Here is a 71,767-nt window from a genome sequence, read left to right on the forward strand (position 1 = left end):
TTTTGCCCCCACCACACACACACACACACACACACACACACACACACACACACACAGGTGGTGTCCGATCTCCTAGATGGTTTACTGGAGGCCCCCCCAGACAGTCTGGTCTCGAGAGGAGAGGCTGTGCTCCAGGCCACTGAGCAGCTGGTGTCCAGACTGGTGAAGCCCACTCACACTCAGTCCAGCAGAAACTTCAGTACTAACACCACAGGTACTTACTGACGTTAAGCTTTAAACCACACACTCACACACACACACACACACACACACACACACACACACACACACACACACACCGAGTACCACGAGGCAATCCGCCTCCATGTGCCATTCTGGTAAACCACTGTGGTTAGAGTAGATGGGTAGAGAATAGGCTAAGGGAGAAGGGTGCGGAAGTGCCTTAATGTGCCTGGACAACCCAATGACTGTATATAACCATAGACTTAATGTGCCTGGACAACCCAATGACTGTATATAACCACAGGCTTTAATTTAATGTGCCTGGACAACTCAATGACTGCATATAACCACAGGTACTTACTGACGGTAAGCTTTAACAATCTCTGCTCAGCCTCGTAAGAGCTTGTCTCGTTTAACTAAGGAGGGACTTTCATTGAGAACGTTATGGTTTTAGTGGATTGTGTTGCTTTCTCCTGCTGTTCCCTCAGAGGTGGAGATCCTGAATATTGGGCCAAACACCTCCCTGACTAGTGTCCCTCAGCTGGTAATCTCCAACGTCCATCTGGACATCGACCTCCTGGGAATCGCTCGGAACAACAACGGTATGCCAGCTACCCACCACCTACACACAACTCCACACAACTGCTGTCAATAGTTCTGTCTGCAATACTGTAAGCCTAATACACAGATAAAGATCTAAACACCATAAAACTATTTATTCTGATTAGTAAACTCGGAAATCACTGTGTTTGTCAGGATTTGATATATTACGAAAAGAAGGGAGTTAGTACAATTCCTTGCATCAGCAATAACAACCCAATCAACAACTGAACGTCAATAACCTCCGCCTTATGTCCTTATGAATTCTACTTCTCATCTTTTCTTGAACTCATGACATTTTCCACTGAGGTCAAGAAAAAGTAGCTTGGAAAAGACCATCCAACAGCAACCCTGGTGTCGCTACACGATGGTAGTCCTTTGGGGGATAGTAGTCCCTCACATTGCGCATGCGTTATTTTGCGACAGTGTCGACTGCTGTCGACAGCGAAGCCGCGCATGCGTCACAACGACAGATCCGTTTTTAATCATGGAGAAAAGCGACGAAAGGCAGTTTTTTGAAAACATGACCATTTATTTAAAAACAAAGAAGATGTTGTCACAGTGGACAAAACAGATGAGGTGGAGAATCAAAAAGTCTCTCCCCAGTTTCGTTTCATATGTTGACGTAGAGCCTTATGCTGTTAGCCGTTTACAACATAATTAAATATAACATTAAATATACCCACATTATGCGTTAAGACAAGCCAGATATGTTGATGTTGATGTTGAGCCTTATGCTGTAAACCGTTTTGTTGTCTGAGCATGCGCGATTATGTTGAGCCTTATGCCATAAACCGTTTGTGTCTGAGCATGCGCAATGTGAGGGACTACTATCCCCCAAAGGACTACCATTGTGTAGCGACACCTGGTCTCTACGTTCAGTATCTGTGGTCCTTATGATAGTTGTCCCTTAACATGCCTGAACAAAAGTTAACTCTGTTGTCATTCTGGCCTCTAGGTTCAGCAGCTGTGGTCCTCATGGTCTACAAAAGCATGCAGGAGGTCCTTAATGCCAGCTTCTTCAATGCAGGACCCAGCCAGAGAGCAACTACAATGTCTAACGTGATCTCTGTTGTCCTACCTAATACACCTAACAAGACTCTACTGTTACCTGTCAACCTCACCATACATTTTAATGTAAGTTTCACATTTTCAAAACCTGATATAAGACATTAGTTGACTTTAGTTGAGCATTATTATTGCGCTCATTGTAAAAATGTTACCTTGTTTGTTTCAAATGTGTTTCTCTGGTCAGTCCACCAGCCCAGAGGAAAAGCTCAAATGTGTGTATTGGAGAAGCAGGGCCTGGAGCGAGGATGGTTGCCATGTCAGCGAGACCAACTCCACACACACCGTGTGCTCCTGTGAACACCTCTCCACCTTCGCCCTGATCATGACGGTCGATCAAACCCTGGAGGTAAGATATTACATATTACCTTGATTACCAATGATGTGTTTTTGTTAGTTGATGACATAGATACGAAAATAAACATTTGTAAACTTTGACAGTGGTGTCTCAGAAAACATCGACACTATAGATAGTGCATTATATCTTTTACAACTATCAATTAAATTCAATTCAATTGGATTAATATAGCGCCAGTAACATTTAGAATTGTCAAGTTTTAGGAGGGAAATGGTTAGTAATGCATGCAAGACCGATGTCTGTGGGAAGTATAACTAACATTAACCATAGATGACTCTTGTATGGCGTGGCTAAGTCAACTACCTAATAACCTTATCATGAAAATATATCCCAACAGTAATGTCCAAGTGAACAGACCAAATCAATACATGTACATTGACAACAGGTTAAACAGAAAGGTTAAAGGTTAAACAGTCTTATATTTTGCCATTTACTTGTATATGCCCAGTTACTATACTGACTTTACCAATCCTTGGGGAAAAGGAGTGCCCTGACGAGGTTGACATAATTGAGCCAGCCAGGCTGGAGAGTTTGTGGGTTAGCCGTTTTGGAAGGGCTGATGTCGAATTTCGTCATTGTAGATCAGAGGAACCGGTCGCTCTTTTTGTTCAACTTGCAGAGTTTGCGATAACTTGCGATACTTGCGCCCGTTGTGAGGTCAGCTAGCAGACTTTCTGTTGCAGCCGCTCGCGCTAAACTTGTTTACTCTCGGTTAGAGGTGCGTTCTTGGCTAATGAGAAATCGTAGGTAGTTGCTGCCGTAAGAAATAGAGTTTGTGCATCTGCCTCGAGCCTTTGGTCAGAGAGCTTGAGAGCGGGAGAGAGTCGCAGTTTCCCTGCTGGAGAAAGAGAGTGGTCTGAGAGCAGGGAGAATGAGAGTAAATTATGTCATCATGTATAATTTCTTTGGTTTTAGAGTCACCGTAATAAAAACGTAAAAACGAATAGTTTTACATTTTCAAACGTGTTGGTTCTGCATTCTTACAATTTTACTTATTTTAATTTAGTTATTTATTTCTTAGAGGTGAAGTAGTTGCCACACTCCTCAGATCTCTGTGGAGACTGTTTTTTTTTTTTTTTTTACCTTGGAGTATGTCTGAGTAGGTTTCGGTGGAGCTTGTCTGAATAGGTTGGGTGGAGCTTGTCTGAATAGGTTGGGTGGAGCTTGTCTGAATAGGTTGGGTGGAGCTTGTCTGAGTAGGTTGGGTGGAGCATGTCTGAGTAGGTTGGGTGGAGCTTGTCTGAATAGGTTGGGTGGAGCATGTCTGAGTAGGTTGGGTGGAGCATGTCTGAGTAGTTTGGGTGGAGTATGTCTGAGTAGGTTGGGTGACACTGTGATACTCCACAGCAGTGGCAGCTGTCCAGGAGAGCACCTTTCTCGTATGTGTCACTTTAGGAGATTAGGGGTCTTGTTCACCAGGTCAGGGATCGTAGTTCAGGTGACACCAGGCTACAGTTTCAGTGATTGATTGGAAGAGAGGTGCTGAGCATTTACATACCTTCCTGATTAAATCACACATAAGTTCCTGATTGATTCACACAATGAATGAATTAACGCATAAACAATGAATTAAATGAACGCATATTTGCTGCCGATTCTGCCAGCCGGTTTCACGGTAAAAAAGCCAATATCAACATTTCAATGCCAGCAGTACCAGTAAATACCAGCACCATAGGCTATATAAATTATAATGTACATAAACACTAAAGTTCATATCTTTACACAACATAATGATGGAAAAACTAACTTCAAATGTTTAGAAAATCCTTCCTTATATTTGACATATGTGGCTCTTTTCCAGAGTAACAGTGTGATGGACGTGCTGAACATCATCTTCATGTTGATCGGCCTGGTGTTCCTGACCCTGGCTGTGATGACCTTTGCCCTCTGTCGACGGAACCCCAGGGTGTCCAACGTGGCTCGTCTCAACCTCTGCGTGTGTCTGCTGCTGGCTCAACCCCTCTTCCTGTTAACTCAGAGCTTCCTCCACCTCATCAGGCCCCATGAGGTGATGTCACTGTCATCCTTGCATTCTTGGTGCTGGGTTAGCATGTGTATTGAGGATGCTAGCCAATGCTAGTCAGAATAATAATAATAATAACTAGATTTGCATGTCCTGAAGGAAATACCAGCGCATGCAAAGCATAAGTACAAGATATGGACATTTAACACAATTCAAGGCATGCAGAGAGAGACAAAAGAGAATGAGGGCATAAAGGAAGAGGAGAGGAGTGTGAAGACTGATAGATTGAAAGATAGAAACATAGAGAACACGAGAGAGGTGAAGAGAAAGAAAAACAGAGACAGTATAGAGAGTGAGATTGGGAAGGTGATAAGAACATAAAGATAGAGTTAAAGAAAGAAAGAAAGAAAGAAAGATATGTATCTTGGGTTAGTCATTATGGTGGTGGTTGATAAGATGTTGCTAGGGTTGAGTTAGGGTAATAAACCTATCCTCCCTTGATGTTACCTGGTCTTGCAGGGCCTGACATGAGTTTGGCACAACGTAATATGTGTTACACTCAGAGACATCTCAGAGGCATCCCTACATGCTTTACGCTGGCTTAAAATGAGAACAATAAGCCTTAGGCAGTTACCTGAAGAGCCTTTTAGAATACTTTTTTTATGAAAATAACCTTTGTTACTATTATTATTATGATTCCATCTGATCGTCAACCCTATTATAAACCTGTATTATGACTGAGTCTTGTTTAATATGGTTTATATGGAATATGTTATTTTAGAAACTCTACCCCACCCTCCATCTATCCTAGGTGTTGTGTAAGGTGCTGGCAGGCATCCTGCACTTCCTCTTCCTGTGTTGTTTCATGTGGATGTCCATAGAGGCCGTGCTGCTCTTCCTGTCTGTACGGAAGCTCAAGCAGGTCAAACCTAATGACCGGGCGGGGCTACATTGGAAGCTCAGCCTCCTGATTGGCTATGGGATCCCGCTGGTCATAGTGGGCGTGTCTGCCTCAGTGAGGCCTGATGGATATGGCAGTCCTAAGTGAGTAGAATGAGGGCGGGGTTAAAACTGACTGACAGGAATTTCTTTTATAGACATCATTTATAGAGAGAGTGCTGGAGATGTTTCCTATATAGAAATGGTCTGGTATTTGGTTGGCAGTGACGTGCGGTGAGGTTCGTGGCTGGTGAGGCACAGAAACCGGAAGTGATTACGTCATTCCGGCCTATAGTTGGTTAAAACATAGACATGTATACATGTATATATGTCTATGGTTTAAAACTTGTCTTCTGACCGAAACGGAAAATACCATTTAAATTATGATAAGTCATACGACTAAACACACAAGTGACTTGTTAACCTAACTTTTACGAAGCTATACGGCTAAACACACAACCGGCGTGCTAATCAAACTTTTACACCGTGTCAAATACGTTATTAATAGTTACAAGCTAGCGTAAATAAACTAATTGCCGTCTTGGCTTGACCGTTTATTTCACATGTTTGGTTTTTTTTACTTAAATTCAATAGATAACATTGCAGAGCTATGACAGTGTACAGGTTTTTAAATTTGTCTACACTCAGGCATGCATTTTGCTGAATGCAAGAGCACCAGGTTCAATTTGTGTGCGTAACAATGAGTAAACATGGCCTCAGGCACCTTTTCTTAATCCTGGCCCCATTAAGCTCTGAAGACATCACAGCTGCTCCATCATAAGTCTGAGCTCGAGCTTTTCGACGCACTTACATTTCTCCAAAACATACTCGGCTATAGCAGGGGCTCATCTGTCATCACTCACATCATCAAATCCGAAAAACGCTTCCCTCACTTCACAGGCCAACTCACTTTTAGCCACAAAATGACAGAGATCTGGGCTTTGTTTGTGACATCCGTTTACTCGTCTACTTCTACTGCAACAAATGAGACTGCATTAATCTCATTTTTTATATAATTTATAATCACCTCACCGACTGCTTCAATTCAATCGTTCTGTATTCTGTTTGACAATCTAGAAAACACAGTGGATGTCTCCAAATGTCTAGCTAATCTATCATGTTTCTCAGCAAAAGCATGTAATAGTTCAACATAGTTACCATGATTAGAAGAACTTGAACTCTCATCGTTACCACGAAAATGCTGTTCGGCTAGGAAGCAGGTTGCATTACAGTAATGAGGTCTTTTAAAATCTCTCGGTTTTCCTTTAACTTAGCATTGTGGATGCTAAACTTTAATCTCCGCTGTTCGTCCAAAGCCAAATCTATTCTTGAGGTTCCAAAAGTTTTCAAAGCTATTTAGTTTTGAATGTGGGTTCCTGACCTTTCATGTTTGTTGTAGGTTTCTTGTAGCACAGCCAAAGAGCCAGTCTTTTCCTGAGTAGAAGTGTAGAAGAAGAGCAACGGCAGAACCAGCATTAACCTGACCGGTGGGCTCTCACACGCCCCCTTCCCCAGATGTACTGTGTGCCTCACCCCGTGCTTTTTCAATGCGGTTTTATCTCAGATCAACAAGACTAAATAGGTTCTACGCATGCGCACGCATGCACTAAACCCAGTTTGTGAGGGATTGCGCAATCTGAAGTGAGGCACTGTCTCACTGTCTCGCTTTCTCCTGTCTGTTTGAACAGGACATGCGCAAATTCAGCGTTTTCGATTATAAAAATTCTCGAAATGATTGGAATCATGCAGAAATTACATTTATAGCACAGATCAGTAGAGAAATATTAATATTTATTTTATTAACCTGACCGCACGTCCCTGTTGGTTGGGTTTTTCTGTGTGTGTAGGCCTATGTACTAAATGGAATTTTGTGAAAATGCTATAAAATATTACCAATGGAACAAAGCCATTTTTAGTGGTACTGTGGGAAACTGATGATGTTTTATCTGTAGTGTTGTCTGTATGCATGGCTATGTACTAAATTAGCTTTTTCACATAGGTGCTGGCTCAAGGCAGATAATGGATTTAACTGGAGTTTTCTTGGTCCCGTATACTTCCTCCTTGCTGTGGGTATCAAATGTAAAATATGACATAAAGTCATTGGGCCTCATTCTCGAACGCAGTTAAGAAGTAAGAAGGAATCTCTTCCAAACTTCACTTATGCTGTTATAGGGACAAATTTAGCATTCATGAAAATGTTCTCATCTGGGATTCGTTCTGAACTTCAGAAGAATTTAAGAACGCGAAATAGCAGTCGTAAATCGCCCAGAGTTTTCTTAAATGCAATTCCTTAAAAAAACACCAGATGCCCCACAGGGCCGCTCCGTGTTAGAAGGGTTAAGGGCTGAATTTGCGAGAAATCGTTGGTGATTGCGTTTACATCAACTCTACAGACATCCTCGGATTTAAATAATAAAAATAAATACGAGAATATTTGTATCATTAACAATTACGTTTCACATTTATAGTCATAATTGTACGAGGCATCGTGATGTCCTAAAATAAATAAAAGCACTACACGAACACTGCAAATGTAAGTGAATAAATAAATAAGCACTAAACTCAATTGCGGGGATATAGCCATAGTGGAATAGAATGGACAGATCTACATTCTGCAACAGTACCTCCACCTATGCGTTTAAGTTAGGTCTGCGTTTACTCGACCGGTGCTCGCTTTCCGCTTTGACATGACTGTCGCTTTCGAATTGCTTTCGTGTGGATTCGGTCGATTCCGACTGCACATGTCACTACAATTGCGTGCCCTTATAAGGAGTTGGCAGGGCTCGTGTATGCAAATCCAGGTGCACGAGAACACGCGTTCAATTTAAGAATCCTCATTCGAGGGAGCACAGCTGAGAACACTTTGGCTGTGTAAGAACCCATTTTCAGGCGTTCATGAATCAGGCGGAGATCTTTTCTTACCTTGGTCTTCCGAAGTCCGTAAGAAAACATTTCAGAAAATGTTCGAGAATGAGGTCCATTATTATTTCAGAATAATAATAAGAAACAGGATTATCCTAGAAAGAGAAGGTAAAGATTCTGAAACCCAAGGTTTTTTTTCTCTCTCTCCCTCTCTCTCTCGCCCCCCCTCTCTTTTTCTCTCTCTCTCTCCCTCCCTTGATGTGTTTCCAGGGCAACACCATACTCTTCCTCACCATCCTCATCACTCTTCACTCTACATTGAAGGGGGCACCCAGCGACGTGTCAAAGGTCAAGTACACCAGGTGAGATACAGCATACCTGTGCAGGGAAAAAACACACACACACACACACACACACAAACACATGCAAGATAAGCCACCTACATTCATGAAAACACACACACAGACAAACACAAACACATGCAAGATAAGCCACCTACATTTATGAAAACACACACACACACATTTGCAAGATAGGCCACCTACATTCATGAAAAAACAAGGAAACAGACTGACACACACACACATAGGAAAAACAAACACCATCCATAATGCAGATAGTCTCATGCTTTTTTCCTATAGGCATTTTCATCTAAGGGCCTATGTCCATATTGCACACAAATACATCCAAACACGCACAAACACACACACACATGCACAAACACAGACACACATAAACACAGAGAAAAAGACAGAGAGAGTGATAGTCATTGTTTCACCACTCATAATACGTCCGTGTTTCTCTGTACTGCAGAGTCCTGCTGTTTAAAGTAACACAATGGAGCAATTTGACCTTAAAATAACAGCTTAAAAAAATGGTGGCGCTACAATGATGTTTAATATGGAGAATGGCCTCTGTGCCATTGCCATACCAGGGTCCGTAGTCATATTACTGCGCTATGTAAGTTTCTGGAGCCGCCAGGTAGGAGACACAAGGGGATACAAGTCAAATTCAGAGCTGGCTGGACTAGTAAGTAACTTATTTGCTGTCTTGCTTTGTCTTGTGTTGCACTTGCTTGATGTTTTAATGTGTTAGGAAAGTTGTTGACTCGCTAGTTTGTCATAAACAAAGTAAGCAAATTTTAACAGGTTTAGCCGCTAGCAAAATATCTCGTTGGCGATGTAAGCAAGCTTGTTGTAACACGCTTGGACATCGAAGCTAGTAATAAGTGCTCTCGTGTCGGCTTCTTTGTAATGTTATTGTGATAGCTATGTTGGCTAGCTTGCCACCCAAGTCCCACTAGTGTCAGGATATTCCAGGATTTGTAAGGAATTTAGCCATAGTTGATGTTAGCATTCCCTTACAGACAGGGTGTTAGCAGCATATTGTCTCTGGTTCAGGTTTTGTTAGCTTAGCATGCTAATTGTGTGTTACTTGCCTTGTGCGCTGTGATTGTGCAAATCTTTGTACATGTAACCGATGTAACTTCTGCGTTGTGTAATGAAAGTGATCCATGGACCACTGTTGCTGAGACGTGATATGTATTTCCTGTCTGTGAAAGCACACCAACAGAACCAGTTTGGTGAGCTCCCGTTTCCTAGCTCCACTGTTAATGCTCATTCCCAGCATATATCAAACAGGGCAAATAAGAAGAGACATGTAACATATATATTAAGAAAGATAAAAAAAATCGTTATCACACCTGTGAAAGCACACCAACAGAAACACAGTTTGGTGAGCTCCCGTTTCCTAGCTCCACTGTTAGTGCTAGCCCCCACATGTAGCAAAAGGAAAAACATATAAACAATATGTCAGAGGGATATTTCACAAAAATAGTTCAGATATATTATATACATAATAATAATAATACGTTGTAAGAGGATAGATAATATCATAGATGTCTATTTTTAAAGGCAATATTTATTAGATTGTTTATCCCACTGAAACTCAACCACCTACCTCATTCCCAGCATATATCAAACAGGAAAGAGGAAGAGGGGAGAGAGGAACAAAACAAGAGGAGACAGGGGGGCTAACCAGAGACCCCCAATCCCAGTGTGCTTGTGATTTCAAAATAAAAGATCAAAAAGAAACTGAAATACACGTAACAGAATATCTTGTGCAATTATTTAAACTGCTTTTCTAACCTGTTACACTCACCCCCTCAGAATTGCGCAAATATCTGCAACCTCCCCATACAGAGAATACAGGCCATTAGAAACCCCAGCCCTAAAAGCTGCCTATTTCGCTAGGCTAAGAGAAAACAGAGATTGATCAAGTCTCATTTTCTAAATAAGAAAAAGGGATGCCGTATACACCCCATACACTAAGGCCTACCTACCATGCCATGATGGGAAAGAACCAAAAACATTAAATGTAAATGCGTACCTGAGGGAAACATGCTATATCACAATCCATCACTAACTGGGTTAACCAACTGTGTCAAGAGACACACAAAGTCAAACATGGATGATAAATCTCATGAATATCGTCATTCAAAACTGACTGAAGCTGAGCCATAGACTCAATTAACCTGAACACAGGCTTCATAACACGACCAAACCTAGACGTGTGAGGTGCACATGTTGGGAGTGTAGGCTGCGGTGTGGGAATGTCTGACTGTGTGGGTGAACTAGCCTGGGCCAATCCTGGATCCTCAGTCAGGTCTTCCGACACCTGTGTTGTGACATCTGAGTGCTTTGAGACCCATGGCAAGGTACGTCCCTCAACATCTGCATCAGGAACGGAGATGGCGTCATCCAAGGGATAGGCAGATTCCATGTCACTGAGGGCTGCTTGGACAGAGTGAGGACCATCAGGCACAGGATCTCCATCAGGCTTCTCGCTCTCTGTTGAGCTTGCATCAAGCTGGCCACTCAGAGGAAGAAAGTTTACATTCAACAGCAGATTCTTTTCCCTCGGAGTCACGAATTCTGTAAACATGGATATCTGGCTTTGCGGCAACAACTGTGTAGATGTTGTCTCCCCATCGGTCCGCTAATCTGCGCTTCCCGCGGCAGCCCTTATTCGCCAGCAGCACTCGGTCTCCTATTGTCAACGACTGACCTTTCACTATCTTGTTGTATTGATCCGATTGGTGTTTCTGCTTGGTTTCTGTATGCTTCTGAGCAACAGACATGGCAGACTTGAGGTATTTTAGCAGAGAATCCACAAAGGCGTCATAGTCACACACTGTGTCGTCTGACAAAACACTGTGAAACATCAGGTCCACTGGCAGACGCGGTACACGGCCAAACATCAGATAAAAAGGAGCAAAGCCAGTTGTCTCATGGGAGGTGCAGTTATAGACGAATGTCATGGTCTGGATCATCTGAGGCCACTTGAGCTTCTGTCTCGGAGACAAGGAGCGGAGCATGCTACCCAACGTCCTGTTGAACCTCTCGGTCCCACCATTCCCCATAGGATACACACACATACACACACACACACACACACACACACACACACACACACACACACACACACAGTGAGAGAGACAGGGAGACAGACAGACTGACACACACACACGTTTTTTTTTATCCTGAATGCCAACGTCTTTTATTAGTTGTTCCCAATGACGTGAGAGAGTAGGTAGACACCTTTTTCCCCAGCGCTCCGCCTTTTCTGTGAGGCTGTTCAGAACGCTTCTAGCCAAAAATCTCTCTCAGAAAGGCACTGGTGTCGTCAAAGGCATAATGCTATCTAGCATGACTTAGGTCTGCGTTTACTGGCCGGTGCACCACCAGTGCTCGCTTTTCGCTTTGACATGATTTTGAATCAGTCTCAAGTTGCTTTCGCATTGCCTTTGGAGTCTGTGTGCACATGGCCCTGTGGTTGCATTCTCTTATAAGGAGCTGGCAGGGCGTTTATGAATGCAAATTCAGGTGTATGAGAATGCGCATTCATTTTAAGAACACATTTCCACACATTCATGAATCCGGCGGGGATCGCTCTTAGGAACGGAGTTCGTTAGAAAACATTTAAGAAGACACTGAGGAAAATGTTCCAGAATGAGGTCCAAAACAACGCAGTCTTGTCAGGGATTTTCTGTCAGAGAAAAAAATTATATTCACTTAAGCCCTATTTCTCTTTTTACTTCCGCATTTTGACTAATATGAACAGCTTTGGGCATTTACTGACAACACAGATAATGATTCCAATAACATACAGTCAGACAACAGGTAACTTTAATATCTTTCTTTCAAAACATTTGGAGGCTTCAGTCATGGAATATTACGTGACGTGGAACTGAACGATGGCCCGAAGTTTCGAAACATCACCGTTTCAAACACTCGACACAATGTCAAGATGTCTATTTTGAGCTTCTCAGCACTACAAAAGCACACACACACACAAATACACACAAACACACACAAACACACACATACAGAGAGAATGACCATTCGTTCACACACAGCATATGACCGCCAGGGGAAATTCCGCCTCGGGTGCGTGGTCAGAAAAATCATGTTGAGCAAGTTCAGTTGCAGTCCAGCGCCCGGCTGCCGGTGCTGGCGGCTAGGAAGCTAAAGAGCTAAATAGCTCGTTAGTGGGTAATTTGCCCCAAATATGTTCATGTGCAAAGTAAACAACAATCAATTGTTTATGTTGACAACAACTCATGTTCTACAGAAACAACATATAATTCATATCAGTATGCTAATGTTATATGTAACTTGTTAGCAGCTAGCTAGCTACTTTGTGTTCTAATGGATCTTTGGTTAAAGTGTTAGCAGGAAGCTAACAATAATGGTTGAGAGCTTCAGTTAAGACCTACAATATTCTGTTTGCCGTGACAGCATTCGTGTAGCATATAAACAACACACCGAATCGATGTAGACATATAAAAAGACGTGTAGACACCTTTATTCACATAAAATATTTCCAAGTAACAGACTCCCAAGACTCCACCATCTTGTTTCGATTTTTTTGATTACTCCTCTGAACAACGTAGGCTTCCAAATATCACACACGCCGAACTGATTGGCTCTCGGGTGGTTCTCATTTGCATAAAGTTAAAGAATCGCCATCTTGGAATCGGCTGCAGAGGCGGATTCTTCCTCATGCCGCCCAAACAGGCGGAATTCTGCCTCCTATTCAATCCCAATGAGAGCAACGCAAATTCTGCCTGGTCCTATGCTGTGTGTTAACGAACGGTGATAGTCATTGTTTCACCCCAAATACGTCCATGTTTGTCTCTACTGCAGAGTCATGCTGTTTAAAATCATGGTCCAGTTCGTCATCCTCGGCTGCCCCTGGGCACTGGGCCTATTCGTGGACCATGGCAAGGTTCTAGAGGTTCTCTTCTTGTTCCTCACCTCACAACAGGGAACTGCCATCTTCCTGGTCCACTGCGTCCTCAACATCGAGGTGAGCATACGTGACCCTATTGACACATAGAGAGAAATTGTCAGGACAACAGACAGGAAATGGCATCTGCTATGACACGCTAATGATTCTGGTTACATTAGATTTGGTATGTTTACAAAACTGATTTTGCAGGTTCTGATTTGAGTGCAGTTTTTTTATTCAATTTTTGCCCACACAAAGGGAATTCATGGTTCAGGTTCTTGTTTGAGTCTTCATGTAGTCAATTAAATACATGCATTAAAGGAAAGCTGTCTCTTAATTATTCTATCCAGTAAACGCAACTAACCACCTCAATGTGAAAGCACAGTCTGTGAGTCTGTGCTCAATCTACTTAGTGGTTGAGTCCTTGACACCCTCCACACATTTCAACTGTGACTAGAATTATAAAATAAATAGATAAATAGATAGATAACTGATAACTAAAAACGATTAAATTAAAGTGATTGGTGAAAAAGATTTAATGTATGAGTCTGATTTCATTTCCAGCTCGTCCTGAGACCCTACTTCCCTGTGCTTTTCTTGTACCTGACTCTCTATATCTCTCGCCCTCTCTCTCTCTCTCTCTCCAGGTGCGGCGCCAGTACAGGGTGTGGTGGAAGAGGTTCGGGCCGTCCAGCAAGCAGGCGGACTCCAGCACTGGTACCGGAGCTACCCTCTCCACCTCTCAACCTGCAGTTCCACTCACACCAGTAGAGAGCAGGGACTCAGGGAACAAGAGGGATGTTGCAAGGCAGATGGGCAATGAAAACAAGAGGGACTAGCACACACACACACACTTTTATACATATACACACACACACTTTAATATACACACACACACACACACATACAGACATACATGTATGTGGACATGATGAGATAAATACACACACACATATAAACACACACATAAACACACATATAAATGCACACACACATATATATATACAAACACAAACACACACATATATAGAATCACAAACAGGTATAAATGCACGCACAAACACACACACACACACATACACTCACACACCGGTGACATGTAGACATGAGATGATACATACACACATACTCCATATAGAAATGAAATACACAAAAAAACATATTATGTCAGGTCTATAATATATAATATATATATATATATTAAGGCATTTATCATGGAGTCTGTAATATGTAACATGTGTTTAGGCTGTAATCCCATGTGCATCTGTCACGTCTGCGCTGAACCCAGCTCTGGCCACGTCCCCCTGTTTCGAACTCACACACCTCTGCACACATCTTCAATCACCTTCCCAATCCCCTGATCGCCTGCACCTGCCTCAATCACCTTCCCAATCCCCTGATCGCCTGCACCTGCCTCAATCACCTTCCCAATCCCCTGATCACCTGCACCTGCCTCAATCACCTTCCCAATCCCCTGATCGCCTGCACCTGCCTCAGTGACCTTCCCAATGCCCTGATCGCCTGCACCTGCCTCAGTGACCTTCCCAATCCCCTGATCGCCTGCACCTGCCTCAGTGACCTTCCCAATGCCCTGATCGCCTGCACCTGCCTCAGTGACCTTCCCAATCCCCTGATCGCCTGCACCTGCCTCAGTGACCTTCCCAATCCCCTGATCACCTGCACCTGCCTCAATCACCTTCCCAATCCCCTGATCGCCTGCACCTGCCTCAATCACCTTCCCAATCCCCTGATCGCCTGCACCTGCCTCAATCACCTTCCCAATGCCCTGATCGCCTGCACCTGCCTCAGTGACCTTCGCAATCCCCTGATCGCCTGCACCTGCCTCAGTGACCTTCCCAATGCCCTGATCACCTGCACCTGCCTCAGTGACCTTCCCAATCCCCTGATCGCCTGCACCTGCCTCAGTGACCTTTCCAATGCCCTGATTGCCTGCACCTGCCTCAGTGACCTTCCCAATCCCCTGATCGCCTGCACCTGCCTCAGTGACCTTCCCAATCCCCTGATCACCTGCACCTGCCTCAATCACCTTCCCAATCCCCTGATCGCCCTGCCACCTGCCCTCAGTGACCTTCCCAATGCCCTGATCGCCTGCACCTGCCTCAGTGACCTTCCCAATGCCCTGATCGCCTGCACCTGCCTCAGTGACCTTCCCAATCCCCTGATCGCCTGCACCTGCCTCAGTGACCTTCCCAATCCCCTGATCACCTGCACCTGCCTCAGTGACCTTCCCAATCCCCTGATCGCCTGCACCTGCCTCAGTGACCTTCCCAATCCCCTGATTGCCTGCACCTGCCTCAGTGACCTTCCCAATCCCCTGATCACCTGCACCTGCCTCGATCACCTTCCCAATCCCCTGATCGCCTGCACCTGCCTCAGTGACCTTCCCAATGCCCTGATCGCCTGCACCTGCCTCGATCACCTTCCCAATCCCCTGATCACCTGCACCTGCCTCAGTGACCTTCCCAATCCCCTGATCGCCTGCACCTGCCTCAATCACCTTCCCAATCCCCTGATCGCCTGCACCTGCCTCGATCACCTTCCCAATCCCCTGATCACCTGCACCTGCCTCAGTGACCTTCCCAATCCCCTGATCACCTGCACCTGCCTCGATCACCTTCCCAATGCCCTGATCGCCTGCACCCAGTGACCTCCATGCCCTGATCGCCTGCACTGCCTCAGTGACCTTCCCAATGCCCTGATCGCCTGCACCTGCCTCAGTGACCTTCCAATGCCCTGATCGCCTGCACCTGCCTCAGTCACCTTCCCCAATGCCCTGATCGCCTGCACCTGCCTCAATCACCTTCCCAATCCCCTGATCGCCTGCACCTGCCTCAGTGACCTTCCCAATGCCTGATCGCCTGCACCTGCCTCAGTGACCTTCCCAATGCCCTGATCGCCTGCACCTGCCTCAGTGACCTTCCCAATGCCCTGATCGCCTGCACCTGCCTCAGTGACCTTCCCAATCCCCTGATCGCCTGCACCTGCCTCAGTGACCTTCCCAATGCCCTGATCGCCTGCACCTGCCTCAATAGAAAGTATTGTCCCACAGTTTGACACCTTCAGAGCCTGATGCAGGTCAAACCTGTAGAGCCTGATGCAGGTCAAATGTGAGCTGCAATTTAGCTTGTGATATTTTACAGAAAAAGATTATTGTAAAAAATGATTTGCATGAATAAAACTAGTTAGAGCATACATGTGTAAAGACTATTTAAATGAACTCTGAGAGAAGGCACACTGAAAGAAGACTGACTCAGAGAAGCCTGGCATGTCGTTCTGTCACCGGGTTGGATGCTGCCGTATGCAACACTTTAACTGAGCCCTCCCTTGTGAGAGCAGACTTTTTAAAATGGCCTGCATTAATATTTCCATTAGACTCCCCTGAATAGCATAAGATGATCCCATCAAGGAGTAGTCCAGTCAGTCTGTCATGTCGAACCGTGGAAGCCAAATGGATACTATTAGTGTTAGTATTAGTAATAGCATTAGTATTAATGTTAGCATCATTATTAGTATTAGCATTATTAGCATTAGCCATCTTTAGCATTAACATTATATAACCACTGACACTAAACTGTTTTTAAGATCCTAAGCTAATGTAGTGTTTGCTGCTGAAAAATGTGGCTGTGGGTTAAGGCGTGTGTTGTTAGGATTTCTCTGAATTATATGAGATATCATCTTGTTCACAATCACAAACACACACACGCACACACAGACACAAACACACACAGCTGTGTGCTGGAGGGTTAGTGTCTTGTAGACAAACAAGACCCCACACAGACAAAGACAAGAAACAGACAGACAGGCCCTCAGAGAAAAAGAAAGACAAGCCAGACACGCAGACAGATAGAGACACAGGCTATGTTGCAATCCATTTACTTACATGTGAAATAGGGAACTTCCATACTGAGATGCTTCAGCTTGAACCGCGTCGCCCACGTGCTGCCAGTGATGGGGTGATATGAAGAGAGAGAGACTGGAAATGAGGGGAGGAGAGGGAGGAGGGAGAGAGGCGTGAGATAAGAGCTCGATGTTTGCAAAGTCCACTCAGTTCCCCATGTGCAGGCCAAATTGATATTATCAGCGTTAGTGTTAGTAATGTTATTAGTATCAGTACATATATCTTATATATGTATTATATACAATACCAATATTAATGTTAGCATTGGTAGTATTCGAATGTATATCTCCCCTGAAACAAGACTGGTTTTAAGACCTTTCACCCATGTAGTGCTTCAGGTATCCAGCTGGAAAATTAGGCTGTGGGGTAACACTTGGTTTGTTGTCAATTCTAAGAATTATAATTGATGACATCACACGCAGACGTCAGGATAGAGGTAGGGCCTGCTCTGGAACGTTTGGTTAGAGTTTGCTGATTGTTAACACAAAACGAATACTAATGGTGACAGGTCAGTGTTGAGCAATGAGCAGCAAACAGGAAGCCAAACGCCACACACCAGCAGCTAGAAGGAGATTCATCAGTTTGACGGCACAAGAGAACCAGGGAGGACCCTCACGTCGAGATGAAGACCCTTCACATGATCACTCTCTTTCTGATAGCAGGTAAGTCACATGATCACTCTCTTCCTGATAGCAGGTAAGCTTGATGCCCTGTGATGACCTCATGGGCGAAAGACCAGCGCTGGCTACACTGCTGCCCGCCTGTTTCTCTCTCTCTCGCTTTCTTCTCTCTTTCTATTGCTTTCTTTTCTCTCTCTCTAGCTTTCTTCTCTCTTTCTCTCGCTTTCTACTTTACATTATTTTGTAATGAATATATAGTCATGTTTGTCAGAGGCATAGTGATGTTTGTCAATCTGTCCAGTGGGCGTAGTGAAATAAATAATCTAGTATACAGTTCCAAGCTTTGGCATAATTTGTGTACAGACAACAATCTTTCCATATGAAAAACAAAAGTTGTGAAGTACATGAAAACATAACATGTTGATGTTGTTGACAGCTGGGGCAGAGGGCATCAATGTAACAGGCTACCTCGGGGGAGCCGTCCGGATCAAATGTGCGTACCCAAACGCCAGCCTTAGCAGTGAAAAGTACCTCTGCAAACGCCAGGGTTCCGGCTGTGTGGATCTGATAAGAATTCGCGATCAGAGTGCAGAGAAGGGCAGGTTCTTCTTCTCCAACAACGACACAGGATATTTGGCCGTTAGCCTGGCCAAGCTTACCACACAGGACACTGGGCAGTACCTGTGTGCTGTGGGTGACATACAAACCCAGATCACCCTAGAGGTGAAGGAAGGTAAGAGCTCTCCCATCTGTTCAAAATCATTAATATGTTTTCATTTTGAGAAACGATAACAGACAGGGACAGAGAGAGAGGGGGGGAGAGAGAGAGAGAGACTGCCTGTGTATATGAGTGATAAGAGAGAGAGATAGAGAGAGAGAGACTGCCTGTGTATATGAGTGATAAGAGAGAGGGAGAGAGAGAGAGAGAGAGAGAGAGAGAGACTGCCTGTGTATATGAGTGATAAGAGAGAGAGAGAGATACTGCCCGTGTATATGAGTGATAAGAGAGAGAGAGAGAGAGAGAGAGAGAGATACTGCCCGTGTATATGAGTGATAAGAGAGAAAGAGAGAGATAGAGAGACTGCCTGTGTATATGAGTGATAAGAGAGAAAGAGAGAGAGAGAGAGAGACTGCCTGTGTATATGAGTGATAAGAGAGAGAGAGAGAGAGAGAGACTGCCTGTGTATATGAGTGATAAGAGAGAAGAGAGAGAGAGAGAGACTGCCTGTGTATATGAGTGATAAGAGAGAAAGAGAGAGAGAGAGAGAGACTGCCTGTGTATATGAGTGATAAGAGAGAAAGAGAGAGAGAGAGAGACTGCCTGTGTATATGAGTGATAAGAGAGAAAGAGAGAGAGAGAGAGAGAGACTGCCCGTGTATATGAGTGATAAGAGAGAGAGAGAGAGAGAGAGAGAGAGAGAGAGATACTGCCCGTGTATATGAGTGATAAGAGAGAGAGAGAGAGAGAGAGAGAGATACTGCCCGTGTATATGAGTGATAAGAGAGAGAGAGAGAGAGAGAGAGAAATACTGCCCGTGTATATGAGTGACAAAAGAGAGAGAGAAAGAGATACTGTCTGTGTATGAGTGATAAAAAAGAGAGAGAGAGAGAGAGAGAGAGAGACTGCCTGTGTATATGAGTGATAAGAGAGAGAGAGAGAGAGAGAGAGATACTGCCCGTGTATATGAGTGACAAAAGAGAGAGAGAAAGAGATACTGTCTGTGTATGAGTGATAAAAGAGAGACAGAGGGAGAGAAAGAGAGAGAGAGAGGGAGGGGGAGAAAGAGAAAGAGATACTGCCTGTGTATATGAGTGAGAAGAGAGAGAAAGAGAGAGAAAGAGATACTGCCTGTGTCTATGAGTGATAACATAAAGAGAGAGGGAGAGAGAGAGACTGCCTGTATATATGATTGTGTGTCTGAGTGTGGTTTTGGGCTTGTTTGTATAAACAGGGAATTGGTTTTATGTTAAATGTTTTGTTATTTTTATGTATAATGGTTATATGTTTTTGATATTATGTATATTTTATGTTTGTAATCCTGTTTTAATTGGTCGTAGGCCCGCTTGTTTGTCTTCATGTCTGTTTATGTCTATTTACTTGATTCTTTTGACTGTACTGCAATGCTTAGTGTGTCACTGGGTAGGCCGACTTTTGAGAAAATTGAATTTGCACAATACGTGTGGTTGAAAGTTGAAAACAGGAAGTGATGCTGTGAAATGCAGACACCAAGAAAGGAGCATTATGTAGACTGGCAGCCAGGTGTTTAAAATCGGTACTGCATTCCAAATTATTGGAGATTGTTGTCTCCCCCCTCCCCTTCCTCCCCAGACTCGAAGCCTATGCAGGTTGCCAGGTTCTGAGATCTCAGTTAGGAAGTGGCCTCACCAGTGTCAAGTGAAGCCAGTGAGGGCTGGTCAGGTGCCGCTGATACAAGAGTTAGAGGCCAGAGAGGATGAGCTAGAGAGAGAAGCAGAGAGAGGAAGAGGAGGAGGAGGAGGAGGAGAAGAGAGTGCATGTCCAAGTGGTACAAGACGCAGATGATCTACAGGAAGAGCCACAGAGAGAAGAGAAAGTGCAGGTCCTGCATATCTGTCAAGTTAACATGACTGAAATCTGTGAGATCAGTAATTCAAATCAATGAAAATCTGCAAGCCATCCCCACCGCTCACACAAAAGACACGTACAAGCATATTGTTACCTTTGAGAGAAAAGAAAGACGCAGAGTACAGCGAGGAAGAGCCAGAGGATGAACGAGAAGAGAGTGCCTAACACTGCCGATGAGTAACATTACTCTATTTGGACGTCAGTATTAGTGCAACAAATAGAGTAATCACATTGAAAACATTTAGTCAATTTAGATTCAAAATTGCAGTTGCTGTCGTAAAATCATGTCACGCTGGGCGTAGCAGAGGTACTAAACATCCCTGGCCCGTTGCTCCTCTGGTGTGACTGATAGCAGTACATTAGCGCGTGTTAGCATGATACATTAGCGTGTGTTAGCATGATACATTAGCGTGTGTTAGCATGATACATTAGACAGCTCTGCTTGGGATCACTTCACCGGCTGTGTGTCTCAAATACTCACTGCCTTGATAACCCAGCTGCACCCGTACCACAGGGTATGAATGCAAGTCCTGGAATGTTGAAATTAATTAAAATAGCTATCCCTGTAAGTAGCCATGATAAATTAGTTAAGGTTAACTAACTTTCGCTATAGCTCAATGCTTAGCTGTTCAGGAGAAAATAAGCCAACTCTATATCTGTCGTGAAAACCTTCTGAGCTCTTAGCTGTCTCCATCTTTACTATATATCCGGTTATGTAGCTTTTTAGAAGGACGCAAATGATTGTCAGGTGGAATCAAAACATTATCTCTATTGGTTATTCACTATTTTGTTTGCTTATTTCCATGATGCTCACACACTATGTTAGCGTGTGTTAGCATGACAGCATTAGTCAGCTCTACTTGTGATCACTTCACCAGCTGTGTGACTCAAATACTTGCAAAATTTGACCACAAACATTCTAAATTCTTTCTAATACGGGCATACAGTTTCAATTCGATAAGATAGATGAATAGCTAGTAGCTAGGGATGGGCATGAGTAACATTACTCCATTTGGACGTCAGTATTAGTGCCACGTATAGAGTAATCATGTTAAATTGAATCCATTTATAGTCAAACTTGCAGTATCATCATCATCATCATCATCATCCTCATCATCATAATATCATCTAACACAACTATGATTATCTGATTACATTACAAAATGAATGGCCGAAACAAATGAGAAAAAAAATAGACATAGAAAAGACATTTTAATCTCTGTTTACTCATAGGACATAGCTATCAATGCGTCACTTCATTTTATTTGATAGACTTACTGTCAGTGGTGGAGGTTAGTACTTAAGTAAAAGTACAAGTACCCAGGAAAATAAAAGTAAAAGTAAAAGTACTACATCAACAATCCTACTTAAGTAAAAGTAAAAAGTACTTACTTTTAAATTTACTTTAAGTATTAAAAGTAAAAGTACTCACGCAATGGGTTGTCTCTCAATGTCTAGGCTGTGCCATTTTGATAAAGAAATAGCTACTGGTATTTGTGCCTCTACAGATGTCACTACTAGTAATAATTATAAGCAACAACATTTGTTAATTGGAAAGGTTGGTGTACTTATTGTGCATACCATCTGTAATACTGTTCACACTATATCTTACAATTCTGCGGATGACAAGTTATCTACCAGGGATTATTTGCAAAGTTAATACCATTAAGCCAAACCAATAAAGACACCATGTGATATCTTTAACCCTCCTATTATGTTTGGGGTCAATTTGACCCCATTCAATGTTTAACGTCTCTAAATAAATGTTTGACATCATTTTTTTTGCTTCATATTTAATGACGTTTCCTAATTTAGTGGGGACAACTGGGTAAAGACAAAATTAACATGAGGATATGTTTTCAATGTCCTGTACACATACTTTACGCATAGGTGTTGTTTGGGGTCAATTTGACCCCAGGCTGTTTTAATTGTATAAAATATACAAGAAATATCAACTTTTTTCATCACATTGTTACTTTTCTTGATAAAAGAAATAGTTTTTTACTCCAAATGTTATAGATAGCAACAATATGTACTTAGAAATAATATGAAGCCATAAAAACACCAGAAAGATATCTCTTTCCAATTTTAGGTCAATCAGTGAGATTTTATGGGGATCTGCATATTTCTCCATAGTCGCGTAACATGTATTCTGGATGTATAAAGAGGGTGGGTGGGGGTATTGTTTTATTTTTAAGGGCTATTTAGGTAGTCAACAAACAAACCTAAAGTACCTGACACAAAAACGTGGGTAAAAAAAAAGAATTATAATAATTTTTTGGAGGTTTAAATTGCTGGGGTCAAATTGACCCCAAGCATAATAGATGTGGCTAAAATTTGAACATAATAGGAGGGTTAAATCTTTTATTTAATTGTAAACGTGTAAAAAAGGGAAACATGGAACATAAAAAACTAATGTAATTGTAAAACTGGACAGAACAAGGCACGCTAGCGATTTAAATACATGTATCAATATTCAAAAGTCAGGGACATTAACTTAGCGTAGCAATGCTTACCTCGATATGCTACTTTAAATTTGAGGGCGAATTATTGAAGGCTAGCAACTCCTTTTTTTGAGGGAGACAGGAAACGCATTGAAACCTCCAGGAGTCATTCTTGGGGCCTTTGAACTCGAACATATCTTTTAAATAGGGCCAAGGGTGGCTCATATCAGAGGGTTCAGTTCAGGCCGACTCTGGATCCATAGGTTGAATAGGCAGTAGTCAGGCTGTCTGTTGAATGTTCAGGTATAACTCGCAAAGCTACCGCTAGTGCTGCTGCCAAACGCGCACTCTGATATCATTAGAGTTGATAGAGCCACCTGATTGGTTTAAACTTCCAAAACAGCAACGCAATCCATAGTTTTGTGTAGGCAACATTTTGGCGAAACTGTGTTCATAAAATGTAACGAGTAACAACACATATTGTAGAAATGTAGCGGAGTAAAAGTATAGATAATAGCTAAAAAATGTAATGGAGTAAAAGTAAAAAGTATGCACTATTATTTTTACTTAAGTAAAGTACAGATACGTAAAAATTTACTTAAGTACAGTAACGAAGTAAAAATACTTCGTTACATTCCACCACTGCTTACTGTAGACTATAACATGAAGTTGGACAAGTCGATGTACAGTTGATGTGTCCTTCAATTTTTTCACACACAGACTCTTGCTGTGGGAAAGGTCTTAAGATGATGGTGCCTGCAGGTCAAGACATCAACATCACCAGCCCGTACCTCGATGCCCACATACCAAGTGTCAAGTTCTTCTGCAAGAGTTTTGGTATGCATGACTGTCGCTACAAGAGGGATGTTCAAAAAGATCACGTGTGGGAGAACGGAACACCGCTTCTCTCTCTAGTCGATGACCGAAAGGCGAGGGTCCTCATCACGACCATGAGGAACTTCAACAAGTTTCACGCTGCCTCCTATTGGTGTGGTGTAGAAATGAACTGGGACACAAATGGATACTTGGCTCTCTTTAATCACGTTCAGCTCACACTGAAAGGTAGGGGACAATGTTATTATCTACTGCTGTTTAGGCCAAATATCAACAGTGTTGTTTTATGTTATAAAGTATCCAAATGAGAGTTGAAACCGTCTTTATTCACAACCATAGTTTACACCAAGAGCATCCATGTGTGTCGAGCTCCCGCTAACAACATAACCAATAACGTGAAGTTAATCCCGCGAGACCCGCTCATAGTACGGTAACACTTTAGGATCAAACAGTTAAACAGTACAGCTATCTACAAACAGTACTTTCTATAATCTGTGACATGTGTTGCAGTGTATGTGTACAGGTTATGTATGTGAAATACAAGAAGTTGAAATGTTTGGCAGACGTTTTTGTCCAAAGTGACTTTAAAAAAAACATTTGTTAAAAATAGAGCAGTAAAACCAGAGAGGAATACTACAATACTTTGTGTATACTTCACACTACTTTTACCTCACCTATGCACAGAAACAGATTATCATACATGCACAGAAAAAAACATTACACATACATTACTTTCACTGCACTCAGTTACAGGCGCATAAAAAGCATACACATAGCCCTCTTCGATTCTGCACTCCATACTAACACTAACACAGAGAGACATCAACACATACATGTAGGCAGAGGGGATTCTAACTCTTTCATTCTCCATCTAATGTGCACATGTCTTATTTTTTTAGATTGGACCACTACAACACTGCCGACACCATCACCAACCCCGTCAACGTCTTCTTCATCTGGTAGGAGATCTATAGATGAGGTCTACACTTTTGACATACTTTCTGTCACAGATGTAACGGACACTTATTAAGCTTACATCTCCACTACCTTCACATCACACACGCACGTAAAAACTCCTGAGAAACAACATTCAAAGATTCATACAAGATCCTCAGCTCCGGGGAGCTGTGGCGCAAGCAGCAGCCTGACCATGAATGGGTCTGAGCGACCACGGGGACCCGGGTTCAGATCTGACTCGCGGCCATTTCCCGATCCCACTCCCAATTTCATTTCCTGTCTCCCTTCACTGTCCTATCCGATTTAAGGCAAAAAGCCCAAAAATATATATATTTTTTTAGGGCTGTCAATCGATAAAAAAAAAATGAACAATTAATTAATCGCGATTAAAAGTAGTTTTTTCTTCTTAAGACTAAATCTTATAAATTAACAAGTAATCACTTCATACAGCGTGTATTTTAGACAATTGTATTTGTAATTGTATTTAATTGTATTTTTTTTCAAACACAATGGTGCCCCTCGACGGTAAATCGATCATCTAACCTGGGACGGCTTTCTGTCGGGTGCTTTGCATTAAGGTGATAACTTAAAGACGAGCTGCTTCTGTGATAGCTAAATTCAGCTTGACAAATGCTACATACAACTTCAGTTTTGTCGATTGTTCCGTCATTTTGGCTCTTAAACAGAGACTTTCCGCCCAACAATCCCTCAGCTCTCTCCATCTTCAACTACCGCAGTGGTTCTCAAACTTTTTCTGTCATTCCCTACTTTGAACAAGGGGGGCTTTTTCCCTCATCGCGCCCATAACATGGTAGGCCAAGCTTAAAATTGTCAATTATTGAAATAACCTCAAGTAATAACAAATAGCATCTGATTTAGGTCAGCAAATGTATATTGCTTGGAGTGATTTAATGTTTCATGTTGTAGTGTATTGTTGCTATGGACACGCACACATGGACGGATTATGAAACCATTGGTCAGGACGTGTAACAAAATACACCGCTTCCAACCGCAAATAAGAGATACATTTAAGCCACTTCTGATATTAACAAATACAAAGTCTAAAAACAATTGACAGCAAGCAAAGTTAATAACATCGACTTCACGCAGAGGCTCTGGTTTAGGGCCCCCTGAGCTCAGGGGCCCTTGGGCCTGGGCCCGTTCAGCCCGTTCGGTAATCCATCCTTGCACGCACACAGTATTGTATTTCTTTCTGTTGACGGACTTTTACTTTGACAACTGTGACAGTTAGAAACGCACATGTCTAGTAAGCCTCTATTAAATTATGCTTTCCCTCGCACGCTCAAAAACAATGACTAAGTTATTTAGCTGTCTCACACTGTGATAAATATGTTTAAGTGACCTATGTTTAAATTCTATGAACTGTGTTAGTTCGTAAAATGTAATTATTATTCATTTAGATACGTTACGTTCTAATATGTGACCGTTAGCACACCATTCATTCATAACTAGGGTTGGGGACCGAGAACCGGTACCAATATGGAACCGGTTCCAATACAACCGGTACCTACCCGGACCGAAATGCAACGCAGATTTCGGTGCTTCATTTCGGTGCTTGAGCCAATTGAAAACGGTTGCTAGGCAGATTCCGCGGGGCACATGTAAAACTGCCCCAGCTCCCAATGTAAACTTTGTCCTGTGTCACTCACGCTCATTGATGTTTTCATAGCAACAGTCTTATGACGGTGAAGAGCAGGCAGCATTTCACAGAGCAAGCACAAATAGAACTAGCCATCAACCTTTTAACAGAGAAAATACCGAAAGGTAAACGGTCAAAAGTGTGGCTGTATTTCGCACAAAAATATTCAAACATCGCGACGTGCAGCAAATGCAACAAAACAATTGTGTAAAAAAGAGGGGAAAGAAGGCAAGAGTCAACGGCAGATCAGCAACCGAAGACTGAAAAATATGATGACAGCTACACTTAGCCTACGGTAGTCTCTTAAAGGGACAGTACACATTTTCTCGTACTCAGTGTGTTCAAGTAACAAGATTAACTATAAACAAGATAGAAAAGATAGGTATAAACAAATCATAAAATGGTGAAATTTCATGAAATAAATGCAAACAAAATAATACATTTTTGACTCCAAAGGCAAATATGCTCATATTTTTGAATGAAGAAAGACGCTAGTTTGAAACCAGTGAGTTAAAGAACTTGAAAAGACTGGATTTGTATTGTTGTAAACTGTTTTGAGTTGTGTTCTGTCTACGCCGGTAGACTGTGGTTATTTTGACATTAGTTAAGTTATTGAGAGATGCTGAGAAATCGCGTGGAACTAAGCATCCATGCGGCTGCATCCATGCTAGCATCCTAGCTCCACAAAGCCACCGTAAACACAAAGCCACCGGTTACAGGTATCATAATCCATAAATTAGCCGCGTCATTGTTTAAGCCGCGAGGTTCAAAGCGTGGGAAAAAAGTAGCGGCTTATAGTCCGGAAATTACGGTATATAAAAACTGCTCATATCATGACTTACTATCTCTGTCTCTGTCTCTCCAAAACCATAAAGTACACAACATCAAGAGACATACAATGAAGATAATGAGTCATAATCTCTCTCTCCCTCTCTCTCTTCTTCTCTCTGTCTCTTTCAGACATAAACGAGTGTGACACAGACCCAGGCATCTGCGGCTCAGAGTCGGAGGGCAACTGCATAAACACACAGGGAAGTTACACCTGTGCATGTCATCCTGGTCACAGCAACTATGGCAACAGACAGGGCAGGTGCACAAGTGAGTAGTGTCTCTGTCTCTCCAACTGTATATACAGTACTTAGCCGTGATGTGCCATTCTGTTGAGAAAGTCAGGCAGTCCTGGAACCGTTTAAACATATATTTAATGCAATATTTCAGTTATGTACATCTCTCAGTCACAGCACCAGTAGAACAGAGTAAACACCCACCACTTCATTAGCTAAAGACTCCATCATTACCTATGGCTTGAGGGAGGAGATAACCTAGACCACGTCCGGAAAGGTAGACAAACTCCACTGAGGTCCAAGTGTATTTCCTTTATTTTTTTTATTTTGTGGCGAGCCCTGTCACTTGGAAGTGGATGGTATATGGAATAGTTGCTGTTGTTGTTGTTGTTGTTGCTGTTGTTGTATAGATAGATGGTATTTTGATAGGCTGCAGGTCTCCTCACAAAAGCTTATGTAGGAGCTGACTGGATTTGCAAAGTCATCCAAGTTGTCATTTTGGATAACTGTTTTGAACTGTTTCCTCACGGACCCTATTCTCAGAAGCTCCCGGACGTCATTTCCTGTTTGATAGAGTTGCTGCTACCTACCGTGCACTTTAGCCTTTTTAGAATGCTGATGCTCACTACAACTACTATTACATCAACTCTGGAAATTATCTCCCTCTCTGTCACTCTCGGGTCACTGCTCCTGGTTGGCTCCCAGTGCCATGGCTTCTCGTGCTATCTCTGTCTGCTGCCTGGCGTGTAACATGCGACTCCCCAACCTCCTTCAGCGGTCACAATACTTGCAATAAGTGTAGGCAACTGGCAAGCCTGGAAGCGAGGATATCTTTACTTGAATCACATCTCCACAATGTAGACTATATGAACGTGTTAGGCCTAACTAGCGAAAACCAGCCAGCAGATGTAATTACATTAGCCAACGCTACTCCGCCTTCTAGCAAACATGTCGTAATACTGCAGCCTAAATTGCAAGTCAGAATTCAAGACAAATGGGTCACAGTAAAGCAAGGACGTCAAAAAAAAATCAATGTTCGAGACACACTTACAACCCATCTCAATTTCAAACCGTTTCTCCCCCATTAATAGCATTGGTGCTGATGATAAAGTTCTGTTAATTGGCGATTCTACTCTGAGAAATGAGAAATATTAAGTCAGCAACCCCGTCACAAACAGTGAACTGCATACCTGGAGCTAGAGCAAACAACATAAATTCTCACCTAAAACTAATCACTAACTCTAAACGCAGATACTCTAAAATTATCATTCACACTGGCATAAATGATGTCCACTTACGGAAAACAGAAATCACCAAACTAAACTTTGTGTCAGTACTTACAACTGCTAAACAAATTTGATTATATTAGATTAGAATCAACTTTACTGTCATTGCACAGAGTACAAGGACTGAGACAACGGAATGCAGTTAGCATCTAACCAGAAGTGCAAAAAAGCAGAAAGGTGCAGAGTATGTACATATGTATAGTGATTATATATAAATAAATAAGATATGTAATGGGTGAGCGGCAGTGTAGACCGACTACGCCACTCAGTTTACAGAGATGGGACTCTAGTTTACTTTTAACTACTTAGGTTCCACAGATTGATCCAGACAACAGTTTCTGATACAAAAATATAGTATTTATTACAAGCTTGTTCTAAAATATAAATACACCACGGCAGTTATCCAAGTCCATGTGAATCCGGCCGTGGGCCAATGCCGAAGGAAGCACAGTCCACATCCAACTGACATGGGAATACCTGTCACGGGACTGACGGACGCAGAGATGTAGTTTGATGGAATAGAGTTTATTGTGGACGAACAGCCAGTTAACACACATTGGACAGAGCAACAGGTTGTAGGAGACACACACGTTTAGGAACAGATCCTCTCACACGTTGATACACGTGGAGCAACCCACGGAGGGGCGCAGGCTTTAAGCTCTGGCAGCAAACTAAGGAAACTGGCACTTAAGGCGCAGAAAGCAAAAAGCAGAGTCGAACTCTCAAAACGAACAAAACTAAACGCCGTAGCGTGAAACAAAAACCACGAGTCGCACTCGGCTAAGACAATATAGAAACTGTAACTAAGGCCATGACCAAAACGAGAAAAAACACTTTCCTGAGAGGAGATGACAAGCATACGGACGTCGGGAATGAAGGATCGCAGAATAGTCAAATAACATCTGTTTTTTTTCCTTGGTTCTACTGTTTTTTAATTATTTGATGTTTCGTCCTGTTTCTTTTTTTTAGATCTTGTCAGAGGCATTACAGAGCAATGCAAGGTAAAGTGTTACGTGGAACTGCTCACCTCTCATCTTTTTTAACAGAATATACTGTTTACAACTAGTCGTTGTGAGAATGAAAACCATCCCAAAGCTACTATGTCGACTTGCTATGACCTGGTACTAGGATGTCTGTGCAGTGTAGGACAGTATCAGTTCCACAATGTTATGAACTATTAATGGAATTCTACAACAGGATCACTTAAACTTTGCCATGTGTTATAAGGCATTCATTACCATGTTATAAGGATTTTTGCCTGAACTGGTGAGTTAAGACAAAACAGACAGGCAACAGACAGAAGCCTTCTTGCAAGTCTTGCAAACACCCACAACAGTTGAGCTATCACTGCTGAAGGCTAGTTGCTATGCTAACACCACCCACAACAGTTGAACAAGCACTGCTGAAGGCTAGTTGCTATGCTAACACCACCCACAACAGTTGAGGAAGCACTGCTGAAGGCTAGTTGCTATGCTAACACCACCCACAACAGTTGAGCTAGCACTGCTGAAGGCTAGTTGCTATGCTAACACCACCCACAACAGTTGAGTAAGCACTGCTGAAGGCTAGTTGCTATGCTAACACCACACACAACAGTTGAGCTAGCACTGCTGAAGGCTAGTTGCTATGCTAACACCACCCACAACAGTTGAGTAAGCACTGCTGAAGGCTAGTTGCTATGCTAACACCACCCACAACAGTTGAGGAAGCACTGCTGAAGGCTAGTTGCTATGCTAACCTGTGTATTTGGTGACATTGTGCTATGGAAGCTGCTGTGCAAAACTCAGGTTAACAGGTTCATGTAGACTATTCGGCCTACTTTCCCACACCCATCCAGCCCATTCACGACCTTGACTGGCATCTGTTATCTTGTGCTGTAGGAGTCAGACGTGGGGTGCAAACTGGAATTTCTGAAAAAACTGGAGCAGAATTCATCTGTGTCGACCAGTCTGCCGCTGACGGTAAGGCCTGCTTTCAAATGATACACCAGGTCGCTCGCATGAGATATGAGACGCATGAGATATGAGACACATAAGATGCATAAGTGTTTTTCAGTGGATGACTGGACAATACAGGAAACGTATGACGAACACCATTAACTCAGCCCATCTCATAAGGGTCAATCAATCCCAATCGCTTTTTTTACAAAAAAAAAAGAAACTAAAGTAGGAATCTGGATTTTCTAACATAGACATTTGAACACATTGTAAGCATTGCCCCTCCCCGGTATGAAGGCTGTTGTTCTGTAAATTAAGCCAGTGAATTTGGGGTGACTTTTTTTTTTTCTTTGCATTCAAAAGGTGGTGTCAGTTACATATAATGTTGTATAATAATGTATACCATTAGCAATGGTTTATTTAGTGTTTCTCTGTAACTGATTGTCAACTTTTTTTGCCCCCACCCCACACACACACACACACACACACACACACACACACACACCCACACGCACACACACACACACACAGGTGGTGTCCGGTCTCCTAGATGCTTTACTGAAGACCCCACCAGACAGTCTGGTCTCGAGGGGAGAGGGTGTGCTCCAGGCCACTGAACAGCTGGTGTCCAGACTGGTGAAGCCCACTCACACTCAGTCCAGCAGAAACTTCAGTACCAACACCACAGGTACTGCTGATGTTAAGCTTTAAACCACACACACACACACACACACACTCACACTCACACACACAGACAGCTGGTTTCCAGACTGGTGAAGCCCACTCACACTCAGTCCAGCAGAAACTTCACCACCAACACCACGGGTACTGCTGACGTTAAGCTTTAAACCACACACACACACACACACACACACACACACACACGCACACGCGCACACACACACAAACAGACACACGCACGCGCACGCACGCAGTTTGTGGATTCAGATAGATAGATAGATGTGAGGTAGTTGTAGTCTTAGGGTTCAGAAAGATAGATAGATAGATAGATAGATAGATGTGAGGTAGTTATAGTTTGTCTGTACAGATAGATAGATAGATAGATAGATAGATAGATAGACAGATAGATAGATAGCTAGATAGCTAGATAGATGTGAGGTAGTTGTCCCCATTCAAACTGCAGTTCCAACAGCAGTCAGCTCTGGACCAGATTATGACACTGCAGCCCTCCTGGTTGGTTAAGATCGTTTCTCCATCCTGGTTGGTTAAGATTGTCTCTCCCCGATATGTTCCCTCAGAGGTGGAGATCCTGAGCATTGGGCCAAACACCACCCTGACTAGTGTCCCTCAGCTGGTAATCTCCAACGTCCGTCTGGACATCGACCTCCTGGGAATCGCTCGGAAAAACCACGGTACGCCAGCGACTCACCACCTACACACTATTCCACTGCTGTCTTTCTAATATAGCATTCAGGATCCTCTAAATTCTGACACTGAGATGAATGATATCAAAATGAGTGTCCGCTGGGTTGCCTGATTAAAAGTAAAGCTATTTTTTCCGTTTACCCTCTAGATTTAGTATTTATGGTCCTCGTGATGGACCATGATGGTTAATTGTCGTCCAATAACATGCCTGATCAAAAGTTAACTCTGTTGTCATTCTGGCCATTAGGTTCAGCATCTGTGGTCTTTGTGATTGACCATGATGGTTAATCAATCAATCAATCAATCAATTTGTTTATTTGATCAGGAGGGACAGTGTACATTCATGAACATTAAAATGTAAATGCACCCAATTATAGCCAAAAGGCTAGTTTCCATTGGCAGTCCCCCTGCCAGAGTGAAAAAGGCTATACAACCTAAAAAAGGCATTAACGTATATCAAACATAACATTGACAATAAATCAAAAAAATAAAATAAAATAAGATACAATACAATAAAATACAATCCTAATATACAAGTTCTACTGCTATACAAGTTCTACTGCTTACCCACTAGTGATCACATTTTTGGTTATTTATCCACCATGTTTTGAGATTACTTTTAAAACAGTTAAATGAGGTTGATTCTCTAATGTTCTGAGGGAGATGGTTCCATTCCCGGGCTGACCTAACTGAGAAAACCGACTGTCCAAATACACTTTTTTTTAAAGGAATATCACAGTCTCCTCTTGCTGCCCCTCGAGTAGCACTGGTTGCTGCTGTTCTAAACGTGACTAGGCTGCATAGTGGTGGGGGGGCCAGGTTAAACCGGATTTTGAACATGTAAATGATTGTCCCTTAACATGCCTAATCAAAAGTTAACTTTGTTGCCATTCTGGCCTCTAGGTTCAGCAGCAGTGGTCCTCATGGTCTACAAAAACATGCAGGAGGTCCTTAATGCCAGCTTCTTCGAAGCAGGACCCAGTAAAAATGCAAAAATGATGTCTAATGTGATCTCTGTCATCTTGCCCGATACACTTAACAAGGCTCTACTGATTCCAGTCAACCTCACGATGCAAAATTTCTTAGTAGGTCTCCATTTTATTTAATATTCCAGTTTGAAAAAGTGACTGTGAAATGTGACGTGAAAAGTGAAATATATATATTGCTATATTACATTAAGTGAACTGCACAGACATTAGTAGACTGAAAGGAAAGACAATTATTTTACATGTTTTGGAAGAACGTGAGCATTATTATTACGCTAATTGTAAACATTTTACCTTCTTTGTTTCAAATGTGTTTCTTTGGTCAGTTCACAAGCCCTGAGAAAAAGCTCACCTGTGTGTACTGGAGAATCAGTGCCTGGATCGAGGATGGTTGCCATGTCAGCGAGACCAACTCTACACACACCGTGTGCTCCTGTGAACACCTCTCCACCTTCGCCCTGATCATGACGGTTGATCAAACCCTGGATGTAAGATATTACATGTTACAATTACGTATTTTCTTATATTTGAGTTATATGCCAAAAGAACATTCACTCAGCCTAGATCAACACTAAAGCCAAGCACTTTAGGATCTCATGCGGACCTTTTAAGTTATTTTTAAAAGGTAACCTATAGTAACACATAATTCATTAATTTTTGAAATATGCCTAAGCTATTTTAAAAAAGAAAACATATTAAGATGTTGGTCAAGCTGATCATTTCTCATTTTTCACCAGTCCATGGTCACAGCTCACAGATCACTAGTCCACAAGAAAAGGATAAGCTAACATTTCTGATACCGACATAGAATGGCATAGGCTAACATTTCTGATACCCACATAGAATGGCATAGGCTAACATTTCTGATACCCACATAGAATGGCATAGGCTAACGTTTCTGATACCCACATAGAATGGGATAAGCTAACATTTCTGATACCCACATAGAATGGGATAGGCTAACATTTCTGATACCCACATAGGATGGGATAAGCTAACATTTCTGATACCCACATAGGATGGGATAGGCTAACATTTCTGATACCCACATAGAATGGGATAGGCTAACATTTCTGATACCCACATAGAATGGGATAGGCTAATATTTCTGATATCCACATAGACTGCCTTACTTTCCTAACTGTTGTAGCGAAACAACCTCTTCAAATCTTAGAGTTTTGACAGGCTAGCTTGCTTGCTTGTTGTTAAACTTAATGGTGGGCTATTGTCTAAGTTAGGCTTCTTGGCCCATTGCAGGCTCCTTCGAGATGTTTTAATAGGGGTCTAATTTCACAGAATCGTTCCCTGGCTGTCATCAATGACCACAGGGCGTTTGAATTGCGTGCGTCAACTGGTTATTGTGGGAAGTCGAAGGGGGAAGCACAGGGGCTCGCTCGGTCTCACTAAATTAGAGCTTGAATGCAGTTGTCTGGCATATTTACAGCATGCTAAGGGCCACGGGCAGGTCTCCACCCCAAAACAAACAAACAAACAAAGTGATAGGATCTAATGAGTACGCCAAACTTGAAGAACAGACCGGTAGACGTAGTCAATTTTTCTGCAGTTGTTTCAGCATGGAAACACCCTCAAAGCATGTTGCTCAGAGAATGGCCTACCTGACTGTAGGGAGGTGTTGGCATTCATACCATAGATAGATAGATAGATACTTTATTAATCCCGAGGGAAATTTAGGTAAAATTTTGCATAGAATGACCCACATAGAATGGGATAAGCTAACATGTAGTCAAGTAGAATAAAGGGGGTTGGTTGTAAGACCAGACCCCATAGATAAGGGCAGGAAAGGGAGACAGTGGAGTGGGGGTTCACCTGTGGGGGAGCGGGTCCTCTGAGTGGGGGGGTGAGAACAGAGGGCAAAGGGTGAAGGGGGGAGGGCGTTGTTGATAGCAGGAAGGAGGCTATCTGGGGGGAAGGGGTTCAAATGCTAATGGCTCAGGTCTCAGTGAGAGAAACATGAAATACGCCTTGACAAAAGGGTGTTTTGGCAGGTGCTTGAGTATTTTTTTTCTGTATACGCATCTTAAGAAGATTTACATTTAGTCATTTAGCAGACGCTTTTATCCAAAGCGACGTACAAGGGAGATGTGTGATCTTACACCAAATTGTTCAATGAAATTCAATACCAAAAGATTTACCAAAAGTCCTTTCTTACCAATGACATGCATGGTTATTCTCCAGAGTAACCCTGTGGTGGACGTGCTGAACACCATCTTCGTGTTTATCGGCCTTGTGTTCCTGACCCTGGCTGTGATGACCTTTGCCCTCTGTCGACGGAACCCCAGGGTGTCCAACGTGTCTCGTCTCAACCTCTGTGTGTGTCTGCTGCTGGCTCAACCCCTCTTCCTGTTCACTCAGAGCTTCCTCCACCTCATCAGGCCCAATGAGGTGATGTCACTTTCATCTTAGGATAATAATAATAATAATAATAATAATAATTATTATAATAATGTTGTCGCAGAAATAATTGTTGTTTAGGGAACCACTTTTTTCAGAAATGCATATTTTTTCAGACATGCATAATTGCAAGACTTTCTCAATAGTATTCTCCTTTCAACTTTCGACTGTCTTCCTTTGATTTCATTAAAATGTTATCATCAACCTCATCACAAACTTGTTATATTTACCTTCTTAACTCTGGACTCTTTCAACTTGTGATGGGAAGCTCGAAACAGACGTCATGACACTCAAGAGTTTGAAAGACAGATGTTTTGAAAAAACTGCTTTGGGTGTCATTCAATTCCACATGTCACATGATTTTCCCTGACTGAAGCCTCAAAATGTTTCGAAAGTAAACAATAGCTGGCCTATACATTTTAAAACCCTTGGTACATTATCCTGTGCAATTGCTTCAAAGGTTTCAGTGTTTCACAAAGCCTCAATTTGCCCATCACTAATTTCAACTAACGACTACCTCTCTCTCTACCCATCTATCTATCCATCTATCCATCTATCCATCTATCTATCTATCTATCCATCTTTCCAGGTGTCGTGTAAGGTGCTGGCAGGCATCCTGCACTTCCTCTTCCTGTGTTGTTTCATGTGGATGTCCATAGAGGCCGTGCTGCTCTTCCTGTCTGTACGGAAGCTCAAGCAGGTCAAACCTAATGACCGGGCGGGGCTACATTGGAAGCTCAGCCTCCTGATTGGCTATGGGATCCCACTGATCATAGTGGGCGTGTCTGCCTCAGTGTGGCCTGATGGATATGGCAGTCACAAGTGAGTAGAATGAGGGCGGGGTCAAAACTGACTGACAGGAATTTATTTTAAAAATGCAATATATATCACAAATGACATAATTTGCAAATAGAGTATGAGAGATGTATTGTATATTGTAGCAATTGTAGGTTTACTTTTAGCAATTGACTTTTCTGTGTTTGGAAGTCCATGTACTGAATGGAATTTCTTAAAATATGCAATATACAAGACATCAATACAACACAAGAAATATCATCAAGTGTAAAGCCATGCCCTATAGGCACCGTACGAGAATTGATACTGTTTCTCAGTGGTATTCAGTGTATGTATAGTAATTATATGTATATACTGTATATATATATATATATATGTATGTGTAGTTATGTAATCAATGTGTTTCATGACAGGTGCTGGCTCAAGACAGAGAATGGATTCGTCTGGAGTTTTCTTGGCCCCGCATACTTCATCCTGGCTGTGGGTATCAAATGTATAATATGACAACAAATGAATGATGAACAGAATTAGTAAAAGACATAAAGCAAATTCATGATAGAACACGATAGATTATCGTGGAAGGAAAGTGTAAAGATTCTGAAACCTCAGTCTCTCTTCACCCCCCCCCCCCCCACCCCCTCATCTCTCTCCAGGGCAACACCATACTCTTCCTCACCATCCTCATCACTATTCACTCTACCCTGAAGGGGGCACAAAGCGACGTGTCAAAGTGCAAGTACACCAGGTAAGATACAGCAGAGAGACAGGGAGACACACACACACACAGCGAGAGAGACAGGGAGACAGACTGACTCACCACACACACACACACACACACTAGAGGATGGATACCCGACCCGAGCCCGTCGGAACCCATCGGGACCCGACGGGTCGGGCCGGGTTTTGGACAAATATTTAGAAATTATAATCGTGCTCGGGTCGGGCTCGGACACATCAGCGCGATAATGCATTGAACATTCCATATTTAAAATATCCTAATAAATAGTGAAGTCAACGTGTCTGCTTCACATGATGCAGAAGTTCGTTTTTGAGAATAAAATAAATCACATTTAGGATATAATAAATCACATTTAGCACATCCTAGCTGTGACAACGCGATTACAGGTGGCAAAATGGCATCACGGAGGAAGTTAAAGAGAAACTGTCATCTGGAGAGTTTAAAGCGATACTAAACAGAGGGAAATCTACTGTATGGAGATATTTCTGCGCAGTAGTCGATGCAGATTCTAATTAGGCTGTTGGATATGTCCAATGTAAGAAGTGTGAAGTTTTAATGAAATATGATTGATGCAATCCTCTTTCTCCACAACAACATGGATTAAACCTCGATGGTTGGACTATGTAGATAGTTTTATAACGAACGTTGGCGTGCACTTAAATTTTCCAAGAAAAAAAAAAGATCTTCAATGGTAATTCAACTTGTCTGTTGTGCCTCCTTTGGTGTAGCATAAAGCGTGAGTTTTATTAAGGCATAGCGTGTGTAATGTGTAGGCTATTTCATTCCGTTTGTTAACCTTTCCTGCTGTCTGTCTCTGACCGTAGTTGGAGATTGCAGGGGAGACTTAGTAAAAATGCTCCAGGGCCGAAGTATTACATGTTTTTAACTTCGCGGTTAATTCCCTTCCCTTTCCGTCTGCTGCTGGTAAGTAAATAAATGCCCACTGTATTCTTTCTGAGGATTTATTCTTCACACACTGGTTCACACTGTTACAGCACATACGTTTTTGGCTCCTGTCGCTACATCCAAACTATTCATAAGCATCACCGTTCTTTCTCTCTAGCACTACCACACCCACCCTGTACGTGCAGCTCTTAAAGGAGCCGCACCATTTTACAACAGTTTTCTTGCAATGTGAATCATTTAATTTAAATATGCTTATTGGCCTTCTTGTGCACGCTTGTGCGTTTAACAGCGCTTGTTTGTGTGAGCGAGCATTTATCTTTTGATGCCCGAGTTTAATAAAGCCAGGCTATTCATAAAAAACGTACATAAATGTGGCATTAGTATGAACAGTTGAGAAATTGATTCCGTCTGGCTCGGTTTGGGTTCGGAAACAAATATTTGAATGGCTGTCGGACTCGGGCCGGGCTCGGTTAGTACTCTGTCGGACGCGTGTCGGGATCGGACAGAAAAATTCGGCCCGATCCATGCTCTTACACACACACACACACGCACACACACACAGAGAAAGACAGAGATAAAGATAGATAGATGGAGAGAGTTAGAAGGAGCGAGAGAGTGGCTTGTGATTGTTTTACGCCTCATACGTCCATATTTCTCTGTAGAGTCCTGCTGTTTAAAATCATGGTCCAGTTCGTCATCCTCGGCTGTCCCTGGGCACTGGGCATATTGGTGGAAGGCAACATGGTTCTAGAGGTTATCTTCCTGTTCATCAACTCACAACAAGGAACCGCCATCTTCTTGATCCACTGCCTCCTCAACATCGAGGTAAATCCATAGAAACATACGGAAACATAAAATATAGAAATAATATAAAATATTAAAATATTTTTAAAATCATATCAAATGACAGGAAATGGCATCAACTATGACATGCCTATGATTATGGTTATATTAGATGTGCTATTAGGTGGAGGGTCTGCTGAGTTGTATGTGAAAACAAAAACTTACTGTACTGATATTCTAGGATCTGACCTGAGAGTGATTTTTGCATTACATTTTTGCCCAAACAAACCAAAAGTAGCAGTTTAATGTTTCAGCCTTTTGTAGATAAATAAGTAAACAAACAAACTAGGTGTGATAGGGGTATCTGCTCTGTCTACATAGTGGTTGTGACCTCCGCAGCCTCCACACATTTCACTTGTGATAGATAGATAGATAGACAGACAAATAGATAGATAGATGGATAGATTGATAGATTGATAGATAGATGGATAGATAGATAGACAGACAGATAGATAGACAGATAGATGGATATATGGATAGACAGATAGACGGATATATAGATAAATAGATAGATAGATAGATAGATAGATTGATAGATACATAGATACATAGATAGATAGATAGTGTGACGATGTGATTGCCACTACACATCGAGCCTGGCTCTTTGGCGTTGCGGTCAGAGTGCATGTTTGGCACCCTGTAGACCTGGGTTCAAGTCCGGGTGGGATTGACCACGCTCTCCCTTCGCTACAGATAGACAGGTAGATAGATGGATGGATAGATATTCCATTTCCAGCTCATCCTGAGACCCTACTTCCCGGTTTCTCTCTCTCTCTCTCTCTCCAGGTGCGGCGCCAGTACAGTGTGTGGTGGAAGAGGTTCGGTCCGTCCAGCAAGCAGGCGGACTCCAGCACTGGTATCGTCTCCATAAGTCTGAGCCAGCAGCCCACCAGTATCACCCTCTCCACCTCTCAACCTGCAGTTCCACTCATACCAGTAGAGAGCAGGGACTCAGGGAACAAGAGGGATGTTGCATGGCAGATGGGCAATGAAAACAAGAGGGACTAGCACACACACACACACTTTAATATACACACACACACACACATACAGACATACATGTATGTAGACATGAGGAGATGAATAGCATACACACACACACACACACACACACACACACTCACACATATTCTAGCACACACATAAACATACATACACTCACACACACACACACAGTAACACATGCACACACATGTATGTAGACATGAGGAGATAAATAGCATACACACACACACACATACACACACACACACACACACACACACATATTCTAGCACATACATAAACATACATACACTCACGCACACACACACAGTAACACATTCACACACATGTATGTAGACATGAGGAGATAAATACACACACACAAATATATATTGTTGAATGTGCCATAGAGAAATGGACCCGCCAGCCAAAGAATCAATCCTAATTCATTTCAGGCTTAGGCCATGTTTGATAAACCTATAATAAAAATGTATGCTTGCTAAAACTGCTTAAGAATAAAATAACAGAATCAAGAAACAACCATTGATAAATAGAACATGCTGTGCTAAAATGTGCCTTGATGTTGCTGTAGAAAATATGCTTGAGTGTCATGAGAAAACATGCTGTTGGAGAAAATGTGCTTTGAGTGGTGAGAAAACATCGCTGGTGAGGATAAATAGCTGCTGAGTGTGTTGAGATGTACCAGACGTGAGCAAGACCATGGAGAACTAGGCCAGGAAGTGTAAATTGGCCGACCTCCTTGAGCCGTGATGACGCCAAATGTGCCGAAGTAATGATAGCCGTACCTTAATACGGAAGAAACTGTGGCCTACACGGGCCAAAAAAAAAGTATAAAAGAGAAAACGCAGGTGGCCTCTTCTCTCGGCTTTTGGTGGACTCTCTTTGGTGGAGACTGTTAGCATCATACGATAGAGCCTTAGTGAAGCCATCTGTAGATCTACCAACTTGGGGCGAGGTGGCTTTTCTTTAGTTAGAAACCTGGTTTGAACAGGAGGCACATTTATCTTAATAGTTAAAGTAGTTACGTTTTGCTTGTATCTTTGTACTCATTGTAATAAAACTTTGAGAAGCTTTTAAATACAAAACCTTGATTTTGAGTTTTTAATGGAGTGAGTTCTCTCCCCGTGTCTTACTGTACCCACCTCCCCTTATACACAAAGTCGAATCCATCAGTCTTCTCCAATCGTCTCTGCCTAATGGCCAGAAGATCGCTTCGGTACAGGGAGACTGACGACTGCGCGGAAAGGGTGAGTTGCCTCTTTCTCTCTCTAGGAAGGGAGTACGTTTAGGTGATCTCTTGGTTTCCCCAGGGGTCCCTTCTCGTACCTTGACTATAAGACAATACGAGAGGGCTTGGTATACTTGGTATAAATAAATGGTAAATGGTATACACCAAGTCTAAAGTGTGTTGTTACAATTCATCTGAATTATATAAGATATCGGGCCTCATTTATAAAATGTTGCGTAGAAACCATCCTACATTTGATCTTAAACAAAAAAACACGTGTACGCCATTCCTGCGTATATAAATCACAAATGATCGTGGAATGGTGCGCAACTGAATATCCGCCCTCAAAACGCCCCTACTCAATCTAATTAGCATATTCTCAATGCACAAACGGAGCGCATCCTCAATGCACAAACTCTCTGTGACAATGGCAAGCAAGAAAGAAACATGTAAAAAGAAGAATTATAGTGAGGCTGAAATCGACGTTCTTCTGATGGAAGAGCAGATGTGGGCCAAAGCATTGTTCGAAAGCCGGTCTGGTGGCGTAATGGCAAAAGCAAAGTATGTGGCATGATAGAAGACACGTCTCCAAAGCACCAGCGGCCGCACCTGCGGCACGAGCAGCACCAGAAGCCGCATCTGCGGCAGCAGCACCTGCTGCACCAGCATCGGGGCCTCGTTGGCCATCACCAGCTTCCTCTTCTCATTCACAAAGGGACTTGAATGAGTCTGTTAGTGAGGTTGTGGCCGAACTCTGTCCGCTATTGAGGGTTCTTTGAACAAACGTGCCTAAATAAAACATTCTGAAGAAAATGTGAACGTGTGCATTTATTATTATACTGTTGGTATAGTTGGTGAATCAGCTCCCGTCTTCTCAGCGCAGTGATGTGCGTGTTCCAGCCAGCTGGGATGGGAGGGTGGTCATCTTGGTCCATGCGCATTTCGTCTTCTCCTAGCTCTATGCCATGGCTTAGACAGATGTTGTGTAGCACACAACAGGCTAGGATGATCTGGCAAACCTTTTCGGGTCATATAGCAGTCTCCCTCCCGATGCATCCAAACATCGCCACCTTCCCTTCAGCATGCCTATGCTGCGCTCCACTACCGACCGCGCACGGGCATGTGCTGTATTGAAGTGGGCTTCCTAGGCTGTCTGAGTGTGCGCAATCGGGGTGAGAAGCCATTGGGAACCCTGTTTTACGCAGAAAATCCTCTTTCACATACATTCCTGCGCGATCACGAAAAACTTTTCTCCAGCGCGGATAATATCCTCTAACAACGCCAATGCAGCCATATCTCCTACTGAAAACTGTCACTATCAGGCTTTTTATAGGCTATAAATTGAGCGAAATGTTTTACACGTGTGGAATTAAAATGAATACCTATTAGACGTGAATTTCATTCATGTATGAATTATTCAAATTGTTTAATTGATTTTATTGAGCGAAACATTCATTTGGCCTTTTAACATTAGCCCTAATGGGACGGTGGTGGTGACTGTGTGTCGGCGCTCGGAGAGTTCCGAATTCCTGCAGTACTCCAGTATTGCCACAAGGAAATGTACTTACGCGAACTAGAACCAGACGTAGAGATACGTCCTTTTCTACGTCTAAGACGGTTTTTATAAATCTGTACTTAGACGTGGATTTGATCGCACGAACACTCTAAGATCAAATCTGTGTGTAAGTACGTTTTATAAATGAGGCCCATCATCTTGCTCAGAAATCACACACACACACGCACACACACACACACACACAAACACACTCACAGGTGTGTGCTAGAGGGTTTTTACTGGGTAAGTTATTGTTAATGTACTACGTGCCAAGTGTGTCTGTTCAAGTTCTTTCTAACTCTAGATGATAGACAACTAGCTTAGCTTGAGGTCAATGATGGAGGCTGTGGTTGCAGTCTCAGATAGCTTAGCTTGAGGACAATGATGAAGGCTGTGGTTGCAGTCTCAGATAGCTTAGCTTGAGGACAATGATGAAGGCTGTGGTTGCAGTCTCGGATAGCTTAGTTTTAGGACAATGATGGAGGCTGTGGTTGCAGTCTCAGAGAGCTAAGCTTGCTTTGTGTGTGTGTGTGACTGCAATTACAGATTTTATTCAGCAGAGGTCAGTCTACCTCTCTGTATAAATGACCAGAGACTCTATTCTGCTGCAGCATAACATTACTCTTATCACCGCTTGTGCATTTACACATAAGGCATACTGAAGTGGTACTGTACAACTGCAAAAGTAAAAAAAAAAAACTATTTATATAAAATATATTCTGTCTTGTTACTTTGAATGTGTTACTCAGTAGAATGTAGAAATAGAGGAAGGTGTGGACGTCACATATTTGAGCTCACAGGACGAAACACCAAACCACATGTTTTTGAACAGTTTAGATTAGACACCAGCAACTGCACACCTCTCGACTAAAGGACAAGGGAACCAACCAAGAATGAATGTTCTCTCTCTTGTACTCTTGTTCATTCTCTCAGGTAAGTCATATTATAATGTATAATTTAATCTGCAATAGAACGTTCTGGTAAATGTTTAACAAAGTAACAACTTCTGTGGCTTTGCTCACTACTAAAACTTGATCATACAAATGTAGTGTGGCTGTATGGCTTAGGTGACTATATTTTACTTTCTCAGTCCTAATTTAATTTATTTGTGTATGTGAGTTTGTACATAGTTGTATACACGCTACACAAATTAATGTCTAATCTAAGTCACACTTATCAGCTAAATATGTATATCGATGTTTGTGTGTGTGTATGTGTCTGTGGGGGGGGGTTGTATCATGCATGTGTAAACTGCGTTGTGTTGGCTTGCTCTTAACAAACCCATTCATTTAACGGAAAACACAATTGTGATTTAAAGTCACATCTACTCACCCCTTAATTATAAGGCAGTGATATTGATAAGCCTGTTAACCTACGCATTCAAACGGTTGGCACTCACATTCTGTGTCGCTTTTAGCCTGTGTTATAGATTTAAATGACTCATATTTGTTAAGGATTATGGTTTGTTCTTCTTGAGTGAACTATGCGGCTTTAGACCTTCCCATGTTTGCTATTGGTTGTCTGGTGCCAACAATGCCCCTTTTATGTGAACATGCTCATAACTAGATTGGGAAAGCCTGGGCTGACTTAACAAATTGATAAAAAGATAACTTGGCTGTGTGGAACCTGCTTTGTACTATAGGCCCCTAATCTGGGACAGATCTATACCATATCTGTTTCCTGACACACACATAATACTCCTACTACTGTGTGTGCGTGTGTGTGTCTCTGTGTGCGTGTGTGTGTTTGTTCAGACAAAGGCCTGTGACAGATGACTGGGGTCACTTGTACGGTGTTCATATTAGGACATCCTCAGATCTCAGACTCAAGTGTCAGACTCAAACGAAAAGGCGTCAGGTCTCAGACCAAAAGTAGTCAGACTCAGGCGAAACGGCTTCAGTCTCAGAAAAACCAATGTCATCCTCACACAAAACTCACACAAAACTTTCACAAAATGATCGGAATCATACAAACATTAAATTTTAAGCAAAGATCAGTAGATATATATTAATATTTATTTTATCATTATTTGTTTTTTACTTTTCATGATGACTTTTACTTTTCATGAGGCTCTGCCTCCCCTGACCGTACGCCCCTATGTAATCTGAAGCACTGACCCGTTTTCTACTGCCGGGCGCTTCACTGCAACTGAACAAACTTACCACTCTCCTACTTCAGTTTGGTTTCAGAATGAGAGAATTTTAGGAGGAGGATGCCATTACTGTGGCTCAACTAGGAATCAGGTGCAAATGGGCCTTGTCCTGACAAGCTATACTCAAAGAGTAATGTAAAGAGAAAAGAATATGTGTTCCCACTGTCAAATTTTTTCAAGAACACGGAGAAGCTAGGCCATGCCTGATGCAGCCTCTGTTGATTTTCTGTTCCTATAGTTGGCCCTTTTTTTGGCCTAATACCTGATGGAGATCTGTGACGTAATGTGCTTTGGTGAAGTGGACTGGAGTGGGTGGTCGGGAGGGTATTGGGGTGGGTGGTTGGGTTGGCCTGTGCCCGTGCAACATTCAACACAGGAATGTTTATGATGAAACTGTTACCAGAACACAAAATTGTTTACAACAGCACAACATTTTTCATAGATCTAGCTTCATAATTTTGTTGTCAAAGTGCACCAGATTGATGCATTGAACTTTAAAATGTGCAAAATGTTCTTATATATAAAATACAGTATATTCCCCCGGGGAGCATGCCCCGGACCCTCCTAGCGGGTTCGCATCATTGTCACCTTTTTCATCCCTGATGAGTTTGCACCCCTGATTTAGATACATTAAAAAGATAAGACCTATGGCTGTGTCCTTCAGAGAGTGGAGTCAGACAAAGAAAATGGAGTCAGATCATATATGTTTGTATTAAGAAAGGTGTTTTAATCACTGTTTCGTTTTCAGCAAAGCGAGGAGAAAGACGCACCGACGCAAACCTTACAGACACCTTCCCTCATTGGTCTAGGAAATTACGTCTTACATAATTCAGATAAATTGTAACAACACATTTTAGACTTGGAGTATACCATTTACCATTTATTTATGCCAAGTATACCAAGCCCTCTAGTATTGTCTTATAGTCAAGGTACGAGAAGGGACCCCTGGGGAAACCAGGAGATCACCTAAACGTACTCCCTTCCTAGAGAGAGAGAGAGGCAACTCACCCTTTCCGCGCAGTCGTCAGTCTCCCTGTACCGAAGCGATCTTCTGGCGATTAGGCAGAGACGATTGGAGAAGACTGATGGATTCGACTTTGTGTATAAGGGGAGGTGGGTACAGTAAGACACGGGGAGAGAACTCACTCCATTAAAAACTCGAAACCAAGGTTTTGTATTTAAAAGCTTCTCAAAGTTTTATTACAATGAGTACAAAGATACAAGCAAAACTTAACTACTTTACTATTAAGATAAATGTGCCTCCTGTTCAACCAGGTTTCTAACTAAAGAAAAGCCACTCTTCCACGTGGTAGTCTAACAGTCTTCACTAAGCTCTATCGTATGATGCTAAAGTCTCCACCAAAGAAGAGTCCACCAAAGCCGAGAGAGAGCCACCTGCGTTTTCTCTTTTTATACTTTTTTTTTTAGCCGTGTAGGCCACAGTTTCTTCCGTATTAAGTACGCTATCTTTACTTCGCACATTTGCGTCTCACGCTCAGGGTCCCAATTTACACTTCCTGCCTGTTCTCATGTCTTGCTCACGTCTGGTACATCTCAACACACTCAAGCACATTTTCTCACAGCATGTTTTCTCATGACACTCAAGCATATGTTCTCACAGCACTCAAGCACATTTTAGCACAGCATGTTCTATTCTATCAATGGTTGTTTCTTGATTCTGTTATTTTATTCTTAAGCTGTTTCAGCAAGCATGCATTTTTATTATAGGTTTATCAAACATGGCCTAAGCCTGAAATGAATTAGGATTGATTCTTTGGCTGGCGGGTCCATTTCTCTGTGGCACATTCAACAATATATATTTGTGTGTGTGTATTTATCTCCTCGTGTCTACATACATGTGTGTGCATGTGTTACTGTGTGTGTGTGCGTGAGTGTATGTATGTTTATGTGTGTGCTAGAATATGTGTGTGTGTGTGTGTGTGTGTGTATAAAAGTGTGTGTGTATGCTATTTATCTCCTCATGTCTACATACATGTATGTCTGTGTGTGTGTGTGTGTGTGTGTGTGTGTGTGTGTGTGTGTGTGTGTGTGTGTGTGTGTGTGTGTGTGTGTGTGTGTGTGTGTGTGTGTGTGTGTATAAAAGTGTGTGTGTGTGTGTGTGTATAAAAGTGTGTATAAAAGTTTGTGTGTGTATATTAAAGTGTGTGTGTGTGTGTGTATAAAAGTTTGTGTGTGTGTATATTAAAGTGTGTGTGTGTATATTAAAGTGTGTGTGTGTGTGTGTATAAAAGTGGGTGCGTGTGTTTATAAAAGTGTGTGTGTGTATGCTACTCCCTCTTGTTTTCATTGCCCATCTGCCTTGCAACATCCCTCTTGTTCCCTGAGTCCCTGCTCTCTACTGGTACGAGTGGAACTGCAGGTTGAGAGGTGGAGAGGGTAGCTCCGGTACCAGTGCTGGAGTCCGCCTGCTTGCTGGATGGACCGTACGTCTGCCACCACACCCTGTATTGGCGCCGCACCTGCAAAGAGAGAGAGAGAAACCGGGAAGTAGGGTCTCAGGACGAGCTGGAAATCGAATATCTTTCCATCCATATATCCATCTGTCTATCTGTAGCGAAGGGAGAGCGTGGTCAACCCCATCCGGACACGAACCTGGGTCTACAGGGTGCCAAACATGCACTCTGACCGCAAGGCCAAAGAGCCAGGCTCGTTGTGTAGTGACAATCACATCGTCACACTATCTATCTATCTATCTATCTATCTATCAATCAATCTACCCATCTCTCCATCTACCTGTCTATCAATCTACCTACCTATCTATCTACCTATCTATTTATCTATCCGTCTATCTATCCATCTATCTGTTTATCTATCTATCTATCCATCTATCCGTCTATCTGTCTATCTATCTATCTATCTATCAATCTATCTATCTATCTATCTATCAATCTACCCATCTCTCCATCTACCTGTCTATCAATCTACCTACCTATTTATCTATCCGTCTATCTATCTATCTTTCTGTTTATCTATCCATCTATCCATCTATCTATCTATTTGTCTGTCTATCTATCTATCTATCACAAGTGAAATGTGTGGAGGCTGCGGAGGTCACAACCACTATGTAGACAGAGCAGATACCCCTATCACACCTAGTTTGTTTGTTTACTTATTTATCTACAAAAGGCTGAAACATTAAACTGCTACTTTTGGTTTGTTTGGGCAAAAATGTAATGCAAAAATCACTCTCAGGTCAGAGCCTAGAATATCAGTACAGTAAGTTTTTGTTTTCACATACAACTCAGCAGACCCTCCACCTAATAGCACATCTAATATAACCATAATCATAGGCATGTCATAGTTGATGCCATTTCCTGTCATTTGATATGATTTAAAAAATATTTTAATATTTGATATTATTTCTATATTTTATGTTTCCGTATGTTTCTATGGATTTACCTCGATGTTGAGGAGGCAGTGGATCAAGAAGATGGCGGTTCCTTGTTGTGAGGTGATGAACAGGAAGATAACCTCTAGAACCATGTTGCCTTCCACCAATATGCCCAGTGCCCAGGGACAGCCGAGGATGATGAACTGGACCATGATTTTAAACAGCAGGACTCTACAGAGAAATATGGACATATGAGGCGTAAAACAATCACAAGCCACTCTCTCACTCTCTCTATCTATCTATCTATCTATCTATCTATCTTTCTCTCTCTCTCTCTCTCTCTCTCTGTGTGTCTGTGTGTGTCAGTCTGTCTCCCTGTCTCTCTCGCTGTGTGTGTGTGTGTGTGTGTGTCAGTCTGTCACTCTGTGTGTGTGTGTGTGTGTGTGTGTGTGTGTGTGTGTGTGTGTGTGTGTCTCCCTGTCTCTCTCTCTCTCCGTGTGTCCTATCTTGCACAGGTATGCTGTATCTTACCTGGTGTACTTGACCTTTGACACGTCGCTGCGTGTCCCCCTCAGGCTAGAGTGAATAGTGATGAGGATGGTGAGGAAGATTGGTGTTGCCCTGGAGAAAGAGGAGGAGGGGGGGGGGGGGATGAAGAGAGACTGAGGTTTCAGAATCTTTACCCTTTCCTTCCACGATAAATGTAAACTTTTTAACTTGTTTTACTTTCTTTAGTTTTTCTTCTCAGTATAATCATGATTTTGCTTTGTGTCTTTTACCAATTGTGTTCATCATTCATATTTAACATTTGATACCCACAGCCAGGATGAAGGATGCGGGACCAAGAAAACTCCAGACGAATCCATTCTCTGTCTTGAGCCAGCACCTGTCATGAAACACATTGATTACATAACTATACATACATATATATATATATAATATATACATACACATATAATCACTATACATACACTGAATACCACTGAGAAACAATATCAATTATCGTACAGTGCCTATAGGACATGGCTTTACACCTGTGATATTTCTCGTGTTGTATTGATGTCTTGTATTCATCATATTTTAAGAAATTCCATTCAGTACATGGACTTACACAGACAGAAAAGTCCATTGCTATAAGTAAACCTACAATTGCTACAATATTCTCTCGTACTTTATTTGCAAATTATGTCATTTGTGATATATATTGCATTTTTTAAATAAATTCCTGTCGATCAGTTTTGACCCCGCCCTCATTCTACTCACTTAGGACTGCCATATCCATCAGGCCACACTGAGGCAGACACGCCCACTATGATCAGTGGGATCCCATAGCCAATCAGGAGGCTGAGCTTCCAATGTAGCCCCGACCAGTCATTGGGTTTGATCTGCTTGAGCTTCCGTACAGACAGGAAGAGCAGCACGGCCTCTATGGACATCCACATGAAACAACACAGGAAGAGGAAGTGCAGGATGCCTGCCAGCACCTTACACAACACCTGGATAGATAGATTGATCGATAGATATATGGATAGATGGATAGAGAGATAGATATATGGATAGATGGATAGATGGGTAGATAGATGGATAGATGGATAAGAGAGGGAGTCGTTGGTTGAAATTAGTGATGGGCAAATTGAGGCTTTGTGAAACACTGAAACCTTTGAAGCAATTGCACAGGAAAATGTACCAAGGGGTTTAAAATGTATAGGCCAGCAATTTTTTTACTTTCGAAACATTTTGAGGCTTCAGTCAGGGAAAATCATGTGACATGTGGAATTGAATGACACCCAAAGCAGTTTTTTCAAGTGTCATGACGTCTGTTTCGAGCTTCCCATCACAAGTTGAAAGAGTCCAGAGTTAAGAAGGTAAATATAACAAGTTTGTGATAAGGTTGATGATAACATTTTAATAAAATCAAAGGAAGACAATTAGTCCAAAGTTGAAAGGAGAATACTATTGAGAAAGTCTTGCAATTATGCATGTCTGAAAAATTATGCATTTCTGAAAAACAATTAGTCTTGGACAACATTATTATAATTATTATTATTACTATTGTTATTATTATCCTAAGATGACAGTGACATCACCTCATGGGGACTGATGAGGTGGAGGAAGCTCTGAGTTAACAGGAAGAGGGGTTGAGCCAGCAGCAGACACACGCAGAGGTTGAGACGAGACATGTTGGACACCCTGGGGTTCCGTCGACAGAGGGCAAAGGTCATCACACCCAGGGTCAGGAACACAAGGCCGATAAACACGAAGATGGTGTTCAGAACGTCCACCACAGGGTTACTCTGGAGAATAACCATGCATGTCATTGGTAAGAAAGGAATTTAAAATCTTTTGAACTTGGTATTCAATTTCAGTTTACAATTTGGTGTAAGATCACACATCTCCCTTGTACGTCGCTTTGGATAAAAGGGTCTGCTAAATGACTAAATGTAAATCTTCTCAGGATGCGTATACAGAAAAAAAATACTCGAGCACCTGCCAAAAGGCCCTTTTGTCAAGGCGTGTTTTATGTTTCTCTCACTGAGACCTGAGCTATTAGCATTTGAACCCCTTCCCCCCAGATAGCCTCCTTCCTGCTATCACATTACATTTACATTTGGTCATTTAGCAGACGCTTTTGTCCAAAGCGACGTACAAGGAAGATAATAGTCAAGCTACAAGCAATAGAACCTGGTGTAACAATAAATACTACTTTAAATAAGAAATATAAAAAAATTAAATAGTAAAGGAAAAAAAAAGAAAAAGAAAAAAACTTAAAAATGTTAGTTACTGATTAATAAATGATGATATGTTTCACACTTTACAATAAGGCTCCGTTTTGCCAGTTACAAATGTTAGTTACTGATTACTAAAGGGTGATATGTTTCAGACTTTACAATAAGGCTCCCTTTTGCCAGTTATAAATGTTAGTAACTCATAAGATTAATGGGTAGTAAGCAGTAACTTGATCTTGGATGGATGGATGGATACTTTATTAATCCCGAGGGAAATTTTAGGACATCCAGTAGCATCCAGACACAACATACACAAATCACATACACATAGGGAGAACACGTTCAAAAGGAGTGGGGTAGTAACCAGTACCGTAACGGAAACACGAGACCTCCCCCCCCCATATAGGCGAGATATAAAAACTCAAGCTCCCTATTTACTGTTGGCGCGCCGGTGTGTGACCTTTTGACCTATGTCGTCACGTCACTAGGCTACCTAACAAAGAAAGCACAATTAAATATGTTTTTCTTTATTTCTATATCAACTCTGGAAACACAGACAAGACAATAAGACCATAGTGTGCATCCCATGTAATTAAAATTGAACCCCCCCCCCCCCCAGTATAGCCCCTAGTATAGCCAGTTAAGGGATAGACACTGGGTTGCCAAGATGGGGATCTTCCCAAATAGTGAGCCCGCATCGATGTATAAAAACTGTGTTATAATGTTATATTGGCTTATTAATGACTTACAAAGTGTTTACAACCTAATTAATAACCTAATTATGAACCATTTATAAACCTTTATAAATGGAACCTTATTGTAAAGTGGTACCCAGAAATGTTAGCCTATCCCATTATATGTGGATATCAGAAATGTTAGCCTTTTCCATTCTATGTGGGTATAAGAAATGTTGGCCTTTCCCATTCTATGTGCGTATCAGAAATTTTAGCTTATCCCTTTCTTGTGGAGTAGTGATCTGTGAGCTGTGACCCTGAACTGGTGAAAAATGAGAAATGATCAGCTTGACCAACATCTCAATACGTTTTTTTTTTTTTTTTAAATAGCTCCTAGGCATATTTCAAACATTAATGAATGATGTGTTACTATAGGTTACCTTTTACAAATAATTCAAAGGGTCTCTGCATAACCCTGAGCTAAAGTGTTGATATTTCCTGAGATAGAGTGCTTAGCTTTAGTGTTGATCTTGGCTGAGTGAATGTTCTTTTGGCATATAACTCAAATATAAGAAAATACGTAATTGTAACATGAAATATCTTACCTCCAGGGTTTGATCGACCGTCATGATCAGGGCGAAGGTGGAGAGGTGTTCACAGGAGCACACGGTGTGTGTGGAGTTGGTCTCGCTGACATGGCAACCATCCTCGCTCCAGGCACTGATTCTCCAATACACACATTTGAGCTTTTCCTGTGGGCTGGTGGACTGACCAGAGAAACACATTTGAAACAAACATTTTTACAATGAGCGCAATAATAATGCTCACGTTCTTCCAAAACATGTAAAATAATTGTCTTTCCTTTAAGTCTACTAATGTCTGTTCAGTTCACTTAATGTAATATAACAATATATATATATTTCACATCACATTTCACAGTCACTTTTTCAAACTGGAAAATGAAATAAAATGGAAACCTACTAAGACATTTTGCATCGTGAGGTTGACTGGAATCAGTAGAGCCTTGTTAAGTGTATCGGGCAAGATGACAGAGATCACATTAGACATCATTTTTGCAGTTTTACTGGGTCCTGCTTTGAAGAAGCTGGCATTAAGGACCTCCTGCATGCTTTTGTAGACCATGAGGACCACAGCTGCTGAACCTAGAGGCCAGAATGACAACAGAGTTAACTTTTGATCAGGCATGTTATTGGACGACAATTAACCATCATGGTCCATCACGAGGACCATAAATACTAAATCTAGAGGGTAAACGGAAAAAATAGCTTTACTTTTAATCAGGCAACCCAGCGGACACTCATTTTGATATCATTCATCTCAGTGTCAGAATTTAGAGGATCCTGAATGCTATATTAGAAAGACAGCAGTGGAATAGTGTGTAGGTGGTGAGTCTCTGGAATACCGTGGTTGTTCCGAGCGATTCCCAGGAGGTCGATGTCCAGACGGACGTTGGAGATTACCAGCTGAGGGAAACTAGTCAGGGTGGTGTTTGGCCCAATGCTCAGGATCTCCACCTCTGAGGGAACATATCGGGGAGAGACAATCTTAACCAACCAGGATGGAGAAACGATCTTAACCGACCAGGAGGGCTGCAGTGTCATAATCTGGTCCAGAGCTGACTGCTGTTGGAACTGCAGTTTGAATGGGGACAACTACCTCACATCTATCTATCTATCGATCTGTACAGACAAACTATAACTACCTCACATCTCTCTATCTATCGATCTGTACAGACAAACTATAACTACCTCACATCTATCTATCTATCTTTCTGAACCCACAAACTACAACTACCTCACATCTATCTATCTATCTGAATCCACAAACTGCGTGCGTGCGCGTGCGTGTGTCTGTTTGTGTGTGCGCGTGTGCATGTGTGTGTGTGTGTGTGTGTGTGTGTGTGTGTGTGTGTGTGTGTGTGTGTGTGTGGTTTAAAGCTTAAAAGTAAACCTCCAGTAAACCATCTAGGAGATCGGACACCACCTGTGTGTGTGTGTGTGTGTGTGTGTGTGTGTGTGTGTGTGTGGTTTAAAGCTTAACATCAGTAGGTACCTGTGGTGTTAGTACTGAAGTTTCTGCTGGACTGAGTGTGAGTGGGCTTCACCAGTCTGGACACCAGCTGCTCAGTGGCCTGGAGCACAGCCTCTCCCATCGAGACCAGACTGTCTGGGGGGGTCTTCAGTAAAGCATCTAGGAGACCGGACACCACCTGTGTGTGTGTGTGTGGGTGTGTGTGTGTGTGTGTGTGTGTGGGGGGGGGGGGGTGGGGGCAAAAAAAGTTGACAATCAGTTACAGAAAAACACTAAATAAACCATTAATAATGGTATACATTATTATACAACATTATATGTAACTGATTTTGCAGAGGACACCACCTTTTGAATGCAAAGAAAAAAAAAGTCACCCCAAATTCACTGGCTTAACTTACAGAACAACAGCCTTCATACCGGGGAGGGGCAATGCTTACAATGTGTTCAAATGTCTATGTTAGAACATCCAGATTCCTACTTTAGTTTCTTTTTTTTTTTTGTAAAAAAAGCGATTGGGATTGATTGACCCTGATGAGATGGGCTGAGTTAATGGTGTTCGTCATATGTTTCCTGTATTGTCAACAGTCATCCACTGAAAACACTTATGCATCATATGTATCATTTGAAGGCAGGCCTTACCGTCAGCGGCAGACTGGTCGACACAGATGAATTCTGCTCCAGTTTTTTCAGAAAGTCCAGTTTGCACCCCACGTCTGACTCCTACAGCACAAGATAACAGATGCCAGTCAAGGTCGTGAATGGGCTGGATGGGTGTGGGAAAGTAGGTCGAATAGTCTACATGAACCTGTTAACCTGAGCTTCCATAGCACAATGTCACCAAATACACAGGTTAGCATAGCAACTAGCCTTCAGCAGTGCTTACTCAACTGTTGTGGGTGGTGTTAGCATAGCAACTAGCCTTCAGCAGTGCTAGCTCAACTGTTGTGGGTGGTGTTAGCATAGCAACTAGCCTTCAGCAGTGCTAGCTCAACTGTTGTGGGTGTTTGCAAGAAGGCGTCTGTTGCCCGTCTGTTTTGTCTTAACTCACCAGTTCAGGCAAAAAACCTTATAACATGGTAATGAATGCCTTATAACACATGGCTAAAGTTAAGTGATCCTGTTGCAGAATTCCATAAATAGTTTATAACATTATGGAACTGATACTGTCCTACACTGCATAGACATCCTAGTACCATGTCATAGCAAGTCGACATAGTAACTTTGGGATGATTTCCATTCTCACAACAACTAGTAGTAAGCAGTATATTCTGTTCAAAAATATAAGAGGTGAGCAGTTCCAAGTAACACTTTACCTTGCATTGTTCTGTAATGTCACTGACAAGATCTAAAAAAAATGAAACAAGACGAAACATCAAATCATAAAAAAATGAAACAGTATAACCAAGGAATAAAAACAGATGTTATGAGCCAACACAAAGATGAACTCTGGAAAGAATGGGGTAGGAATGCCCTCAAACCCTGTATCAACCCGCCACAAGGTGCTCCCGCAACACACCCTGAACCCTCAGTGTCACCTCGGAGTGAGCCACTGCCTGTCTTTTATGTGCGCCGGGTAGATCCCCTTGTCCCAGAGGGATTTGAAGGAAATCAAGGTCAGCCCGTGCCAATATGGGATGGCCACCAGTGAGGTATAGGGATTCCTTATAGTATTATTTTGTTGACCAGGACTGTCAACGATAAAGTGTGGGGGGGTGTCATATGTGGGTGTTGAGTGACTGTGTATGTGTGTTATGTTGTTGCTTTGTTTAAGCGGTTGACGTTGCTGGTTTCGCTGACGTCTGTGTGTACGAGATCCAAAGTTTGTCATTTGCTTCACTACTGCGCTGGAGTGGAGGCTGTGTGAGATCCCCCGCTTCCGCTTTCGTAGGTTGCTCAGGAAAGATCTGATCCGAGTCGTCCGACTACTGAGGGAAGCGTCATTGAGCACTGACTGGGAGCTAGATTCATCTGCTCCCGGTTCAATGTGTGCGTGCTTGGCAGACCAACGTAAGCAGCTGCAGTGCGGTGGCGGATGCTGACGGACTTATAGTTTACAACCTACTGTGGACTGTGCTTCCTTCGGCAGTGGCCCACGGCCCGATTCACATGGACTTGGATAACTGCCGTGGTGTATTTATATTTTAGAACAAGCTTGTAATAAATACTATATTTTTGTATCAGAAACTGTTGGCTGGATGAATCTGTGGCGTTGCTCCCTCCAAACAAAGAACCTAAGTAGTTAAAAGTAAACTAGAGTCCCATCTCTGTGAACTGGGTGGCGTAGTGGGTGTACACTGCCGCTCACCCGTTACATATATATCTCATTTATTTTATATATAACCACTATACATATGTACATACTCTGCACTTTTCTGCTTTTTTGCACTTCTGGTTAGATGCTAACTGCATTCCGTTGTCTCAGTACTTGTACTCTGTGCAATGACAGTAAACATAACATAAGCTTTTGTGAGGAGACCTGCAGCCTATCAAAAGACCATCTATACAACAACAACAACAACAACAACAACAACAACAACAGCAACTATTCCATATACCATCCACTTCCAAATGACAGGGCTCGCCACAAAATAAAGGAAATACACTTGGACCTCAGTGGAGTTTGTTTACCTTTCCGCACGTGGTCTAGGATCTCCTCCCTCAAGCCATAGGTAATGATGGAGTCTTTAGCTAATGAAGTGGTGGGTGTTTACTCTGTTCTACTGGTGCTGTGACTGAGAGATGTACATAACTGAAATATTGCATTAAATATATGTTTAAACGGTTCCAGGACTGCCTGACTTTCTCAACAGAATGGCACATCACGGCTAAGTACTGTATATACAGTTGGAGAGACATAGACACTACTCACTTGTGCACCTGCCCTGTCTGTTGCCATAGTTGCTGTGACCAGGACGACATGCACAGGTGTAACTTCCCTGTGTGTTTATGCAGTTGCCCTCCGACTCTGAGCCGCAGATGCCTGGGTCTATGTCACACTCGTTTATGTCTGAAAGAGACAGAGAGAAGAAGAGAGAGAGGGAGAGAGGAGAGAGAGATTGTGACTCATTATCTTCATTGTATGTCTCTTGATGTTGTGTACTTTATGGTTTGGGAGAGACAGAGACAGAGATAGTAAGTCATGATATGAGCAGTTTTTATATAGCTTATATATGCACCTGAATATATAACAGACATGCTCTCAAGGTACACACCCAGTAGATCCCTGAGGACGACTGTCAACACACTCATTCACATCTGCTCCAGAAGAACACACACACATACACACTCACACATACAGACACAGACACAGACACAGACACAGACACAGACACAGACACAGACACAGACACAGACACACACGTTACAGTTTTTTTTTTTCCCCTTTCACACTTTATCTGAAACTACAACCCAAATCAGAAAAAGTTGGGACGGTATGTTAAATTAAAATTGTAACTAAAAACAGTGATTTGTAAATTCTCTTTGACCTGTATTACATTGAAAACAGTACAACAGCACATTATTTGATGTTTTACCTGATAAATTGCATTGTTTTTTTCAAAATAAACACTAAATTAAATGTATCGTCTTGCAACATATTTCAATTCAGCCCTTAATACTTCTAACACGGAGTGGCCCTGTGGGCCATCTTGTGGTTTTTCTGCTATTTTGCGTTCTGAAATTCTTCTGAAGTTCAGAACAAATCCCAGATGAGAAAACTTTCATGAATGCCAAGTTTGTTCCTAAATCCACCGGAAGTGGAGTTCAGAAGAAATTCCTTCTTAAATTCTTCTTAACTGCGTTCGAGAATGAGGCCCATTGTTTTTAAACATTTTAATTATTTGCTCACTCATTTGTTGGCAAACTGGAAAACCTCAGCCAATCTTTGCTCCTAAAGGACTAGGCCTTTCCTGGATGCTGCTTTTGTACCAAATCATGATTACAATGACCTGTTGACATCACTTGTTTCAAATCACATCATTATTTAATTATTCTACCTCATTACTACCCCTAAATTTTCCCCGTCCCAACTTTTTGGGGAATTTGTTGCAGGCCTGAATGGCAGGAATGTTTGTATATTTACAAATCAAATTATGTTTACCAGACAAAACATGAAATGTCTTGTGTTCATACTGTCTGCAATGAAATACAAGTCAAGGTAAATGTATAAATCACTGCTTTCTTTTTTTATTTCCATTTTTCATACCGTCCCAACTTTTTCTGATTTGGGGTTGTATGTCTCATTTTCTAAGAACTCTACACACAGTTCACAAATGTCCTGCAAAATGAAAAGCCGCATTTGAAAAGTAATTTCAAAATATTTTGTGTCAAATGGTAAACACAGCTATTCATATGATTAGAGTTTTTCAATCACTAAGTACACACTTGTATGATACATCTAAAACCCTCTTGCCTTTGTTGGGCTAAAGCCTTTTGTAGTTACAGTGTTACAGTGCACTTCATAGAGCAATCTGACAACATATTTACAACTGACTGAATATGTAAGCACACAAATACACAAATATTGCGTTTTCATTGTTAGAACATACAAAAGACAAAATGAGTGACAGGTTTCAGAAATTGTGTGAAATTGTGTGAGGAAAGTCTACCGGGGTCAGATTGTGACATGCCCTTTCCAACCAGGATCAGGGGCCTGTACAACGAAGCTGGATTTCTGGGTTAGCGAGGGAACTTCAGGTTTACCCCGTTTCTGGCAAAAGGTTGTTATTTGAGCTCAACAACCAGTCAAATTACACCCTTCACTTCCATGCTCCTGAAAAAATGGCTGAAATAGAGTATGGCCTTGGCCCATGGCTGATATGTTTGGCTAAAATAGTGTATGGCAGAGAAACAGCTAGAAGACTTTGAGGAGAAATTCACCTGAATTTGACAAAGTCCACTGAATTAGAATTGAGCTTTAACCCTGAGCTCTAGCACATAAAAAAAACAGAGATGAGTTTCCTCCCCTGCCTTATATACCTTTCTGAACTCCTCATTAACACTCTTGAATAGCTTGCTGTAAATGCTCTAGATCACACACAGACACAGAGAGAGAGAGAGAGAGAAAGAGAGGGGTGTCAGCAGATGACTGTTGAACAGGTACAGCTCTGCTCCCTGTACTACGAAGCAGGATTTCGGGGTAAGCGAGGTGACTTCAGGTTTACCATCTTGTTTTTCAATGTCACAATGTTGGTTCACCTTTTACTGGGGAACATCGCCATGGTAACGTATGCTGCATACCTAACCTGCTCCAGAGCAGGTTATGTTTGAGATAACAGACATAGAGAAGCACTGCCACCAATCAATTACACACACACACACACACATATACACACACACACACACATATACACACACACACACACATATACACACACACACACGATCAGGGGCCTGTACTATGAAGCAGGATTTCGGGGTTAATGAGGTAACTTCAGGTTTACCCTCTGGGTTTCCAGTGTCACAACGGTGGTTGGCTTTTAGCCGGGGTACATTGCTGCATACCTAACCTGATCCAGAGCAGTTTGTTTTTTAGGTAACAGAGAGAAACATAGAGAAGCACCGCCTACTGACCAATCAATTGTCGTTGTAAATGGTGTCACCATTCCTGGGAGATACCGCAGACTATTGTGCATGGAAAGAATTACGCTTAAATTGACTTAGAACACCATACGAATACATCTAAGCAATCCATTAATTTAACGGAATACACAATTGTGATTATAGTCACATCTACTCGTGCCTTAATGATGAGGCAGCGATATTGATAAGCCTATTAACTTACGCATTCGGCACTCAGAGACAGAGATAGTAAGTCATGGTATGAGCAGTTTTTCCTCCATCAAAGAATATTCTAGAAACAAGTCTTTGGTGATAGCTACAGTATATAAGAGCCTTTACCTTTGCAATGTGAGTCATCTCCTGTAAACCTCTCCCCCTTTGAGGATCTGTATCCTGTACGACAGGTGCAGTAGTAGCTGCCTGGTGTGTTCTTGCACTCTGCCTTCAGACCACAGACCGGAACTACAGAGTCACACTCATCTTCATCTGAATTGTCATGTCACAATGGGAACAGGATGTAAGAATCTGTTGGAACTTTAGCACTATGAATCCAAATGCAATATTTGAATCTAGTAAGTGTTTGTAATGAAAAGAAAACAAAGTTTTGGCCACTACTTATTCTATATTGGGTTCTAAATTATCTTGTGTTACATGCCAGTCATAAACAAACAATCAGCAGATGACTGTTGAACAAGTACAGCTCTGCCCACTGTACTACGAAGGAGGATTTCGGGGTTAGCGAGGTATCTTCAGGTTTACCATCTTGTTTTTCAATGTCACAATGTTGGTTCACCTTTTACTGGGGAACATCGCCATGGTAACTTATGCTGCATACCTAACCTGCTCCATAACAGATGTAGAGAAGCACCGCATTAATCAATTACACACACACACACACACACACACACACACACACACACACACACACAAACACACACACACACACACACACACACACACACACCATCAGGGGCCTGTACTATGAAGCAGGATTTCGGGGTTAATGAGGTAACTTCAGGTTTACCCTCTGGGTTTCCAGTGTCACAACGGTGGTTCGCTTTTAGCCGGGGTACATTGCTGCATACCTAACCTGATCCAGAGAGAAACACCGCCTACTGACCAATCAATTGTCTTTGTAAATGGTGTCACCATTCCTGGGAGATACCGCAGACTATTGTTCATGGAAAGAATCACGCTTAAATTGACTTAGAACACCATAAGAATACATCTAAGCAATCCATTAATTTAACGGAATACACAATTGTGATTATAGTCACATCTACTCGTGCCTTAATGATGAGGCAGCGATATTGATAAGCCTATTAACTTACGCATTCGGCACTCACATTCAAACTGTGTTGCTTTTAGCCTGTGTTATAGATTTAAATTACTCATATTTGTTAAGGATTATGGTTTGTTCTTCTTGAGTGAACTATGTGGCTCTAGACCTTTCCATGTTGGTTTCCTATTGGTTGTCTGGTGCCAACACCACCCCTTATACGTGAACATACTCATAACTAGATTGGGAAAACCTGGGCTAAGATAACTTGGGTGTGTGAAACTTGCTTTGTACTATAGGCCCCTCGTTGGATTGGTACACAGCCATACAGGATAAAATCAAACTGTCTTTCAAGCCACACAATACATCTTTCATCCAACATCCGTCAAGGATATCAGATTGGTTTGAAAGGCTGCATATTTTCAAAGCAGCCCTTAGAAATACTCTCTGTCCCTGGTTGGTATCATCCTGTTTTGTCATGTGTGTGGTGGCAATGACTATCAGAGCTCCAATTCCATATCACAGCAAATACAAGAAATATATGATATTACAAACACACATCTCAATTCGAAACACACTCAGACTAATGCAGCCTATCTGATTGGTTTTAAATGCCTTAGGTTAGTCATTCAATAATAGTCTCTTGTACAGGTTGTTTGAGTCCTACTCATGTGGTAGCTTGTCCAGCATCCTTAACTACACATCCTCCATTGCTGAAGACAAATCCCTCTTTGCATCCTTCATGCACTCCACTGCTCAGGCACAGGCCTGTGACAGACACAAAACACACACAGTGACCATGGATATGTGTGTGTGTGTGTGTGTCTGTCTGTCTGTCTGTCTGTCTGTCTGTCTGTCTGTCTGTCTGTCTGTCTGTCTGTCTGTCTGTCTGTCTGTCTGTCTGTCTGTCTGTCTGTCTGTCTGTCCGTCTGTCTGTCTGTGACTGTGTGTGTGTGTGTGTGTTTGTGTGTTTGTTCAGAGAGAGGCCTGTAACAGACACAAAACACACTTAAAGTAAACATGGATGTGTGTGTGTGTGTGTGTTCAGACAGAGGCCTGTGACAGACACAAACACCCACAGATTTTCGTGTGGCTTCATGGTGATCATTTAGTTTTCCTCTTATTCACTGATCCTGTGTGCGTGTGTGTGTGTGTGTGTGTGTGTGTGTGTGTGTGTGTGTGCGCGCGTGTGTGTGTGTGCGTGCGTGCGTGCGTGTGTGAGCATGTGTGTATGTACACTTTTACTACAGCTGCTATCAAGAAACTTTGTCTGAAAGTCTGAAAGTGACATCAGCCTGCATGTCATAGTGCTGCCTCATCCCACCTGATCCCCCGGTTGACGGGGACTCTGGCGATTTTGTCGCCGCTCTCTCTGGATCTGGATCTGTTTGCTTACCTGCTGCACCTACTCTCTGCTACCATCTACTTCCTGGACAACTAGTTGGCTAACTGGCAGTCTCCTGCTAGCTGGTGGCTAGTTTAACGCAGAGTTTAACGCCGCTCTGTCTGGATTTGTTTGCTTACCTGCTGCACCTGCTATCCGCTACTGTCTACTCCCTGGACAACTAGCTGGCTAGCTGGCAGTCTCCTGCTTGCCGGTGGCTACCGACGAGCCAGCCGGCTCTCTGCTGGATATTCTTGTCCACGCGCCTTACTACCGCTCTGAGGCAATTTGCCTGGATAGCCTCTCAACTGTCCTGGTACGGTCAGTCTGGCCGTTGCTTCTTCAGCTAGCCGCCCTCCAGTCAGTGAGCAGCTAACGCTAGCAGCTGACTAAACTTCCTCCTCTGTTTCCTCGCCTCATCCATCACCACTTTTTTCACTCAGCTCCGATCACCTGCCTGCTGTGGATTATCCTGACGTGCCTGTCACTTATCCAACTCTGGTCATCAAGCCGTGGCTACTGACAAAAGACCTCAGGATTATCTCTACATCCTCCCCGGCTGGCATGGTTCTGCAATACTCCACCTCACAACTCATCAAACTCAACAACTTCTCTGCTCCTCTGTGCATCTCAGCCTTCAAAACACTTGGACTCCTCCGTCGACCCCGTTACATTCACAGAGCCTCCCGCAGAAAGTTAGTTTACTCCTTGCCTGATTGTTCCACTCTTTCCATCCCCTCCCTCTGGTCAGCCATGTGCACCGCTGCAGCTCCTGCGCGTCATCACCACAACAACCTAGACGACCGAGTTGCCTGCCTCCGCCCCCTTACCAAAGCACCCCAGCCTGTCCAAACCCATACATCTCAAAATTGCTCTGTTTAACATCCGATCCCTAAACAACAAGCGCCTCTTACTCAATTAATTCATAACTGACAATAATCTGGACTTTCTCTGTTTAAACGAAACATGGCAAAACCAACAGGACTACTTTTCACTAAATCTAAATAGATACTCATACATGGACAAGCCACGCCACCATGGGCGTGGTGGTGGAATAGCCACAATTTCTCGCATAGACATCACCAGAAGTGCCATAACCATCCCGGCTCCCTCCTGTTTTAAACTGTCTGGACCCAAACCCCTGGTTACTGCAGTCATTTACCGCCCCCCAAAACCTAACCCTGCTTTCCCCTCTGATCTGTCTGAATTTCTCACACAACTCTGCGCCATCTCTCCATCCATTCTGCTACTCGGTGACTTCAATATACATGTTGACTCACCTGGCTCCAGGACATTTTTTTACTTTTTCAACATCATCCAACATGTCGACTTTCCCAGCCATAAAAAAGGACACATACTTGACCTGGTCTGCACCGCCGGCATCACCATCAGCAATCTAGCATCGACCTCACCATCTCTGACCACCTGGCTATCACCTTGGACATTGACATCCCCATCCCCACGTTAAGCAGAAGCGCACCTAGGGCTACCGTGCAACGGTAGAAATGTGTCTACCGGGAGAGATTTGGCTATACCGTTTCAACCGCGGTATACTCTTATTTTGAAATCCAATCGATTTATTTTTAGATAATGACCTCCAAACTATACATCATCCGGCTTATTATACAGTTACTCGCCAAAATACCTCTTTAACGATTGTGTTGCCGTTTCATGATTTCCGCTTAGAAAAAATAGTTCTTCAGGCAAATAGAACTTTAGAGTTTCAGGTGTTGCATAGCAACCCATTATTTGCTGACTTCAAGTTATGTTAAATGACCGGACTACTTGCGGAATGATATGAAATAAGTGAATTAGAAGCACAAAACCCATTGCCAATGATGGTCATTACTTTTTCGCAGCAGTGAATATAAAGAAATTACAGACCTGCAAACGTTGGGGTGGCCCATTCAAATCAACGGAATTTTTTTTTACATTCTGAAGAGCCGTATCATACGATACCCAGTACAATTTTTAAGCACATGACCTGCAAGGACTGTCATGCCTACTTGTTGAGTAATCTTCGTCTGTTGGGAAAGATTCAATCTACTGAAAAATATGGACTGAAAAGTGTCTAGTGTAGCCATTTATTTGCAGATTCTGTTCCATTTTTCTCAATGATGGTCAAATATTAGTAGTTAAAGATGCACTATTTCTTAGTGAAGGAGCTGTGGGAGCAAAAGAACAGTGAGCGTCTAGCAGCGATTATCATAGACATATGTATGTATATATGTCTATGGCGATTATAGCCTTACTATCGAGATTCTAAGTAACATGGAGACAAAACTTTTTTTGGTACTCCACGTAGATCATAAACCCTTGAATATAAAAACGACTCAGTGAAATCACATGTAAACGCTAAAGTGCTTTTTTTTCAGAAAAAACGCAGCTCCACCGTTTACTTGCGTTTGTTTACAGGCTTCACCTCACCAATATGGCGGCAACGTTCATACGTCTCAGCAACGGGCTGAACCGGTCAATGGGGCATCTATGTCTTCATTTTCTTATTTTAATATGTGGCCAGATAAGGAAATATTTTTCTCATCATTATTGCATTAACATATGAACAAACATTGAAAAGAAAGTTTTAACACTTGATTCATCTTCTGAAAGTACATTAAAGAACCACTGACAGCCACATAAGCACCTCAATCTTACTATGTAAAGATTCAATGGAAACGTTCAGTACAAAGTAGGCCTATGCTGGACACTATTGCTTAGGCCAATAGCCTATTGAGGCAGTATTGTTTCTGCACTTTAGTGTACTTAAGGGTCAATAAATAAATGATCATACTGTATAGCCTATGTTTGTGGACACATTTCGCCACCGCTGAAGTGTCCTCTTTTTCACAAACTCAAACCTGGTCACCCTACGTATAATAAACCGTGATATATACCGTAACCGTGATATAAAATTACAAATACCGTGATAGAAGATTTTGTCCATATCGCCCACCCCTAAGCGCACCATAATATTCTGGAATATTAAGTCCATTCACCTCCCCTCGCTCTCCTTCGCCTTGGCCGCCACCGTCTCTGCCTCTGCCCCTATTTTTACTGTCTCCCCTACTGCCCTGGTCAACTAATATAATGATGCACTTTCCTCCTGTCTTGACATCATCGCCCCCCAAAAAAATCAAAACTCATCTCCTTCACCCACTCCGCCCCCTGGTACACTGACCAACTTCGCCACCTCAAACGGCATGGCCGTCAACTGGAACGTCTGGCCAAAAAAACTGGACTCACTGTTCACCTGGACGCCCTTAAACTCCACCAGCAACAATATAAAGATGCCCTCAACACCACTCGCTCCTCTCACTACTCCTCCATCATCCAAATCTGGCTCCAACAACCCCAGAACGCTTTTCTCCACCATCAACAAACTCCTCAAGCCCATGGACACCATCTCCACCTCCACCACCAGCAAATGCAAATTATTTCTATCCTTCTTCAATGAAAAAATCATCGCAATTCACAACCAGCTTTGCCACCACCCAAATTCTAATCCATGCCCTCATAACCTCCAGACTCGACTATTGCAACAGCATCCTCTATGGCTCTCCCAACACAGTCCTGAATAAACTTCAATATGTTCAGATTTCTGCCGCTCGACTGCTCACCTCCACCCGCCGCTATGAACACATCACCCCGGTCCTACGCAACCTCCACTGGCTCCCGGTCAAATACAGGATAGACTTCAAAATATTACTCACCACCTACAAAGCCCTAAACAACCTGGCCCCTCCCTACCTTTCAGACCTCCTCCCCCTCCACGCCCCAACCCGTTGCCTCAGGTCCGCCAGCGCAAACACTCTGAAGACCATCAGGACTAAGCGCCGGACCTGGGGTGACAGGGCCTTCTCTGTTGCCCTTGTTGTTTGATCATCGGTCTTCTATATTTGTGCTGTTGTATTGTTTTGTTTGTCTTCACACATGTAATGTAAAGCGTCTTTGAGTATTTCGAAAAGCGCTATATAAAAATGAATTATTGTTATTATTATTATTATTATTATTATTAACTAAAGGTGCAGAGTGCAATAAAAAAAATCTTACATTTTAAGCCAAAATACTTTTATGAAATAGAATAATACATAGGCCCTGACAATAACACAACACATCCATCTGCCATCTGTAGACCCAGAAGGACTAATGTGAAAAGCTGCCACATGTAAACACTGATGACCCGCACAGGGTCATTTCATTTGTCTTATTTGCACTTGCACATACGTTCCAGTAGGGGCCGATATAGGCAGTGCTCTTTCCGCAAGTAAAATTCTGACTATCATTTAGGCCAGGGGTTTTCAACCGGGGGTCCGCGCCCCCCTGGTGGTCCGCAATGGCATTGCAGGGGGTCCGCGATATGAGCCTATGTTGATCAGTTCACCATTTTAATTTTTTTTATAAATTCGCTTTGATATTTCGACACATTTCCAGATTACTCTGGAATATCGTGAAAAATATCTAAAATAAAATAAATATGTCTAAAATAATATTAAGGAAACAAAAGGAAGAGGGCAAAGTAGTCTGACCTGGTTGCGGAGTGCAGGGAGAGCGGGTGGAGTACACGACTCTTTCCAGTGGAGGTTGGCACGAGGGGGTTTGTGGGAAGCTCAATGACTCGCCTACTTAAAGAGCTAGGGCTGAGGGGCAAGGAGCTACACAAAGCCACCAGAGAGCTGTCTGAGGAAGCAGAGAAGGCACGTTTTTGGCTTTGGTTAAGGAGGCGGGACAAGGCATGGGGAACGAGCAACTCCTGAGGTAGGCTAACTGCGGGGGGTGACTGGGAGACGTCCCTGTTCACTGCCCCGCCACCAGGAGATTTTCCCGGGATAAGGGACGAAACATCTGTGAACAGTGGTCCCCGGCTGATGACCCCGCAGCTAGCCCAATGGGCACCGGTGGAGGTGTGGCAGGCCTAGAGCCTAGCAGGTGTTACCACCTACCTGTTCACACCACAAGGAGATTCACGCTGACAGAATGTAGCCTTGCACCTATCCAGTCTATGGTAGCCTGTGCTTTGCTAATGTTAATGCATTGTGTCCCTAACGTCACTTCATACGCATATTATTCATAACGTACAGGCACGAAGTTGACAAGCTTCTGCAGTTAAGCATAGCCTACGTGTACTTTTGAAGTTTAGTCGAAAAAGTAACACTTTTGGTGAACGACTGAAGTTATCTACTGTCCTTAGCTAACATTTCGTTCTAATGTCGAGTTAGCTGGTCAGAAGCACCAATGGATCGGTTTTTAGTGAGGAGAGTGACAGAGGGACAGACTGCCACGGCAGAGGGACAGGCTGCCACGATAGAGGGACAAGGACAGGCTTCCAACAAAGCTATACCTTCACAGGATACAGGGAAACAAAGTCAAAAAAGAAAATACAATGAGGAATACATCAAATATGGATTTACAGTGACGACAGACGGAGCAGGAGAGGATGTACCACTGTGTTTAGTGTGTTCAACATTACTGTCAAATGAATGAAGCCATGAAGCCGTCAAAACTATTGCGACATATGGAGACGCATCACGTTTTTTTGAATGCCTAGCCTATTGAGTACATGCAATGGATGTTGCGTGATTTTCATATGACTTAAGTTCTGGATAAGTTGCCAGAATCTCCAGAGCTTGCTGCAAAAGCAATGAGGTGTCTTTTGCCCTTTCCAAATACTTACCTGTGTGAGAGCGTTTTTTCTACACTGGCGTACTTGAAGAATAAGTACAGGGCAAGACTTGAACCAGAGAATGCTATGAGACTGTCGCTGTCTACCATTTCGCCACGAATAGACAGGCTGTCTGGACTTCACCATGCCCAATATCACACTGACAGGTCTCCCCTCTCTCCACACACACACACACGCACACACGCACGCACACACACGCACGCGCGCGGACATCAGTGGGCCGCGGATTACTTTCTAGTCAGAATGGTGGTCCCTGGGACAAAACCAGTTGAAAACCCCTGATCTAGGCCTTCTGTGCATACACACACACACACCTTGGAATAAAACAAAAAGAAGAATTTGCACACACTGTGAACTCCCAATGTTCAGATGACACGACAAGGCAGGAAGACAGTTCCTTTTATTAAGCTCAAAGGCACAAACAAATGTAGTCAACAATAACTGAAAAACTCTTCTTCTCGTCCGGAAGGTGGACGGGCCCTTCGGCTACCTGCAATCCTCTCCGCTACTCATACCTCCTGCTCACGGAAGAGGACAGTGAATTTTGTTAAGCAGACAAAGCCCTAGGTTGCACACAGTCTCACTGGTACCTTCTCTCCCCAAGCCCTGCTTTTACACTGACTCTAGTCACTAGTTGCTGCTCAGTTCCAAACTGGTCTAACAGTTTGCAGCTGAGCCTTTAATTAGTGGACCCGACCTCCCTTATCCCCAGAGCAGCTCCCCAGGGTCCTAGAGACTGCCCAGTACAGCCCTGGTGCGGTATATGCCATCCACAACCTTCCCTAAGGGCACATGCCCACGTTTAGCCCTAGTGGGACCCTAAGAGTAGCTTGGGGTACTGTCATGGCAAAAGGTGTCCGGGCGCCAAAAGGGGTCCGGGTGATGTAATATTGGCTTTCGAACGACTCTTGAGTAACAGTTGCTATACCAACGCTAGCATTAACTCACCAGGACACTTTCTTGGAAGTGACAGACTAGCGCTGCATTAAATACCTCAATAACGCGATTTACCCCAGAGCATCTCGCATTATACTTCTCTACCAGAGACCAGCTTGCCTGTATTTTACCTGCAATAAACCAAGCAAAACAACCATGTGCTTGATGTTTGACTGTGTTAGGAAAGTTGTTGACTCGCTAGTTTGTTATAGTATCAAAGTAATCCAATTTTCAACAGGTTTCGCGCTAGCATCTTGTTAGCGATTAGCAACTCCTTTGTTGTGTTGCTTTAAGAACGTCCTTATTGTGTTGTGCTTATTAGACATATCTGACGGCACCCACAATTACATTTTCACATAACAGGGAATTGTTTGCAGCACCTTTAACTATAGAGCACAACTGAGTAATTGCTAATCGCTAACGAGATGCTAGCGGCGAAACCTGTTGAAATCTGCTAACTTACAGGATACCGGCGGGCAGGTGTAGCTAAAACGAAATACTTCATAGTTTAGGCACAATATTAAGCTAACTTAATGTAACTTCTGAATGGGTCACTTTTTGGCTACCAGTCAGATAGTCTCAAGAGTTGTTCGAAAGCCATCAGCTACTTTGTAGTCGCTTAATATTGGCTGCCGGTCTCCTGTAAGTAAGCACATACATTTGGTAGGTTTAGCCGCTAGCATCTCGTTAGCGATTAGCAATTCCCCCGTTGTGCAACAATATTAAGCGACTAAAAAGTAGCTGATGGCTTTCGAACGACTCTTGAGACTCACTGACTGATAGCCAAAAGGCGTCCGGGTTACGTTATGTTCGGGTTACGTAATGCTAGCGTTGATATAGCAACTGTCACTCAAGAGTCGTTCGAAAGCCATTATGACGTTGCCCGGACCCCTTTCAGCACCCGGACACCTTTTGCCATGACAGTACCACAACACACACACACACATACACACACACACAACCCCCTCTCTTTACCTATCTCATACACACACACAGACACACACACACACACTCTCTCTTTCTCTCTCTCTCTCTTTCTCTCTCTCACACACACACAATCTCTTCTAATCCATGATTATAATCCAGTACACTTTTTGTCAGAATCTGCTAATTGCTCTTCATGGTGCTTTATCAAAAAAACATTTAAATAAAAAATACCTGTTTGTACACCGTCTTGTAACACACACACAGACACACACACACACACATACAACTCTCTCTCTCACACACACACACACACACACATACACACTCTTGTAAATTAATTGAAGATAAAAATGAATTAGCATATCTGCTCTAAAACTGTGAGAGACTGTTTGTTTCCAAAGAAAACACGGCTTCCACAGGGCTGTTAAAACATACTCCTCAGGTCAAATGTCGCTTCAGACAAATGCTTGAGTGCAATTACTGGCAGACTTCTGTACATGGAAAGAATGATGCTAAAATGTACTTAAAACGCCTTAATACATCTAAGCGACCCATTAATTTATACCCATAAACAATTCCAGCCAATGAATACGTTGCTCAGGAACATGCAGGGCACGAGACTCCATACAAAAAACTATGTGTGTCAAGGCATAATTGTATATTTCCTTCAGGTCTGTAAGTGGCCATCCCTATTATGATGTCAAGATAAAGATGGCTGCCGCTCTTAGCGTGGTGCAGAAGGTGTCATTCTGTTAGCCCATTCATTGCATATACAGTACTTAGTAGTGAAACCACACACACTCTTTGAATGCTACAATCCCATACGTATAGCTAACACCTATGTTTACAAGGTTCAGAGTTCAAAAGTCCTGGGCAGAAATCTTTGCAATGTGTTTTTCTGCCATTTGTATGTGCATGTGTGATGTGAAGGTAGCGGAAATGTAAGCTTAATGAGTGGCCTACACATCTGTGACAGAAAGTATGTCAAAAGTGTAGACCTCATCTATAGATCTCCTACCAGATGAAGACGTTGACGGGGTTGGTGATGGTGTCGGCAGTGTTGTAGTGGTCCAATCTAAAACTATAAGACATGTGCACATTAGATGGAGAATGAAGGAGTTAGAATCCCCTCTGCCTTCATGTATGTGTTGATATCTCTCTGTGTTAGTGTTAGTATGGAGTGCAGGATCGAAGAAGGGTATGTGTATGCTTTTTCTGCGCGTGTGTGAGGTAAACTGTGTGCTTTCTTTGTATGTGTGCAGTGAAAGTAATGTATGTGTAATGTTTTTCTGTGCATGTATTATAATCTGTTTCTGTGCATAGGTGAGGTAAAACACACACACACACACACACACACACACACACACTAACACACACACACACACACGCACACACGCACACACGCACACATGCACATGCATGCAGACATGGACATACACCCTCACCCACTCCGATCCCACACCCTCCAACATACACATATGTTTAGTTGATAGATTGCACTGAGTTTGGACATACAGTTGTGTACAATTTATACACCTATATACAAATCTTACATGCAAGCACAATTAAATGAAGTTAGGACCAGGGAACCCTGAACCCTAAAGCCCAATTTATACTTATGTCGCCGACACTTTTGAAATGGTCGGCGACAGAAATTACGACACAGACACACACACACACACATACAACTCTCTCTCTCACACACACACACACACACACATACACACTCTTGTAAATTAATTGAAGATAAAAATGAATTAGCATATCTGCTCTAAAACTGTGAGAGACTGTTTGTTTCCAAAGAAAACACGGCTTCCACAGGGCTGTTAAAACATACTCCTCAGGTCAAATGTCGCTTCAGACAAATGCTTGAGTGCAATTACTGGCAGACTTCTGTACATGGAAAGAATGATGCTAAAATGTACTTAAAACGCCTTAATACATCTAAGCGACCCATTAATTTATACCCATAAACAATTCCAGCCAATGAATACGTTGCTCAGGAACATGCAGGGCACGAGACTCCATACAAAAAACTATGTGTGTCAAGGCATAATTGTATATTTCCTTCAGGTCTGTAAGTGGCCATCCCTATTATGATGTCAAGATAAAGATGGCTGCCGCTCTTAGCGTGGTGCAGAAGGTGTCATTCTGTTAGCCCATTCATTGCATATACAGTACTTAGTAGTGAAACCACACACACTCTTTGAATGCTACAATCCCATACGTATAGCTAACACCTATGTTTACAAGGTTCAGAGTTCAAAAGTCCTGGGCAGAAATCTTTGCAATGTGTTTTTCTGCCATTTGTATGTGCATGTGTGATGTGAAGGTAGCGGAAATGTAAGCTTAATGAGTGGCCTACACATCTGTGACAGAAAGTATGTCAAAAGTGTAGACCTCATCTATAGATCTCCTACCAGATGAAGACGTTGACGGGGTTGGTGATGGTGTCGGCAGTGTTGTAGTGGTCCAATCTAAAACTATAAGACATGTGCACATTAGATGGAGAATGAAGGAGTTAGAATCCCCTCTGCCTTCATGTATGTGTTGATATCTCTCTGTGTTAGTGTTAGTATGGAGTGCAGGATCGAAGAAGG

The 71,767-nt window shown here is 42.5% G+C and overlaps 5 protein-coding genes and 1 long non-coding RNA gene across 7 annotated transcripts in view; 4 read left to right on the forward strand and 2 right to left on the reverse strand.

Annotated features, from left to right (window-relative positions):
* The first annotated feature begins 2,044 nt into the window (after nt 1-2,044).
* Nucleotides 2,045-5,246, forward strand: LOC122128505 (putative adhesion G protein-coupled receptor E4P). Its single transcript, XM_042703558.1, has 3 exons — nt 2,045-2,200; nt 4,011-4,217; nt 4,984-5,246. The coding sequence occupies exons 1-3, from the start codon at nt 2,177-2,179 to the stop codon at nt 5,218-5,220; spliced, it is 468 nt and encodes a 155-aa protein (XP_042559492.1). The 5' UTR covers nt 2,045-2,176; the 3' UTR covers nt 5,221-5,246.
* A 1,869-nt stretch (nt 5,247-7,115) lies between these two features.
* Nucleotides 7,116-14,162, forward strand: LOC122128782 (adhesion G protein-coupled receptor E4-like). The gene is made up of 4 exons (XM_042703561.1): nt 7,116-7,177; nt 8,244-8,335; nt 13,181-13,343; nt 13,913-14,162. Exons 3-4 carry the CDS (start codon nt 13,185-13,187, stop codon nt 14,102-14,104), a joined length of 351 nt encoding a protein of 116 aa, XP_042559495.1. The 5' UTR covers nt 7,116-7,177; nt 8,244-8,335; nt 13,181-13,184; the 3' UTR covers nt 14,105-14,162.
* Nucleotides 14,163-17,478: 3,316 nt separating this feature from the next.
* LOC116219326 lies at nt 17,479-32,117 on the forward strand. Its single transcript, XM_031562547.2, has 9 exons — nt 17,479-17,846; nt 18,241-18,537; nt 23,574-23,915; nt 24,587-24,646; nt 27,265-27,402; nt 29,624-29,655; nt 30,535-30,615; nt 31,123-31,279; nt 31,851-32,117. Exons 1-9 carry the CDS (start codon nt 17,807-17,809, stop codon nt 32,012-32,014), a joined length of 1,311 nt encoding a protein of 436 aa, XP_031418407.1. The 5' UTR covers nt 17,479-17,806; the 3' UTR covers nt 32,015-32,117.
* An 864-nt stretch (nt 32,118-32,981) lies between these two features.
* Nucleotides 32,982-36,922, forward strand: LOC105903173 (putative adhesion G protein-coupled receptor E4P). Of its 2 annotated transcripts, XM_031562548.1 has the most exons (6): nt 32,982-33,062; nt 33,290-33,451; nt 35,160-35,366; nt 35,965-36,197; nt 36,584-36,650; nt 36,824-36,922. In XM_031562548.1, exons 1-6 carry the CDS (start codon nt 33,048-33,050, stop codon nt 36,917-36,919), a joined length of 780 nt encoding a protein of 259 aa, XP_031418408.1. In that variant the 5' UTR covers nt 32,982-33,047; the 3' UTR covers nt 36,920-36,922. The 2 variants fall into 2 exon arrangements, with proteins under 2 accessions (XP_031418408.1, XP_042559493.1); XM_042703559.1 differs by lacking the exon at nt 32,982-33,062 and having other exon boundaries at nt 33,172-33,451.
* A 13,094-nt stretch (nt 36,923-50,016) lies between these two features.
* LOC122128765 (adhesion G protein-coupled receptor E1-like) lies at nt 50,017-59,777 on the reverse strand. The gene is made up of 10 exons (XM_042703521.1): nt 59,762-59,777; nt 59,301-59,447; nt 56,272-56,409; nt 54,716-54,747; nt 54,042-54,122; nt 53,424-53,580; nt 52,774-52,887; nt 52,332-52,513; nt 51,956-52,117; nt 50,017-50,244 (listed from the first exon to the last, which is right to left on the reverse strand). Exons 1-10 carry the CDS (start codon nt 59,775-59,777, stop codon nt 50,017-50,019), a joined length of 1,257 nt encoding a protein of 418 aa, XP_042559455.1.
* A 9,710-nt stretch (nt 59,778-69,487) lies between these two features.
* The window catches only part of LOC122128774, a 3,512-nt gene continuing 1,232 nt past the window's right edge, over nt 69,488-71,767 (reverse strand). The window contains exons 2-3 of the long non-coding RNA XR_006151600.1: nt 71,588-71,650; nt 69,488-70,248 (exon numbers count right to left, since the gene is read on the reverse strand). This is a non-coding gene — a long non-coding RNA (uncharacterized LOC122128774). The remainder of the gene's footprint in view (nt 70,249-71,587; nt 71,651-71,767) is intronic.

Source organism: Clupea harengus, chromosome 24, assembly GCF_900700415.2.
Source record: "Clupea harengus chromosome 24, Ch_v2.0.2, whole genome shotgun sequence".
Classification (NCBI taxonomy): Eukaryota; Metazoa; Chordata; class Actinopteri; order Clupeiformes; family Clupeidae; genus Clupea; species Clupea harengus.

Bases quoted from the DNA above. Each gene is read 5' to 3' on its own strand.
- LOC122128505 (XM_042703558.1), top strand. From the start codon at position 2,177: ATGACGGTCGATCAAACCCTGGAG. The intron at 2,201-4,010 runs GTAAGATATTAC...GCTCTTTTCCAG, and splicing joins CGGTCGATCAAACCCTGGAG to AGTAACAGTGTGATGGACGT. The intron at 4,218-4,983 runs GTGATGTCACTG...CATCTATCCTAG, and splicing joins ACCTCATCAGGCCCCATGAG to GTGTTGTGTAAGGTGCTGGC.
- LOC122128765 (XM_042703521.1), bottom strand. The intron at 54,748-56,271 runs GTGAGTAGTGTC...CATTTTTTTTAG, and splicing joins CAGACAGGGCAGGTGCACAA to ATCTTGTCAGTGACATTACA. The intron at 53,581-54,041 runs GTAAGGCCTGCC...ACACACACACAG, and splicing joins CGACCAGTCTGCCGCTGACG to GTGGTGTCCGGTCTCCTAGA.
- LOC116219326 (XM_031562547.2), top strand. From the start codon at position 17,807: ATGAAGACCCTTCACATGATCACTCTCTTTCTGATAGCAG. The intron at 23,916-24,586 runs GTAGGGGACAAT...TTATTTTTTTAG, and splicing joins CGTTCAGCTCACACTGAAAG to ATTGGACCACTACAACACTG. The intron at 29,656-30,534 runs GTAAAGTGTTAC...CTTGTGCTGTAG, and splicing joins GCATTACAGAGCAATGCAAG to GAGTCAGACGTGGGGTGCAA.
- LOC122128782 (XM_042703561.1), top strand. From the start codon at position 13,185: ATGCTGTTTAAAATCATGGTCCAGTTCGTCATCCTCGGCTGCCCCTGG. The intron at 13,344-13,912 runs GTGAGCATACGT...CTCTCTCTCCAG, and splicing joins ACTGCGTCCTCAACATCGAG to GTGCGGCGCCAGTACAGGGT.
- LOC105903173 (XM_042703559.1), top strand. From the start codon at position 33,206: ATGTTTTGGAAGAACGTGAGCATTATTATTACGCTAATTGTAAACATT. The intron at 33,452-35,159 runs GTAAGATATTAC...GTTATTCTCCAG, and splicing joins CGGTTGATCAAACCCTGGAT to AGTAACCCTGTGGTGGACGT. The intron at 36,198-36,583 runs GTGAGTAGAATG...GTTTCATGACAG, and splicing joins GATGGATATGGCAGTCACAA to GTGCTGGCTCAAGACAGAGA.